Here is a 70,723-nt window from a genome sequence, read left to right on the forward strand (position 1 = left end):
CTGGACAAGGTGTGTGTGTGTGTGTGTGTGTGTGTGTGCGTGTGCTACCTTCTCCTCTATGATGGCAATGATGTCTCCTACTGTCTCCAGATCCAACTCGTCCCCCATGTATGAAACAGCCACCAGGTCCTCCTCCACCAGCACACCATCTCTGCTCTCTGCCGGAGGTGCAGCGGGGGTCTCCACCACGCCCACCTCAGCCCCACTGTCCACTGCCGCGTCCGCCGGCCCTACACACACCCGCGACGCCCCAAAGACCAGTCACGTTACTCAACGTGCACCTAGACCCTCGTACTGGACGCCAGCGGCGAGAACCCAGACAGTACTCCACCTGCGCCGGACGAGCTCAGCGGCGTCTGCTGGTCCACCGGCGGCTCTGCGTTGCCATGGTACGGTGGTTGGGTGTTAACCTCCAACAGACGAGAGAGCGTCGGTGCGTCCGAGACTGCGCAATAAATACAAATAAAAGGGGAGGCGTGGCCTAAAATACCCCATACCGCGGCGTGAATCTGAGCGCCCGTTACCTGCAGCTGTTACCGCTTGTCCGGCAGGAGCGGCGGCGTGAACCTCGACCCCGTTACTGAGGGCGGACGCTACCTCGCCCTCCACCACCTGAAAATGGCAGCATGTCGGCTACGATTACTCAACACAAATATGTGCGATGAAAGGAATAAAAATCTTGATGTTTAATTACAGTCAGAACTATCACAGCAGCTGCCACATTCTGAAAATACCAAAACAATAAAAATAATGGTAAACCAGTTCATTGGCAACGTGTGACTATTGCAAAAACAGTAAAGAAACTTGTCAATCATGTTTGTTAGATTAGATTTTGCACAGAAAACTGATCTATAAAAAGCTGCAGCGAGCAGTAATCCAAACAAGGCATCATGGGAAATGACTCCCTCACCACTCGAGCGTCAGCAGAAAGAAGGCTGCCCTTCTTCAGCAGCTCCGACAACAGAGGGGACGACGGCGGCGTGGCCTTCTGGGCGAGGAGCTTCTTCTGCGGAGACTCGTCCAGCGGCGCGTCTTTAGGGGGCGGGGCCTCGGGGGCGGCCATGAACACGGTCACACCCTGTGAATAAACAAGGGCGGGCCAAACGTTAAAAAAAGCCGCCTGTGCAGGAAGGCACGGGCTAGCGGGGCAGTTAACTCACGGCAGGGCTGGCGCAGGACTCCTCTGCCATGGGCTGGCTGGGATCGCCCGCGGGTGCCTCCTTGCCAGGGGAGCTGGAGCCCAGTGGAGAGCGGACACTGACGCTGGGCACCCTCTTTGGTGTGTTCTTGGCAGCCTGGCGAGCTGAGGGGGGAGAGAAGTGAGGATTTCTTCATGATTCAGCAGAAGAAATTCAAATGTGACCGAGAGATTCATGTAAATGAGATTCGTTTGCTTGAATCAAACTAAAGCTTTTTCCTCCTCCTGAGCGGTTCGTTTGGTTTGGTGTGAACACAGTAATCACACCAAGAGCCACAAAAAGAGGTGGTCTCCATTCAAATCAAATCCCAAACGGTTCTCGCGTGATCTGAAATTTTGGTTTGTTCAGAAGAAAATGATGCAACATTACAAACTCACCAAATCAGACTGATTCGGACCAAAGCAACCAGGTTCAGGTTGAAAAACTCACAATCAAACTATCCTGTCAACATAACTGGTTAAAATGGATCATGTTCTTCACCCTGATAGGCGACCTCTGTGGCCCTCTTCTTCTGCTCTGCTTCTTCCTCCTCCTGTTTCTTCTTTCTGCCAGAAAAAGCACCCCATTACACACACATTACTGAGGTCTACATGGAAAAGCCCTTTTAGGGTATTTCATGTGAGGGACATGAACATTGCTCATGAACGAGTCATGAAAAACATTCACACCGATACAAATATACTGGCAAGGAGGCGGAAAATAAAAACCGTACTGTTCGATTTCTCCCCACAGCTCCTCCAGTTTGAGGTCCATGTGACCGGCCTGAATTAGGTCTGCATCTTTTTTCAACTTCCTGCCAAACACACATCACTTAGAACAACGTCATGAACGAGAGATAATGTGATCACCAGATATATGGACGTTACCTGTATTTCTCCTGAGTGTCTTTAAGGATCCTCTTTAGTTCCTCAATCCTCTCAGCGGTCAGCCGACGAACAATCACGTCCTCGATGGTCTCCACCACCTCGCCCCTCTCCCCGCGCTTACGCCTGTAGGTACACAAAGCAAGAAACCTCAGTCCAGCCGGGACACGACATAATCAGCATGAAAGTTTCACTAGTTCACTGAAATGTGGAGAAATAAACTAGGCGATTCAATCAAATATGGAGATCATTGTCAAGGTGTTCAAAAAAACATAAAGGGAACAATTCGGTAGCAGTGCATCGTGCAGTCTCAAAAGAATTGTGCAGAAATTGATCAGGGTGCTCACTTGGGGGCTTCGGTGGTCTCCAGCAGTGCAGAATACTGGGAAGCACAGTGCTGCAGATGTGACAGAAAAGACAGAATTTAATTAACGCCATTAAACACATTGAGACTAACACTGCGGTTTGTGCATTAGAGCCGTGGCGTGATTTAAACGCATGCATGTACAAAACTGAAGTTCTTTAGATGAATGAAGTATACAAAAATGACAATGGCAAACACAACAAAGTGCAAGCAGTATTAACAAACACCATGCATGGGGCTCCAGAAAACTCCACTTGACATTTACAGCATTTAGCGGACCAGGCTATCAGGTTGCACTCAGCTGTCTTTCACGGTTAGACTTACTTTCTGGGAAAACCAATCAGGCGGCCGCCCCGGCTCTGAAAATGGCTTGATGGCTCTACTGACCGACACCCTGTAGAACCACAACAGCACAAGTCAATAGTGGCCATCCCAAGGAATGCTGGAGTGAATACGGAGCCATTTCGGAACTAGAGCGGTCGAGAATCCAGGACATGACCAGAATAATGTTCCTGCACTCCCATAACTGCAACAGCTTCATCCCACGGGCCACCAGACACACACGCACTCGCTCTCTTATATTCAGAACATCTCTCTATTACAGCAGTTTTTATATTGTTACCAATTACACCGGTTTTTACCGCTGTCTGTCGTCTACATGTTTTTTTGTTACATTTACAGCATTTATCAGACGCCCTTATCCAGAGCGAATAACAATCAGTAGTTACAGGGACAGTCCCCCCCTGGAGACACTCGGGGTTAAGTGTCTTGCTCAGGGACACGATGGTAGTAAGTGGGGTTTGAACCTGGGTCTTCTGGTTCATAGGCGAGTGTGTTACCCACTAGGCTACTAACACCCATGTCACCTAACGTTGTTTAAATGTTCCGGTTCTGGACATTTACCAGTTCTGGTCTCCACTCCTCATGACCGAAGAGGCAAGGCACAGTTTCTCCCGGACCGACCATGGCTCCGTGGGGCCGAGGGACAACAGCTTGTGTTCTGCACAGAGAAACAAGTACAAACAGCATTAACACCCAAATTCTCACACAGAAACTAGCAACGACCCACAACATCCGGTACAGATGATCGTAGCAGCGGCTGCAGCGAGGTGGAAATAAATAATATTTATAGCACAATAAATAATAATAGCACAAGCTAACGCTAACCGACGGTAGCTAATGCAGAAACATGAGGGGTTTGGCGTTTCGTTTTCCTCTCAGCGCTCGATATGGCCATAAAAACCATGAATTAAACCATACATTCTTCAGATTACGTTTTAATAATAGATTGCGGAGCTCTGGTTCATCCTAACTACACTATTGTTAGCAAGAAGCTAATGCTAGCTTTGCAAACGGAGCCACAGCAGATATTCGCCTCGTCTTATTCAACCACTCGCTTCTTATGCTTCCAATGTTGTATTTTCGGACATTACGTTCAACCAAACGCCGCGAAACGGATGAAATGTACCCACTTCCCACGCCGCCCGACATTTCCTCAAGAACACTTAAACAGGAGGCCACGGAAAACGAATCGGATCCACTCGGACGGTTTTGACAGTTACACAGTTTCCACTGGGTGTTACATCAAACGTCCTCCGCCGCCAGCGGACTTTACGTTCATGTTGCTACGCGAGCAAGTTTGAATATTAAGATATTAAAACGTTCAGTTTGATTTTTTTTTCGGTGGTTTGCAGTGTCTGTGTTATTTACATTTAAGGCATTTGGCAGACGCCCTTATCCAGAGCGATTTACAACTTGACTCGTTATGGACACGGTAACACGGCGAATCTGTAATTTTATTTAATCTATTACAGTGCTGTTCACCGGGCGGTTTGGAACCGCTGGAATCCCAGCGTCTAATCCTGCGATGGATAAATGCGGGACAGAAAAATGACCGATTTTACATTCCAAAAGGCCAAATCAATGACGCCATTATGTTAGATGAGCGGATTGAAGACGTTGCACATGTACACGTGGCTTATTGGCCACCTTCATGAATCGATTATAATAGTGATATGTTTAATCATCTTAATTTTGCTAGAGATTCGAATGTTTATATGGAAATGTGTGTTTGTCGGCCCACTGAATGAAATTAGGATTTCTGTAAAGACTCCTTTTCTCGGAAAACAAAGGAAGATTCCACGACGCATGCGCACTGGTTCGCGCACTGCGGCGTAGGGGAAGTAGAGCCGGCTCTAAATCCGGCTGCGACCGGTCTGGCCGGAGGCGTCAGGCACCGGAATTCCTCCGCGCCGCATTTGGCCACGTCCGTCACGTCCGCTGTTTTTATTTGAAAATTAAGTTTTTATTCACTTACGTTCGTTCCCCAGGCGCACTTTCTTCGACCCACACGTGGAAATGTTACTAGCACAAAATATAAAATGGTGTGTTATAGTTATTTGTTTCTTATAAATGAATAAACGAAATAAGTAAAATGATTCGACAGGTTTCATTTCTTCAAATTGAATCAATGAAAGAGCAAAATTAGCCAAAACTAATTCACGACCCCACTTAGGTCACAAGAAAACTTTAAACATAGCGTTAGTGTAAATATTGACTAAATGGACCATGTAAGTATACTTATATTAATGATATTTAAATTCATACTAGCGAATCGCTCGTGGTAAATCGTAAGGTTTAAGTCGCTTTTATGTGAGATTGTACTCCGAACAAACTGCGTTGTTCTCAAACAAAGGATCTACTTTTTTTCCTGCGCAAGGACGTGGCACTACCTCGCTTTGGGTTATAAAATCCCGAGGTCGGGCGCTGACGGTCACACCATTTCTGCGCTGCTGCAGGGCTCTTTCGATGCGTAACGTAAATTTCTTCTTCAAAGGCACTTTGAGTTTTTCCTTTGTTCTTTTAATTTATTCCGTGAAACTTTAAGAAATGGTGTTTAATCCTTTGTTTGATATGCCTTTTATTATTGTACTTCCAGTCAGACTAGTTCTTACTAGAAGACGTGTTTGTTGCGTTTTGTCTCGAGTTATGTCGTTTTTATAGGCATATGTTGAAGATTTCATACCGCTTTTTTGTTAGTAGTACTGAAGTCGTAGTTTTGTACATGTTTGTTTTTTTAGCTGATTATCCAGTTTTGTGATAAGACCAGTGGAGTTTTCAGTGAGATTTTATTTTTTATATATATATAGTTAAGACCATAGACCTGATTTGTGTTTTAAGTATAGTCTAGTATTCCGTTTAGTCGTTGTAAGTCGCCATATATGGAGGCAGAGGTTCAGGAATGTTCTGGAAGCCGCGGTCGCGACCTGTTAAAATGGCGCCGGGCTAAATGTGGCGCAGTTAGACGCCCAGCTACATGGGCGTTCGACGGCTCCTGAAGACGGCCATCTCGCCTCGTCTGGTACCTCCGGATCCATTTCAGGAAGAATCGGCGTCGTCTGTTTCAGCGTTTTGGTGACGTCACGTGTTACGTAACCGCGGAGTTGAATTGGACTGAGTCACTTCGATCCTGTCAGAAAGATGGACTTAGTCGTTAGTGGTGTCAGAGGACGGGAGGAAGTCGGGGAGAAGAGGAGGAGGATGATGATGATGAAGAGGAGGAGGAGGGAGCAGGGCTTCGCCAGGCAGAGTAGTCGATCCTTCAGCACCTGATTGGCCGGTCCAGAGTAGCCATGGCAACCATCAGTGATCCTGGGTGGAGGGGGCGTGGTTTGTATGTTTGGTAGAGACGTATCGGCCTTCCACCACGCCAGTCCGACCTTCTTCATTCCCTCTTGCTCGCGAAATTGTTTTTCTCTTTCAGGCGAGGCGGTTTTAAAGACGCGTGTGTTACCTGGCCTTGTCGGCCGCGCCCATTCTCCTCCGGGGTGGTGCAGGGGAGATGTCCACACCGCCGGGACAAGGCATTCAACAGCCCCCGTTCGCGTTCAGTAGATTCTCCAGAAGCCTACATCCACAGATGAGCTTTATTGGTCTCGTAAAGGCCCACAGCGCCACCTACAGTAAAGCTGAGGCGAGCCACGGTTCTGGTAAAAGTGATGTTTCTGCATGTTTACCTCCAAATGAAGAAGAACTTTTTAAGGCCTTGGCCTTCACTTATTTAATAGAAAAAGACTATCTTTGTATTATTTTGCAAAAACATCAAATTGTAATGCTTGGTTAAAAAAAAAACAAAAAAAAAACTTTGCCTTGTAGTGGGGCTGAGGGTGGGGTCAAAACGCATTTTTCCCCCCCGAGTTCTTTCCAACAGGCACAAGTCAGGAACCCCTCCGATAAGGATTGGTGTAGTGAGAAGCGTTGTTAAGTTCGATTCCTGCCACAGTGATTGGGAACTCCTGGCTCACGGATTCAGCTAGAATGTTACTGGGGTATTTGGTTTTTGAATATGAATCTGTACTTGAATTCTTGGCTACTGTTGTCATGTGGGGGTGCGGGGGGGGTCAACTTAACACACATCTGTTCCTAGACTTCACAGCTCCCGTTTAAAGGAAAAAGCACCAGAGGCTTAGTTCGACCGTGACCCATCCACAGATGGACAGATGATCCTTTTAACCATAGTGCATCATGGGAGCCCACTTCACTGGCGTAGTATGAGGCAAGGGATTCAAAGGGGATCTTCCACGTGTGCCTTTCGCTTTGGTATTTGCCCAAGAATACGTTAAAATGGAAACGTAGATGATATGGAGGCCCTGTGATGAGTATGAGATGGGGGATTTCGGGGCTGGGACTGTTTTAACTACGACTCTTCTAGATGATCAAAAAAACCCCTGAAGGAACACTTCCACTTGACCCCTTACCTACACCGACGCCAGGAGTCACGGGTATTGTAAGCGCTGTGCAAACAAAATAACTGTAACATCATACTTTGTGTGAAATCACTCAATTTTGTGCTGATGTCTGGGTGGGCTCAACTTTTCTCGGGGTGGTATCGTGCCTGTGTCTTCTGTCCTTTACATTTTTCCAGTATGCCGTCCCTCCGAGTGTTCTCAGACCAGTCCGCAGAACAGGAGATCTTGTGCTGTCTATACAGAATTGATTTAAAAATCCAGCTGCTATTGGTCACGTAAGGTTGTCCCATTATTCCTGCCTGTGTAAAACAGTGTCCTGTTTTATGTAAACAGAGTTTTCATGTGTGTTGTATCCCTTATGGTCTGTATTTTGGGCAGGGGGGGGGATGAGTTGTCGTCTTTATGCTTTTTCAGGAAGGTGTGAGCTTGCGGCTTTTGTTAAGAACATGAGATGAACCCAAAGATTGACTGCAGCTCTTAACCAAAAGTGGATTTGACACCAGATAAGTTAAAATATGAAGGCGCTATAATGGAAAAATAGGTTTGTTAAATATTCACACTGTGAAGTCTCCTGGTACAGTTAGTTTGTATGTTTAAACACGTACATTTTTAAAAGCCCCATATTGTGGTTTTTGTGATGTATTTTTGTTTTTTTTTGGAGGAGGGGCATTTTTTTTGTGCTTTTTCAGGATATAGGGTTTCACAAGGGGAAGCTGAGGTGGATTTGAACGTGGATGAAATCAGTCATGAAGGTTGATTTTTAAAGTAATATGGGAGTAACATAAACTGGTTTTGACTAGTCTGTTTTCTTAAACCCTATTTAATGGTAAATGTAAAATTTGTACCTGCAGTAAATAAATGTGTGGTTATGTTTTGAATCCCACTTCTGGTATGTATTTGTTTTTGGGCTCTCTTTGGGGGGGGGTACATTTTCTTGTGCTTTTTCAGGAAGGTGGGTGGTTCACAGCTCTCATTTAGGAGCGCGAGATGAACGCAGGAGGATTAAGGCGTCTGACAATTCAAGCGTTATTCCCGCAGTTGAGTGGTTTAGTCTTGATTTTTTGCTGTAAAATTTGGACCATAAATATATTTTGTCCTCCCAAGTTAAACGTAGAAGTGATTGCTTGCTGTGAGTGTTATGGGTGTGGGGGCTCTGGATTTTTGATCTTTCAGAATAAATGCGCTCCTGTGAAGATTCACCGTCTGTCCCAGGATGTGTCGTGACCGCAGGAGTTGGCCTGGCCTTTTGTGCTGATCTCGACAGGCAGGAGCAGTTGAACTCTTGATCACTTCATCGTCTTTACGCCGGCCTGTGCAACTGTGCAGGACCGCTTAAATGAATGGCATCATTTATTTTGCTTTGCAAATGCATAGCAGTTTGGTTGATCATGCAACTGTGTGATCAACGGAAGGTCACGCAAATGTGTGACTTCTTCTTTTAAACGTGTGTAGCCTTGTGAAATGTTTGGGTCGGAGGGTTTTCTGGGGTTCTTTACCCTTTCAGATAAATCCTCCAAGCTGCGACGCGCAAACGAAGTCCTGCTTACATGAAGTGCAGTGTAACAGGTCGTCTTTCCTTTTCCCCTCATCTTACATTAATCCTCATCTAGTTGAGCTAGTTCTGGTTCCATTGCTGCCTGAACCCCTTGGCTTTATGGTTCCACTACTGTTTTGCTTTGCACTTGAGGTTTGTACGTGCGATTTGGTGTGTGTGTGTTGTGTGTAGTTTCTTTTTCAGACCACTCATCTATCCCAACTTCCATTTGCAACTGCACCTGAAAGCAAGGCTGTGGGAAGCTGTCTGACTGCTGAGCAAATGATTGAGTCGTCCAAACTGAACACGCCAAACCCAGTTTCTGTCCTGCGCTTGAGCTTAGGCCACACCTCTTCCTGTCTTCGCTTCCTTTTATTTTTGTGGGTCAGATTGTCGCAGGGAACACAACCCAGTCTGTCTTGTGCATCTTCTTGGAGATCCCCTCTTCTAACTTGAGCATCAGTCTGCTATGTTCTTGGTGTAGTAAGTCTCTCAAATCAATTTAATTCTTGGGTTTATGTGTCTAAATGTAACCTCAATGACTGCATGTATCTGCTTGGCAAAGTACAGATTAATTTTTTTGCAATATAAAATATGACTAGCATCACAACCCACTGGGGATACTGTTTGGGGGGGAAGAGTTTCTTTCTCTTTCTTTTTCAGATACTCTTGGTCCTTTTAATCACACCTAGTTACAGAGCTTTTTGGATGTTGGCTATAACTGGACGAACGCCTTCCCCGTATTAACTTCTTGAGAGCGTCACTTCCGTGGTGCTGGTTCATGTTTGGCAAGTCCACAGTGGATTTTGGGGTCGGGTGGGTGGGTGGGATAAATCTGTGTCTTCTCGTTTCAGCTGCAGAACTTTTTAAAACTTCAATCATCGTTGTAAATGACTGCCCGAAGATCGTGGTGATAACCTTAACGATAGTGGAGCGTTCTTACTGTAATGGTGGAGGATGATGTGCCGGGGAGTGGGGGCAAGAAATTCCAGTAGTTCCCTTCTGTTCCACACAGACCCCCGTAGGTGAAGAGCCGATGACCCGTAGATGAACACGATTGCACACCTGAAGAGTTGGGCAGGAAGTACTTCTGAGTAGCACCATCTTGATTGTTATTCTGAGGGAGGGGAGTGGGTGGGGGGGCTGAATTACTGTCTCTTTCCCCTGTTTTTTGTTGCAGCGTAAAAGCCACGGTGCATCAGGTTTTCAACTTCCAAGTGTAGCTGGCGTTCCTACAGGAAGATCCCTGCTTGGGAAGTGGTGGGGGTGTAGCGAGTTGTGTGGCCGTGGTGCCGTAGTTTCGTGGAAAACCAGCAGCAGCAACAGGTTTTTCTTTTTTCCTGGGGGAGCAAACCTCCGTTTGTTTCTCCAGGTTTTGCTTTTTGTCCTGCAGCCCAAAAAAAAGCAAAAGGCTCCGGTTGCGGCACTCCTGACCTTCAGGACGGGGTTCGACTCCCTGCGGCGTCCTTGCTTTTTCCGGCTGCTGTTCGTGTGCTGGTCAGTAGGGCGAAGGCAGAATACGATTACAGGAAGTTGGGGATGAGATTCATGTTGGGGATGAGTAGGGGATTCTGCTGGTATGTTGGGAGGAGGATGTGGAGGAAGAGTGACCAGGCAGGAGGGGGGAAAAGGATCAAGTATGAGGTTGATTTATGTGAGCGAGGACCTGGGGAATCTGCTGTTGCCGCCGGTCACGGTGAGATTAGTACTCAACTTTTTTCCATATAACCTGCGGGGTACCAGTTATAAGACCATGTCAACAGTACACTGGTATTAATGACACTTGGCCATGGACCCGACCAAACATACAAAACACCGTACGTTGGGGGGTGGATGGGTCAGAAACAAAAGCAGGGGTACGTTGTGGGAACCCTCAGAAAAGCACACTGACTCTACACAACGTCAGTAGCTACAGAGGAGGGGAAAAGTGCGGTGGATTTATAATCCCACGTAAAAAAAAAAAAGCTGCTCGCTTGTCCAGTTTGCGATCAATAGTCCCAGTGATCCCTCTTTGCGATCGATGGACGCCGTCTGTGTGCCCACGGCTCTGCCCGTTCCATCAGTCCATCCAGCCTGGTGGGGTTGTCTCCATTTCACCAGGGCCACGCCTAATCCAATCGGCTAGAGTCCTGGCATCACTGTTCCGAATAGGCACACTGTCCTCCATTTCTCCCACCCGTCCATCATGGACCCAGCAGCAAACGTTCCGGCAGGACACTCGGGATCTCCTGCTCCTGGATTTACGCCTCGATGGATCGTGTTGGGAGACCAGGTGATCACATCCATGATTTTAGTTGTTCGCAGAGCAACTCTCTCAAAGACCGTAACACGGAGTTAAACGACAAGTTCTGTGGACGCAGAATGAAACGTTTCACCTGGATGACTGAGACTCTTTGCAGAAAGTGATTGTCATTGTGATGCACTGCGGCACAGCACACACTGCACGCAATGAAATGTGTCCCCTGCATTTAACACCTTGCCGCTGCGGGAATCCGAACCTTCGGCAACCTTCTGATTACGGGGCCGCTTCCTCAACCGCTGGGGCCCCCACTGCAGGAGGAGCGAGAGCGACACGTCCGAGCCAGAGACAACATGAAGGAAGGAAGCTCTTCAGTTTTTACTATTACTAACTTTACCAACTATTCCAAAAGTGCTTTACCGTTTCTAGTTTTTAATAAAGTTGTGTTCAACTTGTCAAGTTTTTTTTTTTTTTTTTTTTTGTCCCCACATGGTGTGAATTGTCCCATAAACATGTTTAAATTCGTGTATTAATCTGACTGTCTGGAGTTTTCCATAAGAAGATAAACCTTTATTAGGGCTGCAAACATTCGCTCGTACGTTCACTGCATTTGACCGCTTCTCTTCAGCAGAAGCCAGTGAGTCTCGCCTCCATCCAGAAAAACGAACGTTATTTGTGCATCAGGTCATTTGAAGTTCTCCATAGATTTATTATATTTACAGACATAAAAAAAAAAAAAGTAATTGATCGTGTAACAACTCCAACAAACGTGCCTAAATGCCACCGTAACACATTCTACCGTCATCCTTGCATAATACAAATAAAACGTGTACCGGGTCAAATAGTCTTTAAGGATTCTTAAAAGCCTGACGGGCTCTTTAAGGCGTGGTCCTCCAACACAACCAGGAAGTCTGTTCACGGCCCGGTCCAGCAGCAGCCTGGAAACGAACTCCTTCGTCTCCTCAGTCCAGTTTACGGGTCCCCAGCTTCAGCGGACCCCTCACCGCCTTGCGCTCCGCCCGTTTGGCCTCGAGCTCCTTCCTCCGCTCCTCTCGTTTCTTCTTGGCTTGTTCTGCCTTGCTGAGGCCTGTTGGAAAGAGGAATTAAATCTAAATTAAATCCTAAATTCAGGAATTTAAATAGTGGAGTCTGAAAGGAGGACAGAGGACAGTGTGACATTTTCACTTAATCGCGGCAACGTGGCATAACACACGTTATTTTTTACATCATTTACCAGACGTCCTTATCCAGAGCGACTTACAATCAGTAGTTACAGGGACAGTCCCCCCCCTGGAGACACTCAGGGTTAAGTGTCTTGCTCAGGGACATGATGGTAGTAAGTGGGGTTTGAACCTGGGTCTTCTGGTTCATAGGCGAGTGTGTTACGCGCCAGGCTACTAACACCCTGTAGTTACAGGCACAGTCCCCCCCTGGAGACACTCAGGGTTAAGTGTCCTGCTCAGGGACATGATGGTAGTAAGCGGGATTTGAACCTGGATCTTTGTCAACGTGGCCATTTTTCCCATGTAAAATGAGGACGTTCCCTGTATGGGGTAAACTGGTCAGCGTTACAGACCTGGTTCCCCGTCCAGAGACTCCCAGTTGTCCTCTGCGCCCCAGTCTCCGGCAGAATCGGCCCCCCAGCCGTCATCAGCCTTCTGTCCACAGGAGGAAAAAACAGTCAGCATTTCGAGGTTACAGGAACACCAGACATTCTTCTTATGTCCCTCGTCCTCACCGCGGCCGCTGTTCTCTGGGAAACACTGGAAAGGACGTCGCTCTGTGTCTTCGTCCCCATAGAGTCCCAGTTGTACTCGCTGGCCAACCGGACGCCCTTCCGGCCTGAGCTGGGTGAGCCCTTACTGGCTGAGGAGGCGGCCATGTTGTTTCTTGTTGTTGGGGTGAAACTGTCTCCCAAACCTCCTTCCTTGTCCCAGTCACTCCCCCAGCCTTCATCCGCTGGTGAACTTTGACCTTGGCCATCTGCATCTTTCTCATTGGACCAGTTGTCATCAGCGTCCCAACCCGAGCTCCAATCAGGGTCCTGCTTTTTCATGTGGCTCATCTGCGAAACGAAGTGATCAGTAACCGTCAGAACAACCAAAGCGCCCCAGACGCCCAGCTGCACCCCACTTACTCCTCTCTGGGTCTTCACAGCTGAGGACGCTGAGGACCAATCAGAGCTCCAGTCAGCTTCCTTCTGGGCCTTTTCATTTTCCTGTGAGAGGTTTAAACTGTGAACATTGTGGAATACATCACCAACACACAGGACACGGTGTCTTCTGAATGGATCACCTCAAGGCTGCCCCAGTCTTCATCCCAGCCATCTTCAGCTGCAGCTTCTTCTTCTTCTTCTTCTCTGCCATGTGAAGCTGCTAACTGGCCAGCTGGTGCACAAGTTGGATTTCTGGGAGCGTCCAGCTCGGGTCCTTCATGGATGAGATAACCAGACAACATTACTTGAGCCCCAGGTCACACCTTCACGTTTCTTCTACAGAACGTAGCCCTCAAATCCGCTTGTGGAGACAGATTTTGGGGCCACGTTCTGCATCAAACTGCATTGCAGCCCACAGTCATGTCCACAGAAGCACATTTTAAAGACTAGAACACCAGAACCACCTTCGTTTGAGCTGGACTCATCCATCGCGTGTGGAGCAGCTACAGGGGCGATGTTCTCCGGCGTGGCCCCCTCGGCCCCCGGCACTGCGCTCCGGGTCATGAGTTTGGAGGTCAGAGAGGAGACGCCGGTCACTGCCCATCCCGCCCAGGTGGCGGCGGACCCCGCCGCCGCGCCGCCGCCAGCGGACGAGGTCACGTCCTTCTCTGTGGAGCCCGCCGCAGTTCATCCAATTAGAACTTAGAACGGACATCTGGGCGGGGCTTCAAACAAATACGCACCGACTTCCGCCAGCGTGGACGGGTCCTCGGACACGGTCTCCAGTTTACTCAGGAAGCTCTTGATGGCTTTGAAGGCCTGCAAGACGAAGGGAACCTGTCATTTACATTTATATCTACAGCATTTACCAGACGCCCTCATCCTTTTATAAGTCAAGTGATCGTCACATGTGATACACAGCAGCATGGCACACGGTGCACACAGTGAAATGTGTCCTCTGTATTTAACCATCACCCTGAGTGAGCAGTGGGCACCATGACAGGCGCCCGGGGACCAGTTTATGGGGACGGTGCTTTGCTCAGTGGCACATCGGCGGACCGGGACTCGAACCAGCAACCTTCTGATTACGGGGCCACTTCCTTAACAGCTAGAACCACCACTGCCCCGGAGTGACTTACAGTCAGTAGTTACAGGGACAGTCCCCCCCTGGAGACACTCAGGGTTAAGTGTCCTGCTCAGGGACACGATGGTAGTAAGTGGGGTTTGAACCTGGGTCTCCTGGTTCATAGGCGAGTGTGTTACAACTAGGCTACTAACACCCCCTACGTCCCTACACGCCCGGAACGTTCTGCGGAAATGTCCGGGCCTTGCGCTTTCACTCCCTGGAATCCAACACACAGAGAAGGAGGAGGAGCTTCTTCCCGCAGGCTATCCGAGATGTCAACCACATCAACACTACATAGAACTCCAATACACTCCGGCACCTTCACTCTCAACCACTCTGGACAAAATCACTTATATATATGGGGCGATAAAAAAAAATTATCGCCGTTAATCTATTCACAAAGTTGTGTTGGGAGCTGGTCTATACTACGCAAGCTATTGTGCCGGAGTTACATGGTTACACTAGATTTATAAGTATATTTCTTCTTTCTTGTGTCTTTTATTTTCTTATTTTCTAAAGACTTTTATTTTGTTTTTGAGACCCGGTTTGCACTGTAGGAGGCGAGAACGAGTCTTCGATCTGTGAAATTACCACATCAAACGTGACCTGGTAACATGGATGCAGCTATTTAACTGAATAAACAGTTGGTAAACACAAGTACATCTTATTGAACATAATTTATCAGAGTAGAACAGCTTTCTGAAGCAGTTTGTGATGCATTTTGGAAACAGGAGATGAGCCCCTGGTCTAATGCGCCACCTGGCTTGAGAAACCCGTTCTCAAAGACTTACTTCTAGTCATTATTTGGGTAGCACACATATTCTCAATGCCTTCAGCAGAATTCAAATGAGCCATTTTAATCTAGATTAATCTAGATTAATCTCACAGCAATCTTGGAATTAATCTAGATTAAGAAAATTAATCTATATATATATATAATATATATATATTGTCTTTCACTCATTTGCACACCTTCACCCCACCTGTTACACCTATTTTATGTTAAAGACATAAAAGTGTAATATTTTGCTCACGTTTGCAGTATTTGCATGTTGGTTTTCATTTCGTGTACGACTGTGTACGTGACGAATAAAGTTTGAATTTGAACGTGACTGGCCTGGTCTCGCACGTTGCGGTCGGGGTCCACGGCGAGCGTGCAGAGCGTGGGCAGGACGCGCGCGGCGCACTCGGAGACGCTGTAGTAGTGGTGCGTGGCGGCGAAGCCGAGGACGCCCGCCGCGCGGGACGCGGGGAACGGGTCCTTGGTGGCGCGCGAGAAGGCGGAGCTCAGCACCCGCTGCCGCGTCTGTCGGGGGAGAGAAGCGTCAGACCGGGCGGCACGGCGACCCCCAGCGGCACGCGGCGGCGGAGGTGACGGTTACCGCCGGGTTGAGGTACGAGGCGATCTTGCCCAGGCACACGGTGGTGTTGCACCGGATGGGGCCCTGCTCGTCCCGGGCCTGCAGCCGGGCGAAGTGGCGCATCAGCTCCTGGTTCAGGTTCACCTCGTTCAGCTTGGGCGCCAGGAGGAGCATGGACTGCGGGGAGAGCGCGAGAGAACATCTCATACGTGCCGGGGCGGGGCGGGGCGGGGCGGCGGCGGGCGGCGCGGGTACCTTCACCGTCTGCTCCCGGATGGCGGGGTTGGTGTCGGTAAATCCATGGACGACATGAGGAAAGATCTGGGAATTGACCGCGGCTTCGTTCAGGTACTGAATGAACTGCTCCATCTGTGGCAGAGGAGAGAAACCTTCCAGCATCTCTAACTCAGGTGGAGCGGTGGAGATTCTCGCGGTGGAGATTCTCACGGTGGGTACCTGCTGCAGGAGCCGGATCCTCATAGCCCTGTCTGTAGAGGAGAACATCTTCACTATGACCGGAATGATCTTCTGCTGGTACTCCTCAGCAGAAAGGTACTTCCCCACCTGACACACACACACACTCACTCACACACTCGTCCTCCTGAACATGACACAGACCCGACATGGTAGAACCACCCACCTTGAAGAGCGGCGTGAGGACCACGGCCCCGGCGTTGCCGAACTCGAACGCGGTCAGCAGCTGAGGCAGGACCTTGTGTTTGCAGAAGTCCTCGGGGAAGGAGTCCAGGTTCTCGCTCAGGTCCTGGAAGAACCGCTGCTTCTCCGCCGCCTCCTTGATCTTCGGCAGGAGAAGGAGAAGGAGAATGGCGTGAGAGCGAGCCCCCGGATTCCGGCCTGAAAGGCGGTCCGGTTCTGTACCTGGATCTCCTCCAGGAACAGGTTGCTCTCCACGAAGCTGTTGCTGAGGAAGCCGCCGGGGGCGCGGCAGTTCTGAAGGAAGCGGGCCGGGTTGGGCCGGGCTTTGGGGTTCGCGCCAACCAGCTCGCAGTAATGAGGAACCAGCGGCTTCGGGATCTGGAAAGACACGGATCCACGTGGACATTCATGTGGAAGTTCAGGCAGGTACCTTCCGGAAGAACGTCTTGTACGCTGGGGCACCTTTCCAATCGTTCGCAGGGAAGAAGCCCGCGGCATCGGCCCGTTGAACACTTCCCATATCAGACATCCGAGACGCCACACGTCCCCGGACCTGACGGAGGGACAGGAGACAAACCAGTTTCGGAATCCGGCTGGAGACCGGATCCAGACCAGGTCCAACTCACCACTTCTCCCCGCCGCCGTCCGGGCCTTCGGGGGGCTCGTACTTCTCCAGCTCGGGGTCTACACTCCTCGCCGGAGCGGGAGGGGCGGAGTCGGCCTGCTGCGACGTCACGTGATCCAGGCCGCCAAGCTTCCATTCTCCTGCCCGGTCCACAAACACCGCCCACATTCCCAGGTTGTTATGGAGCAGCTGGCCGTCGTTCACCAGGAAACTCAGGGCTTTCTGGGAACGCCACAAAAACCGCTGACGAGAGGAACCGGACGTGCACGTCACGCGCGACTCCGCCCGGCGGCCCGCTTACCACGATCTGATGGAGACCCCAGGACACCTCCAGGTCCCCTGAGCCGCCCTTCTCCGCCCGGGTCTTCAGGTGGGCCGCGAGGGGCGTCACGGGCTCCGTCACCACGTAGATGCTCCTCTCCGTCTGGCGGGAGGAAGAAGAGCGTCAGTTCAGGGCCCGGCGGAGGACCGGCGCTGCTCTACGTTCCACCGACACTCACCTCACGCTGGGCAAGAACCCGCAGACGGGGGAAATACAGAAGAGGTTCAGAACAAATACCCGCCGGTTTTACCACGAACTAACACCATTAAATATACAGAAATACAACACGTCCTCCCCCCGGATCCACAAACACTTCCCCCGTTTTCTCACCTCTAGACCGTCCATGTAGGCCAGGATGTTGGGGTGTCTCAGCGTCTTCATGCGCTTGAAGGCGGCCTTGGCCAGGTGGGTCTGTTCTTCTGTTCCTGGTGGAACCTCGTACAGGAACACTGACACGGCTTCCCCTGTCGTCTGGTTTTCAGAAACACAGACCGCACACCATCATCATCACCACATCAAGACACCATCATGACCACCATCACCACATCAAGACACCACCATCACAATCATCACATCATGATACCACCATCACTTCATGATACCATAATCATCATCATCATCACATCAAGACACCATCACCACATCATGATACCATCAGACACCATCATCATCACAATCACATCATACCATCATCACATCAAGAAACCATCACCACATCATGATACAATCACCACATCAAGACACCATCATCACAATCACATAAAAAAACCATCATCACACCATCACCATCATCACATCAAGATACCACCATCACCACATCATGATACAATCATCACATCAAGACACCACCATCATCACATTATGATACTATTATCATCACCATCATCACATCATGATACCATCATCATCATCACCACATCAAGACACCATCACCACATCAAGACACCATCACAATCACATAAAGAAACCATCATCACACCATCACCATCATCACATCAAGATACCACCATCACCACATCATGATACAATCATCACATCAAGACACCACAATCATCACATTATGATACTATTATCATCACCATCATCACATCATGATACCATCATCACCATCATCACAACAAGACACCACCATCACAATAATCACATCAAGATACCACCATCATCACAATCACATCAAAAAACCATCATTATCACATCATGATACCATCACCACATCATACCACCATCACATCAAGACACCACCATCATCACTTCATGATACCATCATCATCACCATTATCACATCAAGACACCACCAGCATCACATCATGATACCATCATCACCACAATCATCACATCAAGATACCATCATCATCACATCAAGATACCACCATCACATCAAGATACCACCATCACATCAAGATACCACCATCAACACCATCAGACACCAATCACATCAAGACACCATCATGACACCATCATCATCACATCAAGACACCAAAACAATCATCACATCAAGACACCATCATCATCACGATACTATCATCACCACCATCATCATCAACACATCAAGACACCATCATCATCACGATACTATCATCACCACCATCATCATCAACACATCAAGACACCATCATCATAGGGTGCAAGTAGCCTAGTGGGTAACACACTCGCCTGTGAACCAGAAGTCCCAGGTTCAAACCCCACTTACTACCATCGTGTCCCTGAGCAAGACACTTGCCCCTGAGGGGGGACTGTCCCTGTAACTACTGGTTGTAAGTCGCTCTGGATAAGGGGGTCTGGTAAATGCTGGAAATGTAAAATCATCATCATCATCATCATCATCATTCCAGGTTTTATACCGGAACTTCCTGCTTGACGTGGCGACGCTCGGGCTACGTGGCCCGTTCAGAATCCTCCTTATTCCGCTCCTACAAACCCCTCCGTCTTTATTTCACTCCGGTTTCCTGACCCTCCCGCCGGCGGCCATGAACGCAGCTAAACGGCCTTATTTTCTGGGGTGTAAATAAAACGCGACGCCGCGGCCCGGAGCCCAGTGCTGGGCCGCTTTAAAGCCGCATTTACCTTCCTCCTCCCCCGGTGAAGGGTCCATATCCCGGAGCGCTCCTGGCTGTCGGGCAGAAGCTCGTAATTAAAGTCTTTAACGGGGTCCCGGGCGAAGAAAGACCACATCCTGGCCCGGCTGCTGGAGACGGCATGAAGCGATAATGGCGGCTGCAGGGACGCTCGCCGCCGCTGGGGGCGCAGAGAGCCGGAAGTACGGGGGTAGAGCCGGAAGTACGGGGGTAGAGCCGGAAGTACGGGAGAGAGGGAGGGAGGGACAGAGAGAGAGAGTGAGAGAGGAGAGGGAGAGAGAGAGGAGCTCTTGAAGCTCATCGAGAGAATGCCAAGAGTGTGCAAAGCAGTAATCAGAGCAAAGAAACTAGAATATAAAACATGTTTTCACTTATTTCACCTTTTTTTGTGTTCATTCATAGTTTTGATGCCTTCAGTGAGAATCTACCAACGTAAATGGTCATGAAGATAAAGAAAACACGTTGAATGAGAAGGTGTCCACACTTTTGGCCTGTACTGTATATTTTATACAATTCAGTGGTTTTATTCAGTGGTACGTATGTAAATATGTGAAAGAACCCAGAACTCAGAGTTGAAGATGAGCAGATAAAACACCTCAGCAGGACGTTTAAACTGGAACAATATGATTTATTATAATCGGGCTGTACAGGCTGAAAGCGGAGATTAGTAAAAATAAACTTCCAAATAGTGCAATTTGATTCAGCGCCACTCAAACCCATGTTGTCTCGTGACGGGCATCTTCATTGTGTTAATCTTCATCAGTTATTTTCAATTTTTCTTTTAAGCCAAAAAAGGCCCTTGACAGCGGCGGCTCCTCCTGCCACCAGAACAAGAAGCGGCGCCTCCGCCACCACCGCCGTGGACACGGCTAATACCGCAGCCGAGGTCAGAACCGGGTCTGCAAGCGCCATCGCCCCAACTGCCTGAAAACGAACACACGAGCACGGTGAGAGGGACATACAGTCAGGAATCATGGATTCTACTGGTGGTGGTTACGTGGAACTCTTGTTAATGCCAATTGCACATTTCCCAGTCATGGGACCAATAAAATATTAACTTATTTAATGTTAACTATTTTGAACCATTTTACGGTGCTAATCCAAAGAGCACTAAATACGTGGTGTAATGCACAAAGACACCAGACGCCCTTATCCAGAGCACCTTACAGTCAGTAGTGATGGGGACAGTCCCCCTGGGTGTCCTGCTCAGGGACACGGGGGTAGTAAGTGGGGTTCGATCTGGGTGTCTTGGTGTGTTACGGACTACCACCATGTCATATTATACACCACTCAAAAAATGAAGGGATCACAATGAATGAATGAAACATTCTTATTAAATACTTTGTTCTTTACACAAAAATTATAGATGAAAATCAAATATATCAATGCATGGAGGCAAGCCAGGCCATAGCAGATACTACATGTATGGCATTGTCTTGCATTAGGAGGAACCAGGGCCAACCAGCATATGGTCTCACAAGGGTTCTGAGGATCTCATCTTGGTAGCTTATGGAAGTCAGGCTACCTCTGGTGAGCATGTGGAGGGCTGTGTGGCCCCCCAAAGAAATGCCACCCCACACCATTACTGACCCACTGCCACACCGGTCATGCTAAAGGATGTAGCAGTAGAACGTTCTCCACAGCATCTCCAGACTCTGCCACATGTCCTCAGTCTTCATCTGTGAAGAGCACAGCGAGCCAGTGGAGAATTTGTTCTCTGGCAAATGCCAAACGTGCTGGACGGTGTTGGGATATAAACGTCGGACCCCCATTCCACCCTCATGGAGGCAGGTTCTGACCGTTTGAGGAGACATTTACATTTACAGCATTTACCCAACGCCCTTATCCAGATCGACATACAATCAGTAGTTACAGGGACAGTCCCCCCCCTGGAGACACTCAGGGTTAAGTGTCTTGTCCAGGGACACGATGGTAGTAAGTGGGGTTTGAACCTGGGTCTTCTGGTTCATAGGCTACTACCACCCTACTCGGAGACGCATTTGTGGCCTTACTGGTGGGTTGTTTCCCTCCTCCACATCTCCCGATGTACTGGAACCTACACTGACAGACACAGCAAACCTTCTCACCACAGTTCACGTTGATGTTCCATCCTGGATGAGCTGCACCACCTGAGCCACATGTGTGGGTTGTAGACTCAGTCTCATGGTACCACTAGAGTGAAGACACTGCCAGCATTCAAAAAGGAAATCACAGGAAGTGAGAAGGGGTCTGTGGTCACCACCTACAGAACACGCCTCTATTGGGGACAACTTGATAATTTCCTCCATTTCCCCCTGTTGTCCATCCCATTTGCACAACAGCATGAGAACTTGATGGACAGTGCTGCTTCCTAAGTGGACAGTTTGATTATTTCACAGAAGTGTGACTGACTTGGAGGTACATGGTGAACTTTAATTGTTCCCTTTATTTTTTTTAATAATTTATAATAAAAACTTTTTTTTTATCTACGAATCCAAAACAGTTCTTTCCTAATGTGTTCAATGTATTGATTGCAATGACATTGATTATTGATTATTACTGAACTGTACTTAAATGGTAAAATCTGGTAAAAAAGGCTCCCATACCTGTCGAGATCGAGGTTCTCCGTATCGTAGCTCAGTGACAAAGTGCTCACAGTTGGCCATGAAGACATCGTAGAACATTTCCCTGTTCACTCGCTTCTCTGCCTCCTGAAGAATCAGGCGGATGGGCCGCACCCTGAACTTGTGGTCCAGAATGTTGTTGACGTGGTACGTGTGGTTGCCGACCACGTCCCCGAGTTTCTCCTTCCTCACAAGCCCCTTGTTGCCGTTCCCAGACAGGCTGCTTCTCCCTAAAACTCCCGGAACAGAATAACCAGTTCACCCAAAACAGACGGAGCTACGGCCGTGAGATTTAACACGACAGAGAGCAGGAATGTGGAGGATTAAGCAGGTTCTCATCATGGCATCTCAATATGGAATCACCTAATATTTACCAATTCAAGGCTGGTATGAAGCTATATTTCAGATAAAGACAGAAACATTTTGTCTTCTGCGAGTTCCAGATGATAAAGACCCGCATGGCTGGGCAGCTCCTACCTCCAGTGGTCAGGTGAATAACGTAGCCGGCACCCACGTACATGGCCCAGTGCTGGTAGACTCCTTTTTCAATCTCAATCAGGTCAGCAGGTTGTGGCATCTGATCAAACAGAAACACATGATCCACCCTGAGAGGACCTTCCACAGCGACTTTAACCCTCAACTAACTTGCAGAAATTTCACGTATTCAAAGACGAAATATTTATTGGATGCTTTTAACAAAACGATTCAAACATGCTCTGGATTTTGTACGATGTCATGGAGTTTTGGCATCCAAAAAAAGACACATTTTCGTTGCGGCTCTAGAAAACACTTTTTTAAAGCATTGACAACATTTTAGAACTGTTTTGTACCACCATCTGATTCCTGTTCCTGACACGGCTTGTTTCATCTTCTCAGCCTCTTCCTGTGCTTGTAATGCCCTGGATTTCTACAGAGACGCATCCAACGTGCTACTTTCCTCCAGCTTTCTCACGCTGCCCATTGATTTACACATTACATCTCGAAATGGGAACTGGAACAAACGTTCCTGCTTAAATTGAGTAATATTTCAATTGTTGTTTGTTTTATGGTATAAATAGTAAAAAATGTATTACTGATGCGCTGACCTGTAAAATACACTTACACACTCGTCTGTAATCCTACATTAATCATATAAACCCCGTACCAAACACCACCTGATATTATAATTTATTCCCTCGTACACGAACCGAGAGCAGCACTTTCACCAGGTTCTTCTATAAAATGTTTCATGACATATTAAGATATTATGCGTTGGTTCACGCAAAAAAAAGGATCATTTTGAAATATAATATAATATTTTTACATTGCACTCACTGTAACTGTTCCAAAACCAGGACTTCTTGTCCCATGAAAATCCTGCAAGTCACAGCCGTGTTGGGCTTCCCGTCCCCTGCATTACATGTGTCACCCAGCAGGGGACAGAAGACGTGTGCAGGATTGAAAACAGCAGGTGTTTGTGGGAAGAGGTCATCCAGTTACTGAGAAACGGCACGTCATCCCCGATAACAACACGTTTCTGTGTTCATATTTTCTACATGTATGATCATCTTAAAAAGTCGGTGAAATATTACCCACGTCTTCTGTATCTCTCATGCTTCAGCACCTATAAGAGTTCTACTTTAACTTTCTCTATATTCCCAACCCTTAATTGCAAAGTAAACCTCAAAATACTCCCAAATCAGAACAATTTTAAATCTGAATTCATTCCTGCTTTGTAGAAGTTTTCTACTAAATGATCCTGAAATCTGAAAATCCACATTTTTAGCTAAAACTTTGTTGCACCCAATTAAAAATTTGCCTGAACTGACCTGTCTGCTGCATGGGACCAACCGGAGAACCCAGACACAAAGCCCCGCCCCCTTATACAACAGGCTTCTTTTTGTAATCACAGCGATTTGAAGCTTCTTGACTGTTTTAAAATATAACTTTCTTTTTTAGGTTTGTTAATATTGGCAATAGTGAGAAGTGTTACTGTTGGGTTCATATGATAGTCATCAAATTACAGTAAATGTTATGTTTTCAGTTGTATAATCTAATGAAGAATAATCACGTTGCCACCTGATCAATGGTCACTGGGGTCTGTGTGCAAAACCAGCAGGAGCTCAGCATTGAGGTGGGACACCAGATCTGGTCTTAGAGTAGTGGTCTGTCAAAGTCCAGTCCAATCACATGACAAAACCGGTTATCCAGAGCACCCCACCCCACCCAATTTTTTAAAAAATAAATAAAAGCTCCCACTTTCATTTTCAAGTTCAAATAAGAGAGGATGACCTGTGGAAATTTTACAACAGAAAGCAAACCGAACAAGATAAGAGCAGCAGACATAATTAGCAGAGAGAATATGTATATTTGTAAATATACAAATAAATAGTCTGGAAAAACAGTGGATGAGAGTATTAAAAATATCTGTATGTATATACACACATACATACACACATATACACATAAATATTTGTGTATGTCTGTATACATTGAATATATGTAAGAGTACATATGTTGAGAAGCATATCGTTTCATACTATTTGTAATAATTTGCTAAGTTTCAAAATCCACATTTTTAGCTAAAACTTTGTTGCACCCAATTAAAAATTTGCCTGAACTGACCTGAGATTTATTTTGGGATGGTAGTAGCCTAGTGGGTAACACACTTGCCTATGAACCTGAAGACTACGGAGTCACAGGTTCAAATCCCACTTCTTACCATTGTGTCCCTGAGCAAGACACTTAACCCTAAGTTGCTCCAGGGGGACTGTCCCTGTAACTACTGATTGTAAGTCGCTCTGGATAAGAGCGTCTGATAAATGCTGTAAATGTAAATGTTGAATTGTAGAAAAGATTAAAATAGCCCAATATTGCAGCAAGTCACATAATATTCGATCTCATTTAATATTTTAGAGACATCGAATGTGATTTATTGGCATTTTGTTCCTTATGTTTCACAGTGGAGGCATTTATTTCATGTGGCAACCTGTTTAAATTGGACCATACATCTGAACGCTTGTCCAAAAGCTGCATGAGCCATTACGCCAACATCTCCTAGCAAGGTCAAAGTTCAACACGTCATAAGAATGAAAGTAGACACCACTGCGAAAAAGATTAATCTGCATATGAGCTGGACGCCCAAGAGAACACAAGACCAGGACAGGACAGACTGTCAAAGTGATTTTACGTACAGCAGTGTTAGTCAAGATCCAGTTGGTCCAAGATCAGTTAGTTTTATTCAGTTTATTCTCAAAAATAACGGATTACATTTTATAAAGCCATTTTAATACACATACAATACAAAACTACTAACTGAGACATCAAAAAAATGAAATAACAAATTTTTATTAAACTTCATTTAAAAGCTGTGATAAAGTTCATTCTTAAAAGTGCACATTGTGATTAGGAATTTCACTCCTTTGGCAGTTAACAATATTCAATAGGAAACTACTCAAAAAAAAAAAAAAAAAAAGATATAGAATTCCTCACCAATATAATTAGGGTTAGAAATCACTCACAGAGTCGACCTGGACTCAAAAAACCGAGCAGTAACGATACCAAAAATATCAGATGGAATACGGGGGTACGTCTCCAGTTTTCTCCCTCAGGTACGTGGAGTTGTGCTTTTTTCCTTCCTTTGGTGAGACATCTTGTTCTTCTGTCTCACTGCTGGTTCTCCCTTTCTTTCTTTCCGCCTCCAAAAAGGCTGGCAGCCAAAGCAACGGCCCCAAAACCGATCAACGCCGCCACGCCCACCCCCACGCCCACCTCCACAGCATTGCGGACCTGAAAGGCAGGAGCGTTTACAGATTCAAATCCATCTAATAAAGGTCATGAAGAGCTCCACACTCGGACCAGCTCGGGCGTTACCTGTCGAGACTGGGCCTTCCCGTATCTCAGCTCGGTGGCAAAGTGCTCACAGTTCCCCCTGAAGACGCAGTACGGCAGCTCCTGGCCCAGAAGGCTCTGCGCTTCGCGGAGGATGGCGCGGAACGGGCGCGGCTCGTACTCCTGGTCCAGGAGGTTGTTGATGCGGTACGGGTCAGTCCCCACCACGTCCCACAGTTCCTCCTTCTTCACCACGGCCTTGTCGCACAGGACCGACATCATGCTGTAGGCTCCGCCCCGCGCATCTTCAGCTGCGGAGACACACGTACAAGGAATCTGGTCAAATACGGCATGGTGCGTCAGAGCAGATTTACTGCACTGTTCTTCATAATGAGCACGAACTAAAAGAAAAGCTCAGATCAGATTAGGACCAATAGTTTTTGGAAAATCAGGGTTTTTAAAATTGTTAAATGTTTGTAATCGTTTCAATAATGTAATTACGTCGCTCGTTGTATTAAACCTTATTTATTATGATCAGTGCTGTAAAGATGTCTTGAATTCTTTTGAAATGTAGTAGAAATCAGGATCAGCTCTACGCTGGGGCAAGAGGGGGCAGCACCCCTTTAAACAAACGTCCCGCCTCCTCAAACAAAACTTTAAAAAGTTAAGAAAATTATAAAAAATTAGCCACAAACGGAATATGGACCAGATTTACTACAGTAAATCTCTGTTCTGTGTGACTCCGTCCCCAGCCAAACACCCAATCTCTGTTAGTATGCAAATGAGCCGTAGTCACGTTTCTCAGTAGGCGGCTGCACAACAGCTGTGAGATTATCTATATATCAGAGATAATATATCTATATTTGTACAGTCAGGGGTGGACTCGTCCGATGTTCTTGGAATAGAAGAGTTTCTTTCTCAACCCCACCAGCACCACATGATCCTGTCTGCTGCATGGGACCAACCGGAGAACCCAGACACAAAGCCCCGCCCCCTTATACAACAGGCTTCTTTTGTAATCACAGCGATTTGAAGCTTCTTGACTGTTTTAAAATATAACTTTCTTTTTTAGGTTTGTTAATATTGGCAATAGTGAGAAGTGTTACTGTTGGGTTCATATGATAGTCATCAAATTACAGTAAATGTTATGTTTTCAGTTGTATAATCTAATGAAGAATAATCACGTTGCCACCTGATCAATGGTCACTGGGGTCTGTGTGCAAAACCAGCAGGAGCTCAGCATTGAGGTGGGACACCAGATCTGGTCTTAGTAGTGGTCTGTCAAAGTCCAGTCCAATCACATGACAAAACCGGTTATCCAGAGCACCCCACCCCACCCAATTTTTTAAAAAATAAATAAAAGCTCCCACTTTCATTTTCAAGTTCAAATAAGAGAGGATGACCTGTGGAAATTTTACAACAGAAAGCAAACCGAACAAGATAAGAGCAGCAGACATAATTAGCAGAGAGAATATGTATATTTGTAAATATACAAATAAATAGTCTGGAAAAACAGTGGATGAGAGTATTAAAAATATCTGTATGTATATACACACATACATACACACATATACACAGAAATATTTGTGTATGTCTGTATACATTGAATATATGTAAGAGTACATATGTTGAGAAGCATATCGTTTCATACTAATTGTAATAATTTGTTAAGTTTCATTTTCCCCGGATTGGCACTTACTGGGCGGGGCCAGGTGGATGACGTAACCGTCCCCGATGTAAATAACCCAGTGCTGGTAGGACCCTCTGAAGATCTCGATCAGGTCGCCCGGTTCGGGCTTCTCATCATACTGGGGGACAGACGAGTCCGGGGTTAGAGACCCGCCCGGATCAGGCTGCGAGATCCCTTCAAACAAACTTACCAGAGTCGGTGCCATTTTTGTGGCGTCAGTCGTTTCGTCCTTATGCAGAACAATAAAATCAAGTTGACCTGAGGAATAAACCACGGAAACATTTTAAAACCAACACCGATTAAAATTTGATGGAGAGCGCAGAGATCACGGCTAGTTTCTCTTCATCTTTCCCTCTAGATGACCGCTAGCTTAGCAGTTAGCACCTGCGTTTTAACGTCAACAACAAGAAAAACCTCCAAAATGTTAAAACACTCCAGCTGCTCCACAAGCCACCATCCCCACAGAATAAAACACGCCGCCCGTGTTGGTCGTCGTGTTTCGGTGGATAAATACCGAGAACCAGGAGCAGCAGCGGCGGAAAACAGTCAGCTGTGAGGAATCAGAGCAGAAGTCGCAGAGACTTTTAACCCGGAACCACAGGAACAGAACACTGGATCAGGCGCAGAACTTTAAACACAGCAGGGCCACAGAAACAGAACACTGGATCAGACGCAGCGTTTTAAACACAACAGCAGCACAGAAACAGAACACTGGATCAGGCGCAGAACTTTAAACACAGCAGGGCCACAGAAACAGAACACTGGATCAGACGCAGCGTTTTAAACACAACAGCAGCACAGAAACAGAACACTGGATCAGGCGCAGCGTTTTAAACACAACAGCAGCACAGAAACAGAACACTGGATCAGGCGCAGAACTTTAAACACAGCAGGGCCACAGAAACAGAACACTGGATCAGACGCAGAACTTTAAACACAGCAGGGCCACAGAAACAGAACACTGGATCAGACGCAGCGTTTTAAACACAACAGCAGCACAGAAACAGAACACTGGATCAGGCGCAGAACTTTAAACACAGCAGGGCCACAGAAACAGAACACTGGATCAGACGCAGCGTTTTAAACACAACAGCAGCACAGAAACAGAACACTGGATCAGACGCAGCGTTTTAAACACAACAGCAGCACAGAAACAGAACACTGGATCAGGCGCAGCGTTTTAAACACAACAGCAGCACAGAAACAGAACACTGGATCAGGCGCAGAACTTTAAACACAGCAGGGCCACAGAAACAGAACACTGGATCAGACGCAGCGTTTTAAACACAACAGCAGCACAGAAACAGAACACTGGATCAGGCGCAGCGTTTTAAACACAACAGCAGCACAGAAACAGAACACTGGATCAGACGCAGCGTTTTAAACACAACAGCAGCACAGAAACAGAACACTGGATCAGACGCAGCGTTTTAAACACAACAGCAGCACAGAAACAGAACACTGGATCAGGCGCAGCGCTGTAAACTACAGAAGCACAGAAAACAGAACACTGGATCAGGCGCAGCGCTGTAAACTACAGAAGCACAGAAACAGAACACTGGATCAGGCGCAGCGCTGTAAACTACAGAAGCACAGAAACAGAACACTGGATCAGGCGCAGAACTTTAAACACAACAGCAGCAGCACAGAAACAGAACACTGGATCAGGCGCAGCGCTGTAAACTACAGAAGCACAGAAACAGAACACTGGATCAGGCGCAGCGCTGTAAACTACAGAAGCACAGAAACAGAACACTGGATCAGGCGCAGGAACTTTAAACACACAGCAGCGCAAGAAACAGAACACTGATCAGGCGCAGCGCTGTAAACTACAGAAGCACAGAAACAGAACACTGGATCAGGCGCAGCGCTGTAAACTACAGAAGCACAGAAACAGAACACTGGATCAGGCGCAGCGCTTTAAACACAGCAGAAAAGAAACAGAACACTGGATCAGGCGCAGAGCTGTAAACAACAGCAGCAGCACAGAAACAGAACACGGTGCTGTAAAACACTGTGGAGTCATAAAAACAAAAGTGCTGCAGTCACGGTGCAGTCATGGAAACAGAACGCTGGATCGGGCACTTCAATGTCGTACAGGCTCAGCCCTCCAACGGGATATACCCGGGAAGATCGGTGGTGCTGAATGTTCTCTCAGCTGGGCCTGATAATATCACAATTCAATACCTTGAATTGTGTGTGGAAAAAGTTCACTTTTTCCTCAGAAAACGCGGAGCAGAGCGTCTCCTACAGGCGGGCGGGACGTACATGGGCAGGTGGGCGGGAATGTGCGTGGCTAGGAAAAGAGGACCTGCTTGAAAACACCTGCACTGGACCCAGTTATGCACGTCCGCCTCCTCACATCTTTACTGATGTAGTTTAAAATGCGTCTCGCCTGAATTACATGAGAAGTCAACACACATTTCCGGCTCGAACGCAGAACCCGATATAAAGTATTGGCCCACGTGTGTCCCATGTTGTCACTTTGTCACCAGATCTGACGAGCAACGCTCCTCTCCACTCAAGATGGCGCCAGACCTCCATCGGTGACGGTGAGTCTCTGTTGTTTCACACGTTTAAACACACATGACAACCAAACCCAGTCTAGACCAACACTTTCTCCCACAAATCTGTACTTTTTCTCCATCTTTTACTGACGTCTGTACCGTCCCGTACCGTCCCGTACCGTCCCGCTCTGGTAAATGGAAGTAAATGTCTTCAACGTTCCTTCTAGCGGGTGTTCTGATGCACGCTGTATTCGGGCCGTGATGAAGATGGAAAGGCTCTGAGAACTGTACTAACTGACCTGAGGACATTCTTTCCCCGTCATGCTCTCTGGACAGGTGGGACCAACTCCATGCGGGAATGCCGCAGTGACATGTCCACCAGTGTGAAGAATGCCCTCCGACCGGCTGCGGTCTATTTGCGAAATGAGCTGCTGCTTCGTAATTTATCACCGCTGCAGCCGAGGAAGATCCTCCAAAACCGCTTACCCACGTCGGCAGAAGAAGGGACAAAGTCCTCCATATGTTCACACTCACATGTCCAATTATCTCCATCTAATGAAAATGTGAAATCATGTTTTCATTTCTTTTCATATTTCATACGGCACAGCAGGAGTCTCAGCTGCTTACAGCTCAGACATTTGGACAAAACCAGTTGAGGGTCACATGGGACTTTCATTCAGTCATCATTTCATCATTTCTTGAAGCACTTCATCTCTGCAGAGCTAATTAAACTAAAGGTTTTATGAAATGTTTATGAAATGCATTTTTATGCCACAGGTACATGTTAAAACCAGTTGAGGGTCACATGGGACTTTCATTCAGTCACATTTAATTATTCATGAGAGAAGGTCACATGACCAAGGACTCACTGGACGTCACTGGACACTCACCCTGGACGTTGTTGTGCACTACTCCTGCACTTTATTCTGTTCTACCTTTTTTATGTCTATCTGTCTGAAATGGACCTTTATGAATGCGTTGATGGTGACGTACTCACCACTGCTGTCACCATCGCTGTCTATCTGTGGACACGACTGCTGCGTTTTACTGAAGAATGAAGGATCTAGTCAGCAGCCAGCAGCGCTCAACAATGGGCTCCATTAGTGGGAATTCAGGCCCTCATTAACCCATCGTTTATCACCGCGGCTGAAGAGGGCGGGGCCAGAACACCTGCTGCTCAGGCCGGCAGGCGCCATTCAGCCAATGTGTGAGATGGTCCAGTCCCTGCTGCACGCAGTCCAGTCGGTTTTCTTGTGCAAATAACAATAAAACTTGTCATTTGTAGGTCAGGTGAGAGTTCTGGGTCATTGTGACTGATGTGGACCATCCATGTGGACATCAGTCTTCAGCTCCACGCGTTATTAGCTGCATTATCGCAGGCGGACGTGTTACATCAGAGTTGCTGATGCGCCTCTGGGCATCACAGATCATCTATTACATCAAGATGATCTCTTTACATGGTGCAGATATATTAGACAGTCAGAAGTTGAAGAGCATTAAAATTGACACATCTGGGGGACGTCCAACACAGGAGGACCTGTGGGATGTTCCTAGAACACTCTGGTTGGTGGCTGTGAAATGTGATCCAACAGGTGACAGAGACATTGGACCATCTCACAGACCATCTTGATCTGATCTGTTGTCTATGGGATGTGCTGGTAAGACCCACCTCACAGAGGTCCCTTCAGACGTTGCTTCTGGTTCCTGCAGGAACACGCTTGTGAAGCTCCTGCTTCCAAGTAGAACAGGGGTTTATATTCCCACAGAAGATTCAGTCAGAATGAAGTGTGGATTATTGCCTACATTTGTTGGTGGATGTCATGGAATCCATAAACCAGGTGCGAGGAGCAGCCTGCAGTTTTCTTCTAAGCCAGCAGGTGGAAGTGAACAGTCAGTCCCAGCAGAACAAAGGAAGTTCCCTCCTCTTCCACCCTTCTGTCTGTAGCCTAGGGTCACTGTACTAAAACGTGAAAGCATGTTGAAGTCAGCAAAATGAAAACCCAGAGCAGTAGAACGTGGAATCTAACAGTCAGCTGCTTTCATTTACATGTCCAGTGTTTACAGGGACAGTCCCGCCCCTGTCTCGTCCACCAGGCTACTACCACACCCTACCCTATATATATATATATATATATATATATATATATATATATATATATAGGGTAGGGTGAAGTGATTGTCACATGTGATACACAGCAGCACAGCACACGGTGCACACAGTGAAATGTGTCCTCTGCCTTTAACCATCACCCTGAGTGAGCAGTGGGCACCATGACAGGCGCCCGGGGAGCAGCGTGTAGGGACGGTGCTTTGCTCGGTGGCACCTCAGTGGCATCTTGGCGGATCGGGATTTGAACCGGCAACCTACGGGGCCGCTTCCTTAACCGCTAGGCCACCACTGCCCTGGCCAGGAATGGATGAAATATATCACACCATATATCATAGCCATCTGAATCAACGAACACTTTTAAGATGTCACACCTCCAGAAGACCAGCGGCGTCTGTTTGAAACGCCAAAGCATCACTGCAAACTATGCAGAGACCTCAGATTGTCCACTCGGGCCCTAAATCAGTTCACAGCCAGTTCCTGCACTTGTAGAATGTCTGCTTGCATTCTTCCGCAGCCTTGGTTTGCTTGCAGATTAGTGTGGACGCCCAAGAGGACGGACACCCAGACGTAGCTGCACAGCCATGTTGGACAGTGCACGCTCGTAGTAGTTTTATTTTGCTGCTGCAAGCCGTTGTATCTCACTGTAATTGCTTCACCGATCACCTTTTCGATCACGTCTTTCATCTTGTTGGTCCCGTCCTCGCCCTCCTGCGGCTGCTTGTTTCATCATTTCTTGAAGCACTTCATCTCTGCAGAGCTAATTAAACTAAAGGTTTTATGAAATGTTTATGAAATGATGCGTTTTGCGTTTTATGCATTTTTATGCCACAGGTACATGTTAATGTAGAATTACTTTATTCCATTTCATTATGAAAAGGAGCGGCTTATCTGACAGGCTTATATTTACAGATTTGGGATGCTGGATTGTGGGAGCAGAAGGTCTGGAGGAACCATGGCCGCGCTCCTCTAAATCACTCTGAGGACCTCGGAGTGCCGCTTCCTGATGGTTAACCCCTGCGGGCTCCCTGGCAATGCAGATCCGTTACCCATCGGCCCCAGGGCCTGTGTCATGTTGTGGAGGGTTGTCACAATAAAAACTATACCATAAATCTCCTTAAAGACACATTTACATTGTCTGTCCAGGCGTCCCACATCCTGCACATGAAGGACGATTTCCCCCCCTCTCACCTCACATATTCACCCTGCTGTTTGTGAGGAAGGAGGACCTCCCATCCTCCCCGTTTACTCCTGTTCACACGTCTACTCGCCTTCATTCCTCACAAGAACCTAAGATAATGTCAGTTGAGTTAACAAGCTCTGGAGGACATTTTAGGAGCTTCGCTGCCACTGCTGTGACATCAGCATCATCACCAGACCAGTAAAACCTGCAGAAGAGCTACATCAGTGGCGCCCTGGTAATGTTGGAGTCCAATACCAGGCCTGGAATATAAAGACCATCTCACACACGACACCATTTACACACAAGCAACACACCAGGCCTTCACCAAACAGCCATGAAACGCACCGCACTTACCAGCTCCCTTCTGTAGGATTCATTTCTATAAAAGCTCCACGGTTCTCTTGGTTCAGAACATCTCGGCCTCTGGAACGTACTGTGGTAGCGGCCTGGTAAATGAAAAACTCGCCTACGAACCTGAAGACCACAGAGTTCCAGGTTCATGTCCCTGAGAGGGACACGTGTCTCCAGGGGGGGACTGTCCCTGTAACTACTGACTGTAAGTCGCTCTGGATAAGGGCGTAAATGTAAATGATATCTGTCTTAAATCATTTCCCCATTGCTGATAACTCTTTAACGTTAATGAAGTTTATTCTGTCTACGTTAATCCATCACCAGAGATGACGTCTGGGCTTTTTCATGGTGTCACGCTGGACTTCATCCCATTACATTCATCCTTTAGTCACGAAATGAAGAAAGGAAGAATTATAAATTCTGTCATTTAACGTCTGGTTGGATTGGTAGAGTCTGCGGTTTGACGGGTGGAGGAATGGAATGATATATCACGCTGTTCTTCATCCTCTCTCATTATATTAATGTGCAGCCTGACGCAGCAGTTCTGCTCCCACCATTATATTTCAGCAGAGCAGCGGCTGATTGACACGAGATAAACGGCTCCATCCTCTGCTGAAGAAGGTCTTGCTCAGCGCTTTGTAGGCGGGTCAGATGCACCACAGCTGATGTTCAGAACTGGACATCCAGTGTCTCCTGAAGACAATGAAGCAGGAATCTTGGATGACGGGTTCGTACAGACGAAGCTCGGAGGGAACGATCAGATGGAACCCAGCGCCTCGATATGCATCTGATCTCCTGTAAATAAATAAGTGTGAAGTATAGAAAGAATATGAACGTGTCATTAGATGCATGAAGGCTTCTGCTCCTGATGTTACAGGCTCTGACTGTGGATAATAATGCTGCAGCACACATTATATATATATCATGAAAGCTTAACCGAGCCATGTATGGATTTAAATACCATAACATGAAAGTGAAGTCATTGTCATTGTGATAGACAGCAGCACAGCACACGGTGCACACAGTGAAACGTGTCCTCTGCATTTAAACCGTCACCCTTGGTAAGCAGTGGGCACCATGACAGGCGCCCGGGGAGCAGTGTGTGGGGACGGTGGCACACCGTGGCTAGGCCACCGCTGCCCCGTTACGTAATAAGAATAATGTACATGAAGGGTCACATGTATTATTATTGTCTCCACGTCCAGTGTGCTGATGGGTGGAATTATTGATACCGTTACTCAGGTATGTCCAGGCGTGATGTAATTATGAGTGGTTGTTCTGTCGGGGATTTACGGTGAGAACGCTGTTCGTCTGCATTCTCCATATTCCAATCTCCTCCCGTCTGGGATGGTTCTGATGCCAAGAGTCAAACGTCCACTTGTGTATTCCAGAAAGGAGCCCGGCGACACTTCCACCGCGGCGGGAAACTGGAGAATAAAGATGTAATCTCGCTGCCATCTTGGTCTGCTGTCTGGCCCGGCGAGCAGAGCGTATTTACAAGAGGCCGGAGGACTGGAGCGCTGCCATGCGGTAATGGAAGAGGGAAAGTCAAAGTGCACGCTGGCTGCCTGCAAGCTCTTTGTTCCCGCCTTTGTCAGCAAATGAAAGGCAGTGACAGCGAGCACTCTGGGTAATAATTTCTGTGGCTCAAGGGCACCACACAGAGCAGCTCTCATAAATAGTGATGGGCCTGCTTCACAGCGTTGTCACACGTCGCTTCGGAACATGTTCTCCGCGGCGCGGGGTGAAATTGCCACGATGGCAGGAGTGATCGGATGGAGGAGAGGGAATCTGTGGGCCAGTTTACATCTTCTGAATAATCACGACGGGGGGTTGAAATTATTCCTGGTTCTGTCTGTAGAACATCGATCCCTTCAGCCGCCTCCTGAGGGAACACCGGGATAATCGTTTCACTGGGTGCGGCGTCACAACACCGGGCTCAATTATTCATTCATTCCCCTTTACACCCAATTCCGTCAAATTACCGGACAGATGTCTCCGCCCCGGGGACAGCGCGGGCCAATCAGCTGCGCCGGAGCCGTTCACCACATAACCACGGCGATAACCACTCGAGGAAGAGACCGGCCCCAAGACGGCGTCTTCGCCAATCAAATCATTTTCACCGCGGCGCAGCACATGGAGTATTTATCTGCATTTAACCCCGCGTCACCCTGGGTGAGCAGTGGGCACCATGACAGACGCCCGGGGAGCAGCGTGTGGGGACGGGACCTTCATCAAGGGGACCTCGGTGGCACCTCGGCGGTTCGACCTTCCCCGCTAGGCCACCACTGGCCCATCATCACTGTGGGGTTCTCGTGAATGTCTGCACTGACCCCGGAGTGTGAGGGCCACACCCGCCAATGTAAAAGTTGTTCTTCATTTACATTTGCAGCATTTACCAGACGCCCTTATCCAGAGCGACTTACAATCAGTAGTTACAGGGACAGTCCCCCTGGAGCAATTTAGGGTTAAGTGTCTTGCTCAGGGACACAATGGTAGTATTGGTAGGATTCGAACCCGGGTCTTCTGGTTCATAGGCTTCTGTGTCTTTTCCATGCATCCCTCCAGAGAGGAGAAATTCCATCATTTGGCTCCCAGGGATCTCTGCTTCCACAGATTTTTTGTCCATCTGTGAAGTGACTGTATACGTTCACCGCGTCACCAGTGGGCCACACGCCCTGCTCTCCTCAGCAGCTCCGAATAAAGGTTTCCTTGTGTCAGAAATTCCGACTCGTTCCGCCTCATCCCGGCCATTTTCCTCCCTCTGTCCTTTCATTCACGTTCATTCATATTCTGTTTCATCAAGCGTCCATGCAAAATTATTGAACGATTTCTACTCAGCATGAATCATCTTTCTGTAAAGTGCGTATTATTGAGGTCTCTGAATTCCAGTGGTGGAGACTGGACTGAGCGAGGGAAGATCTGCATGAACAGATTTGATATTAAAATACCCGTAAAGCAGCGTTAATAAGAGCCTCTCGCTAGTCTGCTGATGATGTATATCGCTTGTTGCCCCGGGGAAGGAGGGAATAAAGTTTCAAACATGAACGTAATACGTCTGGAACAGACCGGACACAGGACACGGTGACAGGCACAACCAGGGCGATTTATACAGGCCAACACACACACCGGGACACGGAACCAGAGTCCCCCGCAAAGCCATTTATCACTTGCAGCGTCTCCTGAATGTCACTGCAGCTGGTGTCCCACCGGGCTGAAGATATTAAAGTGTGATGCACAGACGCTTGTTTTGCTGGACCCCGGGCCACGCCCAGACCCCTGCTGATGAAGGAGTACCGCCAGATGATGGCCGCCGTCTGACTGGGAGTAAAGGAAAAGACACCTCCTCACGTCAGGCATTCCAGAACATTCAGCTTTCAAAAATATGCAACATATCTACGTTGCGTCTTGTGCTCTGATGCAATAAAATGGGTGAATTTGCTGCTTCTGGTTGGTTAAAGGATGAACGATCGGAATTTCTGAAGACTGTTCATTCCGCTGAAACGCAACGATGCAAATCTCTTGTCATAAAGAAAGAATTCTGGATTCTGGTCTGCAGCAGATCTACTTCAGGCTGTGAGAGATCATTGTTATCTGGACTTCCTACACAGCGGCGTCTCCATCACGTCCCGACAGCGTCCCTCTGGACAACGTGGATAATGTATGGAAGCATCTAGAGCTCGGAATGTGAGAACGGAATGTCGTCCCTGCTCCTCCCGCCTGTCCCCGTGTTGCCAGTTGCGTCCTCACTTTTCATGAAAGACGAGCTGGGAACCCCGACGCTGGCACCGTGGCGGAGAATAAAAGAGGGCGTGGCGCTGATTTATGGAAGACAGGCAGCTGGTGGCGTCCTGTCACCTTTCACTCTTATTCATATTGGGGCGGCTGGATATGATACCAGCCTGATTAAAGTCAGTAAATTTGTGTTTATCAGTAATAATCGATCGGATTCCGGCCGTTGGGTTAAACTGCATGAAGGAGAGAAGGTGGGTGTAGAATGTTCTGGTGCTTCTTCGTCGGCCCAGCTCTCTGCAGCCCTGCTCAGACGCTCTTTGGGGACCAACGTCACTTTTGTTCTGGTCTTGTGCCTCCATCAGAGTCAGAACCAGAAGTAAAAAGCACATCATGGCTGCTAGATATGTTTTCTGATCATTAAATCCAGAAAAATGCTGGGGAGCTGCTTTAAAGCTCATGAATATTATATCCTGAGCTTGAAGGAGCATTATGTATCTTAGCAGAGCAAGCTGCATTTTCATTTATGACACAGAAGGACATGGAGCTGGAGTCGGTCCAGAACATGCCTTAACAGAAAAATGACCTTTCAAGGTGTCCTGGTCTCCTGGAGACGTTGGACTTTTGTCGAAAGCATTTTTATAGATCCGATAAAACTCTAATATACAAACTCAACGCTACATCAGAATACATAACTGCACTGCAATAACCAGGATGATTCTGACTGACCATCCCGGGTAATCCAGTGGTGACCAGAGGAGGACAGATTCACCTTGCTGAGACCTGGTTCCTCTCCAGGTTCCTCTTCTTTTTCAGGGACTTCTTCCTTGGCGCTGTCTCCTCTGCTCACTAGGGACCTTGAGCTGCTGTCGTAATGTCAGGCGCTTTGTACATAATAAATAGTGACCAATATTGCTTGATTGACTAATTGATTGATAACGGGAGCAGGTAGCAGTGGGGCACGGAACAGAAAACTGATCACTTTTAGAAATACTATACCATGCAACATTCTCTCAACACAAATATTTTATTCTGGAACATGACCGCTGTGGTCCATTTGTGGCAATAACTAGAAATATTGGGACAGAATGTAAAAAATCTATATATTAGGCTTGTCAAAATTAACGTGTAAATCACACACACACACACACACACACACACACACACACACACACACACACACACATTAATGTTCAGAAACTGATTGCTTGTAGGCGGAAGGTACCGTTTGATGTGCAGGGTTATGAATCAAGCCGACACCTTCCCAGGCCACATGCCCCGCCCCCTCGCTAATTACATAGTCTGGACCTCAGATGTCCCCTGTCCACAGCGAGCCTGACATCTTCCAGAAGAGCTCAGCCATTGTGCAGGTCTTTGTGTGCTTGGCTAATGGGGAGCCCTCTGTGCATTTAGAACAGGTTCAATAGGCTTGACCTCCTCCACCATGGAAACCGAAGCAACCGCCCGACACCGACCGCAGGGCTCAGGTCACCGAGCACAAAGCAGAGAGACTCTTCAGCACAGTTGATGCTTGGGGGAAGATGGTGGGGCGCTTGTCCGAACGAAATATAAAAACGACACACACACTCACACACACACACACACACACACAGGCTGACTGAAAAACGTAAAAACACTGCTGTATTCTATTTGATGCTTAACCTGAACAAACAGACACAGAAGAAGGCCAAGACAGCGGTGACATGGCCTGAGGACAGAATCTGGCACCCTGCTGTGGTTCACTCCTCCCAGAGCGAACAAGTCAGGCCTTCCTTTCATCCAGAGAGGAGGGTTGGGGGCTGGGTGCCTGAGAGGCTGTCTGCACCCACAGACATCCATGAAATATGTATACCAGCAAACCTCCAACTGGCGCAAATGGATCAGAAGGACGTTTTTTTTGGTGTTAAAAGAGAAAAGCCCTTATTGGGTCGCACCTCTGAGATCCTTCCACCCCCAATCATCAGACAGCAGCCACACCCTGCAAGCACAGTGTGATCATTTATTCCAAATGTATTTTGAATGTATAGTTCTACAATAATAAATTGTGAATAATTATCCATTCATGGCACAGCACAACTGTGAATATATTTTCCCAGTACTACACTGTAATACTCACTAGCTCACCATCAGAGCTGGAATTAAAGCACCTGATAACCTGCATGTTGGTGTTGGTAGTGGCCGTGGTCACATTAACAAGGAATTAAAGTGCCTGATAACCTGCATGTTGGTGTTGGTAGTGGCCGTGGTCACATTAACAAGGAATTAAAGTGCCTGATAACCTGCATGTTGGTGTTGGTAGTGGCCGTGGTCACATTAACAAGGAATTAAAGTGCCTGATAACCTGCATGTTGGTGTTGGTAGTGGGTGTGGTCACGTTCACTAGGAATTAAAGTGCCTGATAACCTGCATGTTGGTGTTGGTAGTGGCCGTGGTCACATTAACAAGGAATTAAAGTGCCTGATAACCTGCATGTTGGTGTTGGTAGTGGGTGTGGTCACGTTCACTAGGAATTAAAGTGCCTGATAACCTGCATGTTGGTGTTGGTAGTGGCCGTGGTCACATTAACAAGGAATTAAAGTGCCTGATAACCTGCATGTTGGTGTTGGTAGTGGGTGTGGTCACGTTCACTAGGAATTAAAGTGCCTGATAACCTGCATGTTGGTGTTGGTAGTGGGCGTGGTCACGTTAACAAGGAATTAAAGCGCCTGATAACCTGCATGTTGGTGTTGGTAGTGGGCGTGGTCACGTTAACAAGGAATTAAAGCGCCTGATAACCTGCATGTTGGTGTTGGTAGTGGGCGTGGTCACGTTTGTGTATAAGGGGTGTTAGGAGTATGGAAAACAGAAGGAACGGTGTAGAAGGGGGGAGGAGGTTGATGGTGCTCTACACATGGACGTGTCACGTATTGTCAAATCCTCCAGAATGAGGCAGTAGGGGGTGTGAGAGCTGTCAATCATTCTTACAGACTCCACCCCTTTATTCTAATAAAAAAACAACATAAAAGTGCCTCATCTTCTGGGTGTCAGAAATAATTACACATTAACAAAATGGGTCGGGTGGGTAGTTAGCTCCTCCTCGCCTAGTGGATTTATTTCTCTAAAACCTGAAGATGTGAATGATCTGCAGATAAAGTAAGATGTTGGTGGCTTCTGCTGATAAGAAGTGAAGGACCACACACATTTCTTCTAATTGGGATCAGGAATTGAACTGGGGTGACAGTGTGATCGCTGTCCAGTGGTGGAGAAAATCCATCCAGACAACTGGTGAGAGCAGAATCCCCCAATCAATGACCTGCAGCAGGTGGTCTGAAGCCAAGGCGGGAATATAATATTGATCTCCTTCACATTTCATTATGTCCGGAACAACGAGACTAATACTCATTAATACCCAGTGAGCTGCTCAGCAGAGGAACATCTCGCCATGTGAAAGGTCGCGTGACCCACGCTGGTCTCCTCTGGGTAAAAAGCCGTTTTTACGCTGATTAAAACGCGCCTGGCCTCCGTGTTCCTGATCCACTTCTAATAAACACCTGACACACAAACCAAGAGAAGTTGATGTAATATTATCATGTCGAGATTATTGGATTATGATGGTGGCCACATGACAAGGCATCGACAGCGCGGTTATTTCTTTGGTGGCGCAGCAGCTGTCGTGTGAACTGTGAGGTCTGGAGGGCCGAAGGCCCCGATCACGCCAGCGTTGCGCGGGGCGACGGGAGCGCAGCCGGCGAGATTTCGTCCGGTTTCATCATTAATTCCTGCGGCCGCGGGGCTGGAGATGTTTTCTGCTCCTCACCGCTCTCCGTCACGCCGTGTTCCTGGAGGCGTGGGAGCCAAATGGCCCTTTAATAGGCGTGTGGGGGGGTGTTGAGGAGGCGGAGCTTCTTGCTGGTGCTGCAACTCGTGACTCACAGACTTCACCGCCGCTCATCACGCTTTTACGATCACATCCCCCATCGGAGCTGAGAAGCTTCAGACGTGGGACTCGCCTCCTCACCCCCTTCAGTGGTGTGATGGTGGTGGACTTGGTGTTCAGGCCATTCGTGAAAGTGACGTGGTTGTCATTGTGAGACACTGCAGCACAACACACGGTGAAACGTGTCCTCGGTATTTAACTGTCACCCTTTGTGACAGCGGGCACCATGACAGGCGCCCGGGGAGCAGTGTGTGGGGACGGGACCTTCATCAAGGGGACCTCAGTGGCACCTTGGCGGATTGGGATTCGAACCGGCAACCTTCTGATTACGGGTCCGTTTCCTTACCCGCCAGGCCCGTTGATGCTTGTGTCCCTGGTGATGGGGACACTGCCATACCGGGAGAGGCCCAGAACCACCAATCAGATTTCACTTCCTGTTTACATCAGTACAGTACAGGATGTTCATCAGGTTGTTCAGTGGTTCCGTTTCTCCTGGGACTGGAACTCTCACGTCTGATGCGTTTGTATAAATCGTCTGCGGTCGCTGAGCGTGATAACAGCCAGTCGTGTTTCTGGAGCTGAGGGACAAGTGGGGACCGGGACTCAGACTGGATCCAAGCTGAAGAAGACGCCAGCGTCTGAATTCTTGTGATGTAGTTCACGCTGCAACTAGAACTCATTAATGAACCTCTTGGAACTGTAAATGCTGGTCATGTGACGACGACAACCAAATATATCATGACATTAAAAACTGAAGATGTGAATGACGGGTTTTTACCGATCTTTACTTTACTTTACTTTACTTTACTTTATTTTGCAGACGCTTTTATCCAACAGCAATTCTCATTCGATTTCTATAGATTTTGAGTTAACAAAACTAAGAGCCCCGATAAGGCCCAACTTGAGATTGTTAAGTGGTAGACAAAGAAAAAAATAAAATGTATTTTGTGTGAGTGTGTGCATGTGCGTGTGTAAATTCGTCTGAATTACTTTTTGATGCACTTTCTTTACAATAAGGAGGAAACGGACAAATCTGTGTCTGGAATGGACTCTACAGTCTATAAGGTAATAATAAAATATAATAAGATAACCTTGTTTTAATTATGAAATGTGTTGGACTAAAATAAAATGTTTGTTCTACTCGGTACTTGGAGTTGGAGGTTTAATAGAATTGAGTGAAATTAGACTAAAATGTCCTCGGTTCTCGTTAAGTAAACCGAGACTAAAGTATTAATGAGTAAAAGAAGTCGGAAGGTTGAGTTGGGTTTACTGCTCGTACGGGGACGGGCTGAAGAGGACTTGATAACGGGACTTTTCTCGGGACGGAAGGTTGGGCGGAAGACGTATCTCGTACCTGCTGGAAATGGGATTCCAGGTCCGGGTTCGCACTTCCATTTATATGCTAATCGGCTGGATGTTTGCTGGCACGGCTGAATGGTCCCCTTTTAAGGCGCGACCATAAATTCAGGGGGACGTGTCCCCCTCCCGCAGAGGAGAGCCGGGAACCCGGCGTCCTCTAAATTCATTATAAAAGGGACATTCCTGACATAATTTTCTAGTTGGGAAGTTGATGAGTAGAAATGATGAAGAGCAGCAACATGGTGGCCATGGAGGGTCACGCTGTCACGCACTGATTACCCCGACGGGTCACCGCGGCGCAGGGGCAGTTAAACAAGAGGTGGACACGCAGGTCACAAGGTCACCGGGGGAGTCGTTCCGTTTATTTACTGGTTGTTTTCCGCCTTCCCGCTTCCGCTCCGGAATGTTCCGTCTGTCCCCCGTTACGCCCAGGACCGGGAAAAGGGCAGAGTTGTCCTGAACTGAACCCCGCCTCCATTTCCTGGACTCCCTCCTGCTCTGCAGCTCAGTGGAGTTGCAGAATGTACGGGGAAATGAATAAGTCCTCACATCATGACCGGTCCGTCCCGGTCCTTCTCGTACCCTGACTGGAGATGTCTTCAGAGTTTATGCAGATTTCATCTGACAGCCGGTCAGGAAAATCAATCGAATATACATTTACATTCACATACATACATTATATATAATCATCCTTGCTTTTGAACATCTGAGGAGTCTACAGAATGTCTTCGAGGTGTAACGAAGTCCGTTTCTCTGCTTCTACAGTCGGAGAGCTGAGGAATAAACCAGATGTGTGTGACATCAGCGTGGGACGCTCAGCTCATTAGGAGCGTCCACAGAGGAGTCCTCCTGAAGACTCTCCACCTCCCACGTACTCCGTCTCTCCGCTCAAGACCCTTTGGAGGGCAGCGGCATTGTGGGAGAAATGATCCTCGTTTCACATCCTTTTAACCAAACAGTGATCGGTGTTCGTGACGGTCATCTCAACTCAAACTAATATTGATCTAAGCATCAAATATTGATTAATCAGAAGAGTTTATTGCAGAATTTCCTTGTTTTTTCACTCTGTTCTTGTTCTCTGAGCAGCAGGCGTCCCTGACGGAACATTCTGGAACTAGGGTGGTGATACGGCCCCGCATTTCTGTGGCGAGGACTCCTGTCCCCTCTAAAGCTAAGTCACCATGGGGACAGTCACCGCAGGACACTCCAGGCTGTAGTACCACCTCCACCATGCACTTTATTACCTGGAGCTGCCTCACGTTCCTTCTCCGTTCCTCTTCACTCACATCCAAGCACAGTGCAGCTTGTGGTGACCCAGGGTGACCAACATCTCGCACCACATCAAACAAAGCCAGCAGATGGCCTTGGTGAAACGCCACCCATGCACGGACAAAATGAGGGTAACCACGGCAACGGCACCTTTCTGGTGATGTAACAAACACAAAGAATTACTGCGACACGAGAGTCCGAACGGCCGGACTGATCCAATCCACGGGGTCACGGAGGTCAAGGCAGGAACTATGTGGGCAGGCTGAGATGAAACGTGGAGAAGCTGGAGAACGTTTCCTACGTTATGTAGGCATGAAACGCGGAGAAGTTGGAGAACGTTCCTACATACAGTAACCATTATCATGAGGTACAAAAAAAACTACAAAAGGTTCCTGCAGTAAAGCAAATATGTTTATTAAGCATTTTTATATATGTTGGGAAATTCAGCTTAATATAATACAGGAAAAATGATTTCAATGGACATGAACGTTATTTACAATGCAAAACAAGACAGAGATGCCTGGTGGGCGAGGGAAGAAATAAAAGCGAGGCAACATTTTACTGAATACTGTCCAGGATGGATCTTCAAAAGGCTCGACTTTTCATTTCTAGCTTCAAAGAATTCCCAAACTTGTCCCAGCCCTCTTTACGGGGACTTTTCAGCGGTTGACCTTATTTTTTGGAGGAGCTCTTCACTTCGCTAAAAGTGCGAAAAGCCAGAACAAATCTGAGTTTACTGCCAGTAGCCGTCATGAGAAGCAGATGTCAGGAATCCCAACCCTCCTCGACATGCCGAGTCTGAAAGCAGGACCGTGGCGTCTCAGGACACATTTCAACCAGCCTGGATATGACGTGGAAACAGCCTGGCCGAGTTCTGGTGCTATACGGAACGTGAATTCTGACGAATGCACTTGAAATCATTGCATTTAGCACCAAAGTCGAAATGGCGAGGGTTAGTTGTTTAGTATTCGTTTAAATGCATGAAAGGAAAAGAAATGACAAAAAGTCCCACAGGGACAAAATGAAATGATGTGGGTTTATGTTCCTGATGAACTCTAGTCATCACATATCCATAATACTACGATAAAAGTGATAAAAACAATGATACCAGAACAGAGGTCAAAAATAACCGAGCACCGTGATAAAAAGTGGCTTCTTCCGAAATAAATACGGTTGCGTATGTTCGAGTAAACTGCCGCGGTTATTAACATAACAAATACACAACAATGTCTGATCAATACGTTAAAGCAGAGGAACGGTCGAACATTATCTGATAAGATATGATATTAATTCACTGCAGGGCGGGACAACGTATTTAGCCGCACATCGCAGTCGTTACGTAGTTTTTTTTTCGCAGGCAAAAAAATAAAAAATAAAAAAAAACGGCGAGGGAATTTACAACATTTACTCCGAACTGAAAAAGCATAAAATGCGACCAGGACAAATACAAGTTTCCTTTTTAAAAAGTGCATACATGGCATATTAAATATCAATACTTTAAATAAAAAAGATGGTCGTGTGCACGGTGACACGCTGAAGGCCGTAGTAGATGTAGGCACGTGGAAGTATCAGTTCAGGAGAAGCCTTGTGCAGCGATTCACGTTCCTCCTGTCCAACATCAGGAGGGAACGGAGAAACGGGACCAGCGGTTTTATGGATGAAAACAGTTGCTTTGGCACAACCCCTCGGATGAAGTCACCGTTAACGACCGGACGGGCAGAGCACCATCATCTGCATGGAGCTGCGGCCACGCCCGGTCCTCACATCCACAGTAGAACCTTGTGCTTAGTCAGTACCGCGCGACCTACTGCTTATAAAGGGGTTTCCTTTTTGTAGTTGAACCCAGGCTCTGATCCTTCAATCTGCAGTTTGAGGGCTTGTTTAAGGCTTATTTCCGTCTCCCCTATCGGATAATTGTCCAGGACGTCCTGATGGCCTCGGTTTTGCACAGTTCTTGGTACAGACACTCTGCCGAGGAAGACCTGATTGCCCTGTAGGTGATAGTTGGGATTTGTCATGATGCCGTTCCTCTTCTTCTCGGCGCTGCTTTGCTGCTGAATGTAGAACTGGTCTTGTGATTGGCTGGACTCGAGACTGTCCCCACCGACCACGATCTGACAGTGTGGATCTTTCGCTGCCATGTTGGACACGGGCTTGTTGAGTGCAGTCCTTTTGTCAAACTGGGTCATTTCATACTCCAACACTTGACCTTGAGCTGTGATGCTATTCTTGGACATCTTCCTGTCCCCTGACCCCGCCTTGTTAGAGGAGCTGGCCGTTTTGCTTCCCTTGTTGTGCTTCAAGCCTGGTTTCACTTGTCCCCAGTCGAGCTCTGGGGTCGGCGAGCTGGGCTGCTGACCCATGGACTTGGTTATGGACGAGGGGGACACAATGGACTGTCTGCTTCGACTGCGGGGTAGGGAATGCTGCTGGATCTGCTCTGTGAAGGTCAACCCGTGGAAACTGTCTATGGGGACAGTCTGGGCCGTAGCGGTGGATGACGTGGTCCTCAGGGAGGAGTTTTTGGAACTTTTGAGCGAGTTGTTGGATAGAGAGGACTTCTGTCTGTCCACAGTAGAGTCTGGCGATTCAGAAGGGGAACTGAACGCATGGACAGGTCCATTGGGAAGACCGCGTCCACTACACTGTATCTCCCCTGCTCCGGTGCTTCCAGAACTGCTGGATTTAATGGTGAGAGATTGCATCTTGGTAGTGACGGAAAGAGGCGTCTTCTGTTCCATGGTGTGTATCGGTGAAGGGTTACACCCGTTAAGGCTTGAAGCTCCATACTTCTCCAGAAGCTTTGTGATCATGGAGTGACCACCCTTTGCCGCTACCCTCATGGCTGTGCGGCCAAACTGGTCAGCATGGTTAGGATCTGCTCCATGCTCGAGGAGAATCTGGACAACATCAAGGTGTCCCTCCTGGGCTGCAATGCCAAGTGCCGTGGCTCCTTGGTTGCACGTGTGATCAACAAGCGTCCCACTGTCAATCAGGAACTGGACAACCCGGGTGTGTCCCTGCCAGGCTGCCGACTGAAGAGCGGATCGCTTCTCGTTGTCACAAGAGTTCACGTTAGCATTATAGTTGATCAGCAGTCTGACCATTTCTAAATGTCCTTGCCAGCAGGACACGTGGAGCGCCGTTCGGCCCTCGGTGTCACTGGCCTCCACGTTGGCCCCGTTCTCCAGGAAGTACTCGGCCATCGCCAGCTGATTCTCCAGTGCCAGTATGTATAACGTTGGACGCCCGTCAGCATCTTTGTAATCGATATCGGCCCCGTGGCTGAGAAGCAACTCTACAATGTCCCTGTGTCCCTCCAGGGCCGCCACTCGAAGAGAATTTCTCCCATCATACCCTCTCTGATCGATGCAGGACTTGTTTTCAAGAAGGATGTGCACGCAGTCATAGTGTCCCTCCTGAGCGGCAAGTATCAGGGCGATGCGTCCATCGTTGTCCACTTCGGTGCAACGAGCGCCTTGTTCAATCAGAGCGTCACACACCTGCCGGTGTCCCTCAAAGGAAGCCATATGCAAGGGCGTCCAGCCGGCGTCATCCCTGTGATTCTCGTCCAAGCCTCTGTCCAGCAGAGTTCGGACCACTTCCACGTTCCCCTGAGCCGACGCGATGCTCAGCACCGTCCGTCCTTCACTGTCAATGCTGTCCACTGCTGCGCCCCAGAAGAGCAGCGTGTTGACAACCGCCGCATGTCCCATGGACGCGGCTGCAAGCAAGGGGGTCCTTCCATTGTTGTCAGTGTGATCCACATCTGCGCCACCTTCTAACAGCAAGTCCACCACGTCCACGTGTCCTTCATAGGCGGCTACAAGAAGAGGGGTCATGCAGTCCTTGTCACAATGATCCACCTCCGCGCTGCGATCGATGAGGAGACTGACGACCGAGGCGTGGCCCTTACTCGCAGGGACACAGAGAGCTGCAACAGACAGGGCGGTCCTGCCGTCCACGTCCTCATGGTTGACCTCTGCCCCATGGTCCAGGAGATGCTCCACGATCTCCCTGTGGCCCATGTAAGCAGCAGCAATCAGGGCGGTCCTTCCTTCATTGTCTGCTTTGTTGACCTCTGCGCCATGCTGGAGGAGGTTGAGCACGATGTCCTCGTGTCCCCCCCATGCTGCAGCCCTCAGGGCCGTTCGACTGTCCGCGTCTGCGCAGTCCACTTTGGCGCCAGCGTAGAGGAGGGCGGAGACGACCTCTGAGTGACCTCCCCACGCAGCCGACCTCAGGGCGGTCCACCCGTCGTGATCGGTGTGGTTGATGTTTGCCTCGCAGCCTATCAGGCAGTTGACCACTTTGGTGTGTCCTTGTCTTGCAGCCAGGGTAAGAGGTGTCTGTCCATGGTTGTCCTCCAGCTCCATATCTGCTCTCCTGGAGATCAGCAGGTTGACCACCTCCAGGTTCCCGCTGTACGCGGCGTTGGATAACAGCGTCCGACCGCTGGCGTCGGTCTGGTTGACCGAAGCACCGTTGTCCAGCAAGGTGCGAATGGAGTCCTCTCTCTCCAGAGCCTGCTGCACGATAGAAGATGCATGGTCGTCCTCGTTGTTCACGTGGGCTCCGGCCTTGACCAGGAGCTGCAGAACCTCCTGCTCTTTGGGAATGGAGGTTGATAAGGAGTCTTTAGCAGGGGTTCCGTTCCAGACCATCCACAGGGCCAGGTTAAAGGGTTCTATCTGCAGGTTGGAGTTGATCAGGTGAAACGCGAACTCCTGCACCTCCAGCGGCTTCAGCTGTTTGGCCCTGCAGGTGTAGCTCATCGCCATCATTCTGTGGCCTTCAGCAGCATTGCAAAGGTACTTCTGTGTGCAGTGCTTAACATCCAAAAGCCATTCTGCGAAGCTGTAATGAAAGAGTATTTTGGTGTTGCCAAGTCCATCCACAAGAAGCTTTGACAGGATGTCCAACTTTTTCTGAAAGTCCTCCATGGTCAGGGTCATATTTTTAGTCCACACAGCATGGAAAAGCTCCTTGACAGTGAGGGGTCTGCAAGCCGCAAGGATGACGTTCAGGATAGGCTGGACCTTGGTGAACTGCTTCCTTACAAACAGCCTTTGGCAGAGCCACAGGTAGAGACCATTGAGGGTTCCAGGAATGTCCCGAATCTCCCGGAGCATGATGAAGTTCTCCACCACGCCGTCCAGGACCCGCTCCAGGTAGAGGAAACAGCCGCTGCTCTTGATGTGCAGCTGGTTGAGCATCTCGGCCGTCTCCTTGGTGAGATGCTGCCGAAGAGCCTCCTCCTGGTCCAGCCTGTGAAGGATGTACTGCTGGACGTCCTTCACGATGTACGCCTTGCGTAGGTCGTCTAGGCTGATTTTTCGGAATCCTGACAAAACATAAAGAAAAGACAATGAGCTTGGAGTGGAAGTGATGGGGTACTGACGGCGTCCCAGCCTGTTAAAAACCACAAAACGCCATCTTGGAATCCGGGAGGGACGGCACGATGCCGTCTACTGTCTGTGGTTCATTTATATCGCGACGTGGACTTTATGCCATATCGCACGGCCCTACGTTTAATCACCCAGACAAGTGATTAAACACGGAGCAGCGGCGGCCTCGTGGTTAAAGAAGGATGTGTTCATAGTTGGGGTTCCTGGTGAACCAGAACTGACCACTTCATCCATGGTAACATGGAAGTAGAAGCCTGGTGGTAGTAACCAGGTGGGTAACACACTCGCCTACGAAACCAGAAGACCCAGGTTCAAATCCCACTTACTACCCTTGTGTCCCTAACCCTGAGTGTCTCCAGGGGGAGACCGTCCCTGTAACTACTGACTGTAAGTCGCTCTGGATAAGGGTGTCTGCCAAATGCCTTAAATGGAAGCGTCCCGGTAATCAGAAGGTTGCCGGTTCGAATCCCAAACCGCCAAGGTGCCACTGAGGTCCCCTTGATGAAGGTCCCGTCCCCACACACTGCTCCCCGGGCGCCTGTCATGGTGCCCACTGCTCACCAAGGGTGACGGGTTAAAAGCACCATGTGCTGTGCTGCAGTGTCTCACAATGACAATCACGTCACTTTATCTTTCACTTAAAAAGAGTCTAAAAAGCGGGGCGGACGTGAGATCTGGTCACCCCACATTAAACTTACTTATCAACTGCAATTCAACATATGCATTAAACACTAAATATTACACAATCACTTAAATTCTGAATTATTGTGCTGCAGTGAAAGGATGCGGGTTGCCGACGCCCGACTAGCTGCGGCCTCGTCACGTTTCACCAACTTGGAGACGTCCCCTTAACAGCAGAACCAGAGCGTCTAATCTGAAGCGGTTCCTCTGCAGACCCGGGTCCTCAAGTCCCCAGGGTGGGGGACGCTCCTCAGCTGCACGATTTATTTATTGTTCCCAGGGTCTCAAGGCTGCCGGAACGCTGGCATGTTTCTCTGTCCTCGGTGGGAAACATGTGCTCCGCATTCCTGGTTTATCGAATCCGTCTCTCTGCCACCCGAGATAAACTTCGTCTAGCGAGAGGATGAAAACGGCCAAAATGCCAGAAGTAAAGGGAGATGTTATCTTAAACGACGGTGGTTGAGCGCCAGCCACGTCCCCCCGTCTCAGCGCCGACACTTCACTGGACTGGGACGCGTCCAACTGAGACAGGAAGCCAGCTGACGGAGGAAGAAGGGGGATTTTGGGACAGAGGACCTATAAATCTCTGCAGTTTGCCTCGTGCTCCTTGTTAAAATTCAGGAAATAAAACCACAAATTTACATCCTATCTAATTACGACATACACGCCAATAAAACGAGACTCTTCGTCCCAAGCCAACGATGAGCTTCATTCAATTCCAGAGGGATCGGACCTGCTCTTCACTTCACGAAACATCTCCCAGCCTTTACACAACCTCTGACCCCGTTCCACGCCACTATTAACCGACATTTCTACCGCTGTGGGCCGTAACCTGTGTCTAGAACATGAGAAGCTCTGCAGCAGCCCACCACCTTCAGGTCATTTATTCAGATATCACCAAAAGCAAGAGAGAAGAAAAGAAACCCAAGCTCCTCTTCTACCTTCCCTCCCACAAACCCCCAACCGTCCTCCCCCTCTCCAGCAGCTGCAGGAGGACGTGGGAGAGGAGCCTGCAGACCGCCAGGAGATCACATGATGTGATGAGTGACGGGGTTCCTCAGGGCGGGGCTGCTGGTTAACCATTACAAAAAAATAAATAACCACAGTCTTTTTAATACAAAGACGCATCGTGTTCAGACCCGTCCAGCGTTCAATGCGCTCCCCAGGTAGAAGAACTTTACTGAATGGACTCCATTCTCCTCGCTTCCCTTCCCGAAGCACGCCAAGTTCAACCGAACAGGAAATATGTCAGAATTCCACAGGAAAATCCACAAAGTTCCCTCCACAGACCCACCAGATCACCATCATCCGTTCTGAAGGGCTGCTGGTGGATCAACACGCTCGACCTCTGGACCAGAAGATAAGACCACCTGTAAATTCTGTAAATGTGAATGTACCTTCTCCTGACTCCATTTCTATTCTATTTTACTAGAACTACACCGATCTGGGTTCTACAGCCATGGAACGTTCCAGCAGCGTTCCGATGCGAACCGTGGACAGTTCCTGCGCCACCACCAGAAGCTCAGGCCTGAGCAGCACTTCAAGCTAAAAATAACAGCGTTCCTGGCTAGAAATGGCCGCTGGTGGCGGGGTGTTGTATATCAAATGGGACGGGAGTCATTTAACCTGCACCTGGGGTGGGATGAGTGCAGACATATTAGACCCGTAATTTACCCGTCGTCAGGTTGCGGCAGGTAAATCATGCGGCGAAACTCGACACGGGGAACCCGCACCTCACCTTCACACCAGAGCAGCCTGTCGCCTGCAGATGGAGAGGCCAGGGAGACCTGATAGTATTTGGTTAAATCAATAGAGAAGCCCGTTATTCTCTTTTAGGGCCTGGACTCAGACGCACGGTCCTTCTCGACCGGTTCCTGCCAGATAAGCAGAGCGTAAAATCAATAACAAGACGCCGCGTGTTCATAAAACCACCATCTAATATAATGCAGATCTTTACCATGGAGACCAGCAGTCCATCATCTCCTCCATCAAACACTGAGATGACGACTCAAAGCAGCAACAAAAAGCTCCCACCCATTTAAAAGGGGCGGGACCCGGAGATGCTCCACCTCCCTCTAGGGAGAAGGGGAAGGGACCCGGAGATGCTCCACCTCCCTCTGGGGGGAAGGGGGCGGGACCCAGAGATGCCCACCCTCACTCCCTGGAGAAGGGGGCGGAACCCGGAGATAATATAATCTACCACCCTCTGGGGGGAAGGGGGCGGGACCCAGAGATGCCCACCCTCACTCCCTGGAGAAGGGGGCGGAACCCGGAGATAATATAATCTACCACCCTCTGGGGAGAAGGGGGCGGGACCCGGAGATGCTCCACCTCCCTCTGGGGAGAAGGGGGCGGGACCCGGAGATGCTCCACCTCCCTCTGGGGAGAATGGGGCGGGACCCGGAGATGCTCCACCTCCCTCTGGGGGGAAGGGGGCGGGACCCGGAGATGCTCCACCTCCCTCACGTGAGAAGGAGGCGGGACCCGGAGATGACCTGCAGGTTGACTGGTATTAGGACGATTGGAATTCAGATTTTATATTTGTGACAGGAACACCATGCGGGAGAAAATGAAATCTGTTGGTTTTAAGTGTGGCGTGTCGATGGTCGGGAGGTGAATTCCCATCCTGCAAGACTGCTGGGCACAACTCCAGTTAACCCAGTTCTACATGCAGATGGTTCCCATTATTGTTCTCAGGCGCAGAACACTCGCTGATGTCCAAAAGACTTGCAGAAGGTTTAACTGTTTGTTGGCGAAAGAATAAAAAATCTTGTTTCCTAATGAACGTATTTGTTAAGACTTCATAATGCATTATCAGGAAATGATAAATATAAATGTATTATAATGGAACCTAAAGCTGTTTACATATTTACATTAAATATTAGAAGCACTTTATGACCAGATTAAAATATAAAGAGAACTTTGAGTAAGATGTGAAGTGACATTATGAAACGCATTATGATGGGGTGTGCGCTGCATATGATGCATTACAAATGTGTATTCATTACATATGAATAATAGATTATAGTATTGCACCACGGAGAAGAAATTCATATGAAGTGTTCCCTTTAGGTTTACGGTCAGTCTATACGTGTACGGAAACAAGTAAAAGCTCTTTGAAGTATAATGTTAGCACTTTTAACGTATCTTGTGTGTATTAATATACTGTATACACAGCTGTTTCGAAACAAAACCAACAAAATGAAGCTCCCCAGGCCACATTCCTGCTCCGGTTCCTCGTCCCGTTTAGCCAGAGGAACATTAACCCAGATTCCCCCCGGCTGACACGCAGAAAAACGCTGCCTAAGCGTTTCCACGTTGCCAAGCCGCCGGAGATCCTGCAGAAACCGTGCAGGAAGCCTGACGTAGGGATTCCACGCGTCCACCGGGAACGTGGCTGAAGATCTGCTGGTGCTCCTCCGGCTTTCTACCCAGCTTACCGTCTTATTTACCAAGGCTCGTTCCTGCAAGGTCTCTGAGGGTCTCCGACTTCCCAGAGCACATTCTGCAGACAGAAATAGACCAGAGGAAAAACAGTCCGAAGACCAGCCTGGCATTCCAAATTTATCCCGCTGATGAAATTCAAACGATGGAGACGACCAGCTGATATGCCATCAAGGACCTTCTCCAAGCCGGTGGAGGTCTGGTGGTACATACCAAGAATCCATAACAGATCTAGAAGGCACAGACGACAGGATAACTCCATCATAGCCAGAAGAAGCAAAACGATGGAGGCCTGGACTTCCTGACTCCAGTAGAAGAGCTTTCTGCAGCTCGGGAGGGCAATAAACAACATGGAGGTTTACTGTTGGTCAAGTCCTGGCCTACTGTCCCGGTTTCTGACCTACTTTTGAATCATACACACTCTCCCCGTGTGTGTGTGTGTGTGTGTGTTTGTTTGTTCGAAAAGCTTGAGTCAGAAAACCGAGCTGGAATGTAGAAGGCAAATTGCGGCTGAGTGTCTGAAGTCACTTCTACTCCTGGTGTGATTCAGCGCGAGTGACATTTCACACCCGGCACGTCCAGGGGCGGTTCTGACACGACCGGGAATAAGATGGAGACCGTAACACTGGAGGTTCTGATCTTACAGCAGGTCTGAAGAAGGCAGGACGAGGAACGTCACACGATAAATGCTGGTTTCCACACGGCTCGTCCAAAAGACCTTCACTGGCAGAAGAAAACTGCATCAAGCGTTTTATAGTACGATTCAGAATATGTGAAGGTGTCCAGTGAGCTTTAAAAAAAACACACACACACACACACACACACACACACACACACACACACAGACGTACAGCCAGTAGAGCAGACGTTAGGCGTGAATCACCCTGACGTGTCTGCATCCAATCAAATCAGCGCGTGGGTGGGAACTCGGTGGAGCTCCGCCCCCACACGCACGGACGCTTCGTGCTCGGAGGATTAAAGGGGAGATTCATGGTTTTATGGAGGTTAAAGGTCAATGCTGGCCCCAGACACACATGCCCAGATCAGTGTCAGAACGTGGCAGCTCCTGTTTAGAAGAACCTCGCTCTCCTGAGTACCTCCGTTTATAATCGGAAGCCTGGATGAAATGTTCTGGCCACAGTCAGCAACAACGATCCAAAAATACGGCGGCTGGGCCTTCACCGACCATCAAACCTGGTCTATGAAATGATCACCACACAGACATTTTGGCTGAGCTGGACGAACCTGTGAACAGTTTGGTGATGGCCTTGTTCTGTCGCCGAGCGGAGCAGATGAGGAGCAGCCAGGGGGGCAGGAAGTCATGCTGGCTGGCCAGGAGCTCGGCGATGGTCCTGGGACTCCCGGCGGAGGACCTCTGCTCCCCCTCGCCGGGCTGGCAGCCCTCGTCCACGGAGTCCACCAGGAGGAAGAGGGCCTGCGGGGGAGGCTTCGCGCTCAGCAGCGGCAGCAGAACACACCTGCAAGGAGAAGATCATTTCACGTCACGTTCCTTCACCACCACAACAACTGATGACAGACAGGACCCTCCACATGACTTCACGCAGGGAACATCTGAACCCACAAGCCCCAGGCCAGCCATCCTCCCCCAATTTCTGGTGCAGCGCTGTGAGAAGCTGAAGGACACCGTCCAGCATCAGGCCTGGGACGTGAGCAGGATGTCATGGTGGATCCAAAGTCGTAAATTCCCACAGACACCAGGACAGCCTTCAGTCGCGTGTTCCCTCACTGATCCCCGAATTAGACGTGGTTTCCAGGAGACCGTTTTAGACCCTTCAGCACCATCACTCAAACACGAACCTCGCCTCAGACCTGCCAGCTCACGACGCTTCACTTTGTCATTTGGTGGAACCGCAGGCGGCCACATCTCTACTCGAGTAACCAGCGAGCTAAAAATCCCAACTTCAGAAGGCGGACGGATCTCCAGGCTGGATTCTGCTTCGGTGGAGCAGCCGCGGTTATAGAACAAGCAGAGTGGTGAAAACGCAGGACTCCGCCCTCTACACGCCCCCTTCTACCGTACATGGTAAATGCAAATCATTTTTCTCAAAAGGAAATAAATGGCCGGTAGTGGCCTACTCACCTACGAACCAGAAGACCCAGGTTCGAACCCCACTTACTGCCATCCCTGAGCATGACACTTAACCCTTAGTGTCTCCAGGGGGGGGACTGTCCCTGTAACTACTGGTTGTAAGGCGCTCTGGATAAGGGCGTCTGGTAAATGCTGTAAATGTAAATGTTACACGAGTGCGATTGCGGTATTTATTGTTTCACACCGTGTCCGAACGTTCATGATAATCACGGCCACAACTTACATTTCAGCAGCTGCGGTGCACAGATTAAAAGTGCAAGTTAAGATTAAATTTTTATGATATAATAGTGAATATATAAGTAAAACATAAGTACAGTTCATGCCAGAAGTCTGGACACCTTCTCATTCAACGTGTTTTCTTTATCTTCATGACCATTTACGTTGGTAGATTCTCACTGAAGGCATCAAAACTATGAATGAACACATGTGGAGTTCTGTACTTAACAAAAAAAGGTGAAATAGCTGAAAACATGTTTTATATTCTAGTTTCTTTGCTCTGATTCCTGCTTTGCACACTCTTGGCATTCTCTCGATGAGCTTCAAGAGGTCGTCACCTGAAATGCTTCTCCAACAGTCTTGAAGGAGTTCCCAGAGGTGTTTAGCACTTGTTGGTCCAGCTCACCCCAAACCATCTGGATTGGGTTCAGGTCCGGTGACTGTGGAGGTCAGGTCTCCACTTTATGTTAAGTACGTAACTCCACATGTGTTCATAGTTTTGATGCCTTCAGTGAGAATCTACCAACGTAAATGGTCATGAAGATAAAGAACTCACGTTGAATGAGAAGGTGTCCACACTTTTTGCCTGTACTGTATGTGACTGAAAAAGTGCAATTTACTGTACGGTGTTTTACTCCCCTCTTCACCGCAGGCGCATCTCCCCTGAAAAATGTGGGCACACATGGGTCAGAGTTCGTGTAAATATGTTTGTTTCTATCAATCTATCGATTTTCTCTTGATGTGTAGAACCTTCATCAGACCAACCTGCAGCCGTCCAATGCGTGGACATTCACCGGTCTCACGATTCCGTCCGATTACGAATACAAATCCACCAGTTACTGATGCATCTAATCAATCTTCCTGCATTACTTCACATCACATTTTCAGTGAGAATCCTGACTAGCAGTGAAACGGCAATCGAACACCGTAAAACCACGTACGCCGTCCAGAGAGACCGAACTCCTCACCGCCGGCACGACTTGCAACTAGAAAAGCACCGAGAGGCGTCCTCGTGATGTACTCCGTTTCAGCAGCGCTTGGACATGATTTCCTGCAGGATGACCGGACTCCAGCAGCGCATGTTGCTCGCAGCACATGGTCCAAACGGTCAAACCGGACAGATGGCGCCGCAGCCCACACACGTCCCTCCTGGACATCCCTTCCAGTCAAACCCAACAGACGTCTCCAGGCGACCGGGACAGTGTTGGCACTGGACTGTTATTTGATCTTGATCGTCTCAGTGATCAGCTTTGGGCGATAAAACAGTGAAACGAGCGTCCTCTGTGTGTATTTACGTTACGTTTAAATGGAGACGCTGCTGAGCAGCTGACGTACGATGACCACCACCTGACAGATGTTTCATCAGATCAAAAACCCAGAACATTCCTCAAATCCGGCTGGACAACTCCCAGGTCTTAAAAAGGGGACGTCCGGCCGCGTACGATACGGTCACGCGAGGACGTCCGGCCGCGTACGATACGGTCACAGGAGGACGTCCGGCCGCGTACGATACGGTCACAGGAGGACGTCCGGCCACGTACGATACGTTCAGACGAGGACGTCCGGACGCGTACGATAAGGTCACGCGAGGACGTCCGGCCGCGTACGATACGGTCACGCGAGGACGTCCGGCCGCGTACGATACGGTCACATGAGGGCGTCCGGACGCGTACGATACGGTCACACGAGGGCGTCCGGCCACGTACGATACGTTCAGACGAGGACGTCCGGCCACGTACGATACGTTCAGACGAGGACGTCCCGCCGCGTACGATACGGTCACACGAGGACGTCCGGGTCGCGTACGATATGTCACACGAGGACGTCCCGCCGCGTACGATACGGTCACACGAGGACGTCCGGACGTGTACGATACGGTCACACGAGGACGTCCGGACGTGTACGATACGGTCACACGAGGGCGTCCGGACGCGTACGATATGGTCACACGAGGGCGTCCGGACGCGTACGATACGTCACGCGAGGACGTCCGGCCACGTACGATACGTTCAGACGAGGACGTCCCGCCGCGTACGATGCGGTCACACGAGGACGTCCGGTCGCGTACGATACGGTCACACGAGGACGTCCGGATACGTTCCAGTCTGGCAATATCTGAAAAAATAGCGATATGCGGAAGTATGCCCCGTCCTAACTTCCATCCACACGACGAGGAATAAATGTGAGAAGGCGGGGCAGAGGGAGCCACGCCCGGGGCCGCACCCTCTGTCGTGCCACCGAGAAGTTAGTGAAGATGTCAGGCTGGACGGGCGGGGCCGGGCGCGGTGCCCACGTCTGGCTGATTCATGGGGCAATTTCCCATCATGCATCGGCAGAGCGAGGCTGTGGCAGCCGGTCAGCGTGGTGGAGATGCAGGTGGGGCCGAGCGATCAATCTTCTCCAATACCGAGAAAACGTCTCCGTCCCGGCTGTAATACCTGACCGTAGTGGAGCAGCTGACTAGTCAACACCATAAACTGAGGACGGGTAGAACCAGTGCCTGGGGACATCAGGGGACAAACACTGAAATTACTGATGGCGATGAAAGGCAGAAGACTTTAGCAGAAGAAATATTCTCTTTTACTCTTTAGAAATTTGGAACGAAGAGGTTTCTGTAACATGGCCACAAGCGAGCGCTGGTAGGAGGAGGAGACGACCTTCTACACCCTGAATGTAAATATGTTTCAGAAGGACCAGGACTCGAGTCTGGAGTTAATCAGGACGTCCTCCCTGGACCTCCGGGCACCGCCATGGTTCTGTTCTGCTGAGTCACCTCTGCAGCCGCTGCCGGTCTTGCTCAGTCTCTCTCTCCTCCAGTCTTTCTCAGTGTCTCTCTCTCCTCCAGTCTTTCCCAGTGTCTCTCTCTCCTCCAGTCTTTCTCAGTGTCTCTCTCTCCTCCAGTCTTTCCCAGTGTCTCTCTCTCCTCCAGTCTTTCTCAGTGTCTCTCTCTCCTCCAGTCTTTCCCAGTGTCTCTCTCTCCTCCAGTCTTTCTCAGTGTCTCTCTCTCTCTCTCCTCCAGTCTTTCTCAGTGTCTCTCTCTCTCTCCTCCAGTCTTTCTCAGTGTCTCTCACTCTCTTTCTCCTCCAGTCTTTCTCAGTGTCTCTCTCCTCCAGTCTTTCTCAGGGTCTCTCTCCCAATGTCCCCTCTCTCTCTCTCCTCCAGTCTTTCTCAGTGTCTCTCTCTCCTCCAGTCTTTCCCAGTGTCTCTCTCTCCTCCAGTCTTTCCCAGTGTCTCTCTCTCCTCCAGTCTTTCCCAGTGTCTCTCTCTCCTCCAGTCTTTCCCAGTGTCTCTCTCTCCTCCAGTCTTTCCCAGTGTCTCTCTCTCCTCCAGTCTTTCCCAGTGTCTCTCTCTCCTCCAGTCTTTCTCAGTGTCTCTCTCTCTTGACGTTGTTATGGTATTTGCAGCCTGATCTGCAGAGTCTTCCTCAGGCTGCCGCCTTCATCCTGGCTCTGTGCTCCCCTCACTCCACCCCGTTCAGGTGAGACAGGGACGCAGGTTTTGTCCCAGGTTTTTACGTCCTTGCTGTACTGAGCAGATGAAAGAGACACGGAGGGAAATTTCATGCCAGTTGACAGAAAATTGCTAAATTCTTTCATTCGTCTGAGCTGTTTTTAAACGGAGAGGTGGCTGCTGGGACATTCTCCAGATGCCAGACACATTCCTCCTGCAGGCCTCCGATGGGGGTGACGTCAACCAGGCTCCTCCCACCGCCGTCTTATATCCAACACTTACAAAGCAGGGAAAAACGCAGATACCACAAATACCGTAGCCCTGCCCCCTCAGCGAAGTCACATGACCTGGATAATCGAGGTGAAGGGACTCGCCAGGGGACATCGTATTACGGTCTTTTACACCCGCAGAGATCACAGGACGAGGGGACCCCATCAGCAGATGACAGCATGACGTAAAGGGCAGAGGTGGTGACCCCGCCCCGGTGGCGGCGGGCCGAAGTGACATGACCGCGAGCGCAGAGCGAGGGCAGACCGATTAACACCCGAACGGTGACGGCCTAAAACAAACATGCCCCGGGGTCACGGGACCGTCCTAAACGGGGGACAGCGGCCCGACCCACCAACGTACAAAAATCTATTAGCGTCGTACCAACAGCGTCCAATCCAGACAACTCGAACAAACGTTCGTTTAAATAACGTTTTAACAACCGTTTCATACTTCATACAGACGCGGCTGAAACATCGAACACGATCTCAAACCGATTTCTGCCGAGTCGCTGGCGCAACGTGCGGAATACGACGGGCGAATACGATGGAAATGGAGTCGTGAAGACGACCCGCTGAACCGGTTTGGGAAAACCATCTCTCTCTCTCTCTCTTGCGCTCGCTCGCTCTCTGAACCTTCGTTTAACTCGTTATTCCTGTACGGGCACGAGAACCGTCTTCCGAAGCCTCTTCACCTTCCTTTTTACAGTCACGTGAGTGTCAATGGGAGACCCTGCAGCACAGCACACGGTGACACGGTGAAACGTGTCCTCTGTATTTAACCGTCACCCTTGACAGGCGCCCGGGGACCAGTGTGGGGACGGGACCTTCACCGAGGGGACCTCAGTGGGAATCGGAACCTTCTGAAATCTTACAAACGTTCCCTGACCGGGAATGGAACCCCGAATCCTAACCACCAGACCACCAGGACCCGGTTGGGACCACCTACCTCTTGAAAGCCTCGGCGGGGTTCCGCTCGCACTCGCCCGGCTGCAGGGCGCCCTGCGCCGCCGGCTCCAGCACCTTCTCCTCGTACCCGGGCACCAGGCCGCCGCGCCGGATCTGCGCCACCAGGCCCCGCACGAAGGCCCCGGCGCAGAGCGTGTCGGCGTCGTCGGCGCGGCAGAAGTGGAAGGCCAGGCCCTGAGGGTGGAGGCCGCGGTGGACGCCCTGTGGGGAGCTGGGCCACAGCAGCTCGGCGCAGAGCGCCGTCTTGCCGCTGCCCGGCCCGCCCACCAGCAGCACGCCCCACGACCCCGCCTTGCCGGCCCCGCCCGCGGGCGCGCCGCTCGGCCCGCCAGTCTTTTCCTGGAGACAGTGGTGGATCTTGTGGAAGACCCAGTCCCGGCAGTAGAAGCGCTTGCCTTGCAGCAGGCTGGTGTGGGCCATGGTGACGTCGCTGGAGCTCGGGATGGTCCTCATAGGGGTCTGGTGGACCTCCGCATGTTCACGCCCCGACGTGGCCAACCGGGGCCCCACATGGGGCGTCTTCAGTCACTGGAGCTCCAACCTCGGACCACCGGCAACATTCCACCCAGCAGACAGCGGCTCAGAGCCCCAGTAGATCCCCCAAAAGCCCCGGCGCGTCCATCACGCAGCGCCCAGAACCTGCACTTCCTGTAGAGAGAGAGACACGCTCAACTACCAGGAACAAGCGCAGAATAAAAATACATACAAACACACACACATACACTCACACTCACACACAAACATAGACACACACACACACTCACACCAGACAGACGCACACACACACTCACATAAGACAGACACACACACTCACACACACTCACATAAGACAGACACACACACACACACTCACATAAGACAGACACACACACACACACATAAACAGACACTGACACACACACATATGAAAAGACACTGACAAACACATACTCACACACAAACATAAGACACACACACACATATATAAACCGACACTGACACACACATACACTCACATAAGACAGACACACACACAAACATAAGACAGACACACACACAAACATAAGACAGACACACACACACATATAAAAAGACACTGACACACACACAAACATAAACAGACACACATACATACACTCACATAAGACAGACACACACAAACAGACACTGACACACACACACAAACAGACACAGACAAACACATACACTCACATAAGACAGACAGACACACACACACACATACACTCACATAAGACAGACACACACACATACAAAAAGACACTGACAAACACCTACACTCACATAAGACAGACAGACACACACACACATACACTCACATAAGACAGACACACACACACACACATACACTCACATAAGACAGACACACACACATATAAAAAGACACTGACACACACACACTCACACACAAGACAGACACACACACACACATATATAAAAAGACACTGACACACACATAAGACAGACACAAAAAGACAGACACACACATAAACTGACACACACACAAACATAAACACACACATAAAACAGACACACACACACACACACACACAGCTCCAAACGACCGCGGAGTTGGACACCGACCCCGCTTCACCTGTAAAACACGCCGCCGCTCGGACATTCAGAGGAAAACAGAATAAAAACGGACCGGCGGAGGACGGGGAGGACGGGGGACACGGCGCATGACGCGGCGACGACGGCGACAGCAGGACAGTGTTTATAAGTTGGAGTGAAAACGCGGCGCGTCGGGACCTTTTTTCTCCCCCCCACCAAAACCAATCTGTTCCAGGATCAAATGTCTCCACGGAACAGGCGGCTCGTCGCGGCTCGTCGCGGCTCCTCACCTCGCTCGGATCCCGGAGCGGCCGCCGGTTCGCGGCAAAAACCGCGCAGTTAAAATAATAAAAACAACAATAATAATAATAATAATAATAATAATCCAACACGAGTCTTCCTGCGTCTCCGCTCCGACCATCCCTGCCTTCGCCTTCCTTTCTTTCAGCTGCGGCTCCTCCTGCCGCCCGACGCCGAGCCGCTGACTCCGCCCACAAACTCTTCTAGCCCCTCCTCCCCTCCGCCGCGGGGCATTGTGGGAGTTGTTGTCTTCTGACTATGGACTCATTTAACATGACAACGCTCAATTTTAACACATTCACACCGGAACACAAAGATATCTCTTAATAATATTTATTTTGTAATATTAGAATACTTGATTATAGGACTCCTGAACCCATTATTATTTCATTTGTAAATTTGGCCTAAAGGCTGCTTTCTAACGCTTATTGTTGATATTACACATATTATTGATATCTCATATTTCAGGTTCTGCAATTGTAGACTATATGTAGCTGCGTGGACAGTGGTGGCCTAGCGGGTATGGAAGCAGCCACGTAATCAGAAGGTTGCTGGTTCGAATCCCAAACTGCCTAGGTGCCACTGAGGTCCCTTTGATGATGGTACCGTCCCCACACACTGCCATGTCACCGCCTGCTGTGCATCACTTTCCTTTTTTAAGTCGCTCTGGAAAAGAGTGTCTGCCAAACGCTGTAACTGTAAACGTATTGCACTGTGATGATGTCTTCTTGTAAAACCGCAGCCTGGCGTGTCTATAATAATTCCTGTTCGTGAACATGGACAGGATAATGACAACCTGCAGGCCACTTTCAGTTGTATCCCTGATATTTCACCTAAATTCCTGATATTAGTCATGGAAATAGGCAGGCTAACATGAGATTGTTCAGTCTACTGTTTTGCATAATGTTCTATTGGAAAAAGGTGAACTTTTAATAGTACATACATAGATTTACAAAATCTGCAAATAAGGGAGAACAACCATTAGGCTTAATGTAATAAATTTCAATAGACGTTGGGAACTGCAGTGTGTTCATTTGTTTCCCAGTACCTGGACTTGTAGGTTTTCTCTAAAGGCATCCTTATAACCTAATAGGCTGTGCTGAGCAGCTCAGTCGCACCACAATGAATAAAACACAATTAGCCAAATAAGAAAAAAATGCACGAATGATTATTTGCAGCCACCGGCGAGAAACAATTAGTGGGAAAAAATAGCAGAAGAATTTGAATTAACAGATGATTAAAGGCAAGAGGGGAGTCAGATACACGATTTATGTGTTTGTCTGAGTAACGTTTCCTCACTTCTGACCTCTAATGGAAAAGGTCCCGAAAACCATGATCAAGTTTTTAAGGATCGCGCTTGCATGGTCAAGTAAACACGGAAATTTGAACACGAGTGGAAAACAAGTTGTGTTGTTTTCAGGGTCGGGGGCCACAGACGTGGAAAATCATCATTTCACTTTATGGAATCGGAATGTCTGGAGCAACAGGAAAAATAATAACACTCAATCAAGCAGCAGTCAGGGAGTGTGTATGGAGTGTGTTGTCGGGATTCGGATCTTGTACGGTCCTGTGATCTGTTTAAAGTGTGAGGACCACCGTGGTCTCCAGTAGACTGTTACTAACAAGCTCATTCTGATTAAAATTTAAAGTGTGTGTGTGTGTGTGTGTGTCACTGCCACTGGTGGAAAGCTGGCACAGACATCAATACAACATGTGTGATGCATTATGGGGCAGAGAAAGATCCTCCCGTTGAGCCGTTTTGCCTGAAGGACATTTCTGTCCGTGCTTTGTGAGCTGCGCTGTGGAGGGACGGAGGGACGGTCTTCACAGCTTCGCGTTACTGTTTACTTTATAACCGAACATCTTCGGCTGTAGACACAGCAAACAAGCGATAAGTGTTAATCGCCGCTCGGAACAGGATGTGTAGGCTGTGTTACAACCGATGTTAAAAGCCAGATACGTCTGATACGCCCCATTTTACTCTTTTAATCCACCAAGACGTTCATCTCTATTTCTACGTCTGTGGCCTGAGACTTTCTGCTTCTGTCCTTACGTCCCTTTCTGCTGAACACGATATCTGAAAAGCACGAGTCGAGGGACTTTCTATCATTACAGATGTTGAATTGAGAGGTGAATTTGTTGTAGTAAAAAAATTATTCGAATTTGGTTGCCATTTACATTACATTTACATTAAGAGCATTTACCAGACGCCCTTATCCAGAGTGACTAACAACCAGTAGTTACAGGGACGGTCCCCTCCTGGAGACACTCAGGGTTAAGTGTCTTGCTCAGGGACACACTGGTAGTAAGTGGGATTTGAACCTGGGTCTCCTGGTTCATAGGCGAGTGTCTTACCCACTTACCCACTAGGCTACTACCACTACCACCCTGTTGCCAGAGGCCAAATACCAAAAATACCTCAAGTAAACGTACAATTTGCACATTTGGCATCATGGACAACCTGATTCTGCTTTTTGTCTAAAATGTAGGGGATGTAGGGGACCAGAAACGGAAAAGGCGATAAATCATCTAATCCTGCTTCATTGATTTGGGATTTGTTTCAATTAAAACCGTTTCTGCCATAAATTTCAGAATTGCTTTAAAGTTGCCATTTAAATAATTTTCCTTTTTTTTGCTGCAGGAAATTAAATAAAAAAAACGAAGACACCAAAGACACCCGAGCCCGTGCCCTGTATTTTATGGCCTGCGTATGAATGAGTTCGCCAAAATGAAATAATTCTTTCTAAAATAACGGCGTCATCTCTGTAAATCGGGGCCGTGGTTGCTGGTAAAACAATACGCATGGATATGATTTATTAAAAGAGGTCGGAATGAAGGACCTGCCGACGGTCCCACGACTCCTGCACGCTCGGAGTTTTTTTTTTTTTTGGAGCAGTTTATATGCCATTCGTTTCAGCTTTTATTGAGAGTTCCGTTACACAGAGAGAGATTGTTGGAAAGTTCTCATCCAACACTTTGCAGAAGCCCTCAGAATCTTTCCTGAGAAACCTCCATCAAGACCTGACGATGACAGAAGGTCTCCAGGTGCATGGAAAGCTGTAACATCTGAGAAGCAGTGCAATACATTTTGAAAAGCTTAAAAATGATTCTAATTCAGCAGAAACTCATCATCACTCCAGTTCCTCTGTTTTTTGAGGAGCTCACACCTGGCCAATGTGCTTCATTGTCCCAGTCAGCCCCCGATGTCAGGTCCTCTCATTATGGGTGACCTCCTCCTGGTATCCTCTTTACTGTGAGGTCACACGCTCCACCAATTACCCACAGGACCTTGTGACTCCAGTCGTAAAGTCATTTGGACCCAGGTCATGGGCTGCCTGCTGAATGATGTTGCTTAGTAACAGCTGGATCTGAGATGGAATATTTCCTCGGTAGGGGAACCAGGCGGTTGAATCCCAGCAACGTTCTCGAGGTGCTCCTGCACTGTGGGACATGAATACTGCAGAGCAGATCAAATGTAAATAAGAAGAAACACGCAGAACAGGGACCATAAACGGAGAGTCCTGGACCTGGACTACACGAGGACGGAGGTAGCAGAGCTGGCCGGTAGCTGAGGTTGGCTCGGTTTTTCAAGGTCTGTGCTGAGAACCTGGAGAGATAAAAGTGTGACTTACAACAAATGGTGACCCAGAGGTCACCGAGGGGTCATGCACACACCAGTAAGAGAATAACACACAGATCAGGAAAAGAGAAAAATGTGAACTGGCTTGCAAAGACACAATTATTTTCCAAGGCCAAACCTGCTGGAAAGAGCAGCTTCACATGCTGATAACATTTCCAATTATCAGTGGTGAAAATATGTGAAACATGCTGAAAAGTGACCACCTTCCGAATAAGAAGGAGCGCTGCAGTAAATAGTTTTAATAAAGGAATGCAAGTAATCCCAGCATTTTACGCCCCATCTCCTTCATATGTCCCCAAAATATATAAAGTTTGGACGCACCTCCTCATTCAATGTGTTTTCTTTATTTTCATGACCATTTACGTTGGTAGATTCTCACTGAAGGCATCAAAACTATGAATGAACACATGTGGAGTTCTGTACTTAACAAAAAAAGGTGAAATAAGTGAAAACATGTTTTATATTCTAGTTTCTTTGCTCTGATTACTGCTTTGCACACTCTTGGCATTCTCTCGATGAGCTTCAAGAGGTCGTCACCTGAAATGCTTCTCCAACAGTCTTGAAGGAGTTCTTAGAGGTGTTTAGCACTTGTTGGTCCAGCTCACCTCAAACCATCTGGATTGGGTTCAGGTCCGGTGACTGTGGAGGTCAGGTCTCCACTTTTTGTTAAGTACATAACTCCACATGTGTTCATTCATAGTTTTGATGCCTTCAGTGAGAATCTACCAATGTAAATAATGAGAATACAGGGAGTGCAGAATTATTAGGCAAGTTGTATTTTTGAGGACTAATTTTATTATTGAACAACAACCATGTTCTCAATGAACCCAAAAAACTCATTAATATCAAAGCTGAACGTTTTTGGAAGTAGTTTTTAGTTTGTTTTTATTTTTAGCTATTTTAGGGGGATATCTGTGTGTGCAGGTGACTATTACTGTGCATATTTATTAGGCAACTTAACAAAAAACAAATATATACCCATTTCAATTATTAATTTTTACCAGTGAAACCAATATAACATCTCCACATTCACAAATATACATTTCTGACATTCAAAAACAAATCAGCGACCAATATAGCCACCTTTCTTGGCAAGGACACTCAAAAGCCTTCCATCCATGGATTCTGTTCACCATCAACATTGCGTGCAGCAGCAACCACAGCCTCCCAGACACTGTTCAGAGAGGTGTACTGTTTTCCCTCCTTGTAAATCTCACATTTGATGATGGACCACAGGTTCTCAATGGGGTTCAGATCAGGTGAACAAGGAGGCCATGTCATTAGTTTTTCTTCTTTTATACCCTTTCTTGCCAGCCACGCTGTGGAGTACTTGGACACATGTGATGGAGCATTGTCCTGCATGAAAATCATGTTTTTCTTGAAGGATGCAGACTTCTTCCTGTACCACTGCTTGAAGAAGGTGTCTTCCAGAAACTGGCAGTAGGACTGGGAGTTGAGCTTGACTCCATCCTCAACCCGAAAATGCCCCACAAGCTCATCTTTGATGATACCAGCCCAAACCAGTACTCCACCTCCACCTTGCTGGTGTCTGAGTCGGACTGGAGCTCCTGCCCTTTACCAATCCAGCCACGGGCCCATCCATCTGGCCCATCAAGACTCACTCTCATTTCATCAGTCCATAAAACCTTAGAAAAATCAGTCTTGAGATATTTCTTGGCCCAGTCTTGACGTTTCAGCTTGTGTGTCTTGTTCAGTGGTGGTCGTCTTTCAGCCTTTCTTACCTTGGCCATGTCTCTGAGTATTGCACACCTTGTGCTCTGAAATATGGCCAAACTGGTGGCAAGTGGCATCTTGGCAGCTGCACGCTTGACTTTTCTCAGTTCATGGGCAGTTATTTTGCGCCTTGGTTTTTCCACACGCTTCTTGCGACCCTGTTGACTATTTTGAATGAAACGCTTGATTGTTCGATGATCACGCTTCAGAAGCTTTGTAATTTTAAGAGTGCTGCATCCCTCTGCAAGATATCTCACTATTGTTGACTTTTCTGAGCCTGTCAAGTCCTTCTTTTGACCCATTTTGCCAAAGGAAAGGAAGTTGCCTAATAATTATGGACACCTGATATAGGGTGTTGATGTCATTAGACCACACCCCTTCTCATTACAGAGATGCACATCACCTAATATGCTTAATTGGTAGTAGGCTTTCGAGCCTATACAGCTTGGAGTAAGACAACATGCATGAAGAGGATGATGTGGACAAAATACTCATTTGCCTAATAATTCTGCACTCCCTGTAAAGAAAACACGTTGAATGAGAAGGTGTCCAAACTTTTGGCCTGTACTGTAATAATATGTTAAAATCTCTGGTAGTCGGTTGACCCACGAGTCAGTTTCATTAGTGAATTCACGCACAGAGAGAACTGCAACCCCCCTCCCTCCAGCAGACCACCTTCCATCGTGGAACGTGGAATTTACAAAGAAATGCATATTAAACTGTTTATGTCTGATGCTGCCGATAACAGCTGGATCTGTGCGTGTGTCCATTTCTAGTTTGCATTTCAGCATGTATATTCTCTGTATACAAATGTGTAAATATGATATTGATCTTTAAATAAGTCCAGAAGGGAATCACTAAAAATCCCTCTCATTACTATTCTTCTTATCTGCACGTCCCATCACCAGCTGGATGAAGAGTGAGGCTCATTTTATACGTTTCACTTTGTTCTGGTTCACGTCACACTGGAGCAAAGAGGGAAAAACGGAACGGAAAAATGGAATTATTCCACCGCCTCTGCCGCTGCCTTGCGGTCGCGTTCTGTCTGCATTAGCAGAAAAAGTAAGTGGCGGCGTAAGTGGTGATTTGTAGGGGGAAATATTACAATATTACAGGAAATTTCAGTCGATACTTTTCTGCTGTTTATGCACTAAGATGCCGACGTAGCAGATCGACTCCAGAAGCTGTTTTGGACCCACATCCCTCCTCAAGTCCACGACGACGTGCCGGTAATGTCACGACAGTGATGCATCTACTAAAAACCCCGACTGCACCAACGTGACAGTGATGCTGAACATGGAAGCGATCTACATTTCACTCATTCATCAATTCTTTGTTGCGTGATGAGTCTAATAAGCACAGAACGAAGCCCACTGCCACCCCGGGGACCATCTGTCACTACAGAGACGGGGACAGCGTGGCCCTGCCGGGGCGTGACGGAGAACAGAGAACGCCACTTTACTAACAAAGGTCCTAAAGGTGGAGCAAACTACACCCGATCCGGTCAACACACTCAACACAGCGGCGAGGTGCCACCGAGGTCCCCTAGATGAAGGTCCCGTCCCCACACTCTGCTCCCCGGGCGCCTGTCATGGTGCCCACTGTCACCAAGGGTGACGGTTAAATACAGAGGACACGTTTCACCGTGTCACTTCACTTTCACACATTCTCTCTCTCTCTCATTAAATTCCTCTGTAACCACCTTCTCCTACAGTTATTAATAATGAATTATTATTATTACATCATTATTTGTGGGGAGAGAGCCCAACTGAGCTGGGCGAGCGTGTCTTCATATCACCTTCATATCACAGTGCATGCAGTGCATTCTGGGAGTATGGAAACACACCAGTGGTGCCTGACAGCTGCAGGTCTCAGCGTTGTCGTGATATTTTATGACCGTGTGTGTGTGTGTGTGTGTGTGTGTGTGTGTGTCACACCTCAGGCGTTCGCTGCACGGTGACCTTCTGCACTCCAGACTGAACATTAAAGTATAAAATGACAGTAATCCATCCCACCGGCAGCGCCGAGCTGAAATTCCCCCCGACAGCCGTCTCTCGCCACAGTCCTGTCCCCATCGATTCGCATTTCACACGAGGACAATAAACCAATTAATAATCTCAACAATCATATGTTCTAACGTTCATTTCACCTTAAAATGACCACCCGGTGGCACGACACTACTGTTAAAATGAACTAATAAGTAAAACTAAAGCAATGTGTTCTTCTTTACTGTGTTTTATTATGGGTGCTAGTAGCCTAGAAGGTAACACACTGAACCAGAAGACCCAGGTTCAAACCCCATTTACTACCATCGTGTCCCTATTAGGACACTTAACCCTGAGTGTCTCCAGGGGAGACTGTCCCTGTAACTACTGATTGTTAGTCGCTCTGGATAAGGGTGTCTGGTAAATGCTGTAAATGTTCAAAAATGTTTATTATGTTATTGATCTGACTGGTAAAATTCTGTACAATTAAACAGTTCAGTCACATTTTATTCATACGTTGCTTTTGTACACCTGACAATAGAACCGTTGTCCAAACCTCCCTGAAATGGTGTCCAGACAGAAGGTCAGTTCAATAAAAAAATGGAGATAAACAAAGTAAATTTGACCTCAGTAGAGAAAAGTGTAAAAAGAATGAAATACATTTACATTTATCAGACGCCCTTATCCAGAGCGACTTACAGTCAGTATTTACAGGGACAGTCCCCCCCTGGAGCAACTCAGGGTTAAGTGTCTTGCTCAGGGGCACAATGGTAGTAAGTGGGATTTGAACCCGGGTCTTCTGGTTCATAGGCGAGTGTGTTACCCGCTAGGCTACTACTCACCCAATAATGAGTGAGTGGGCATGAAATGAATGACTTTATATGATTTATGTATATTATGTGGCATCATGAAGTCTCAGATCGGTATTTCTATAGCCAGAGTTGTATAATTGCAGGCTGCTTCTATTTTAGCTGCTGCTCTGGCCTGTGAGAATAAGTTTGCAACCACCCAACCAAGCTGGCTGGAAAAGAAAACGTCCCCGTTATGGTTTGTCCGCGTCACTGCTTCTGCTCAGCAAATACTTGCTCTTCTGTCTGAAGAGCCGTGTTTGCTCTCGTTGTCAACTGGAAATGACTTTTTTCAGGGCCTTGATATGGCTGGGCTGGGTGTGGCA

The 70,723-nt window shown here is 48.3% G+C and overlaps 5 protein-coding genes across 7 annotated transcripts; all 5 read right to left on the bottom strand.

Moving 5' to 3' along the window:
• Positions 1 to 48: 48 nt before the first annotated feature.
• Positions 49 to 3,991, bottom strand: LOC114768531 (bromodomain-containing protein 8-like; the record flags this gene model as incomplete). Its single annotated transcript, XM_028960883.1, has 12 exons — positions 3,899 to 3,991; positions 3,330 to 3,426; positions 2,751 to 2,820; positions 2,410 to 2,459; positions 2,066 to 2,188; positions 1,912 to 1,992; positions 1,680 to 1,744; positions 1,161 to 1,303; positions 911 to 1,078; positions 525 to 612; positions 332 to 445; positions 49 to 230 (listed from the first exon to the last, which is right to left on the bottom strand). Coding segments are annotated over exons 1-12 (1,200 nt in total), but the record flags the coding sequence as incomplete, so codon positions are not given.
• A 7,610-nt stretch (positions 3,992 to 11,601) lies between these two features.
• LOC114768399 (N-terminal kinase-like protein) lies at positions 11,602 to 19,442 on the bottom strand. Of its 3 annotated transcripts, none has more exons than XM_028960660.1 (19): positions 19,258 to 19,442; positions 17,524 to 17,664; positions 17,372 to 17,377; positions 17,173 to 17,295; positions 16,873 to 17,093; positions 16,709 to 16,799; positions 16,469 to 16,624; positions 16,230 to 16,388; positions 16,046 to 16,153; positions 15,845 to 15,958; positions 15,611 to 15,766; positions 15,346 to 15,534; positions 13,846 to 13,921; positions 13,567 to 13,770; positions 13,243 to 13,376; positions 13,085 to 13,165; positions 12,686 to 13,012; positions 12,524 to 12,602; positions 11,602 to 12,034 (listed from the first exon to the last, which is right to left on the bottom strand). In XM_028960660.1, the coding sequence occupies exons 1-19, from the start codon at positions 19,363 to 19,365 to the stop codon at positions 11,910 to 11,912; spliced, it is 2,598 nt and encodes an 865-aa protein (XP_028816493.1). In that variant the 5' UTR covers positions 19,366 to 19,442; the 3' UTR covers positions 11,602 to 11,909. The 3 variants fall into 3 exon arrangements, with proteins under 3 accessions (XP_028816493.1, XP_028816492.1, XP_028816494.1); XM_028960659.1 differs by having other exon boundaries at positions 11,609 to 12,034; positions 12,524 to 12,605; XM_028960661.1 differs by lacking the exon at positions 17,372 to 17,377 and having other exon boundaries at positions 11,618 to 12,034; positions 12,524 to 12,605.
• A 433-nt stretch (positions 19,443 to 19,875) lies between these two features.
• Positions 19,876 to 23,646, bottom strand: LOC114768400 (HRAS-like suppressor 3). The gene is made up of 4 exons (XM_028960663.1): positions 23,186 to 23,646; positions 22,349 to 22,448; positions 21,854 to 22,101; positions 19,876 to 20,192 (listed from the first exon to the last, which is right to left on the bottom strand). Exons 2-4 carry the CDS (start codon positions 22,446 to 22,448, stop codon positions 20,028 to 20,030), a joined length of 513 nt encoding a protein of 170 aa, XP_028816496.1. The 5' UTR covers positions 23,186 to 23,646; the 3' UTR covers positions 19,876 to 20,027.
• A 1,424-nt stretch (positions 23,647 to 25,070) lies between these two features.
• LOC114768060 (HRAS-like suppressor 3) lies at positions 25,071 to 28,086 on the bottom strand. The gene is made up of 5 exons (XM_028960136.1): positions 27,886 to 28,086; positions 27,562 to 27,629; positions 27,381 to 27,489; positions 25,724 to 25,992; positions 25,071 to 25,639 (listed from the first exon to the last, which is right to left on the bottom strand). The coding sequence occupies exons 2-5, from the start codon at positions 27,574 to 27,576 to the stop codon at positions 25,517 to 25,519; spliced, it is 516 nt and encodes a 171-aa protein (XP_028815969.1). The 5' UTR covers positions 27,577 to 27,629; positions 27,886 to 28,086; the 3' UTR covers positions 25,071 to 25,516.
• A 16,102-nt stretch (positions 28,087 to 44,188) lies between these two features.
• Positions 44,189 to 62,318, bottom strand: LOC114768232 (ankyrin repeat domain-containing protein 50-like). Its single transcript, XM_028960402.1, has 4 exons — positions 62,181 to 62,318; positions 60,320 to 60,987; positions 54,574 to 54,806; positions 44,189 to 49,139 (listed from the first exon to the last, which is right to left on the bottom strand). Exons 2-4 carry the CDS (start codon positions 60,790 to 60,792, stop codon positions 45,607 to 45,609), a joined length of 4,239 nt encoding a protein of 1,412 aa, XP_028816235.1. The 5' UTR covers positions 60,793 to 60,987; positions 62,181 to 62,318; the 3' UTR covers positions 44,189 to 45,606.
• Positions 62,319 to 70,723: the final 8,405 nt, after the last annotated feature.

The sequence above is a fragment of the Denticeps clupeoides genome, chromosome 18 (assembly GCF_900700375.1).
Source record: "Denticeps clupeoides chromosome 18, fDenClu1.1, whole genome shotgun sequence".
NCBI lineage: Eukaryota > Metazoa > Chordata > Actinopteri > Clupeiformes > Denticipitidae > Denticeps > Denticeps clupeoides.

Bases quoted from the DNA above. Each gene is read 5' to 3' on its own strand.
- LOC114768400 (XM_028960663.1), bottom strand. From the start codon at position 22,448: ATGCCACAACCTGCTGACCTGATTGAGATTGAAAAAGGAGTCTACCAG. The intron at 22,102-22,348 runs GTAGGAGCTGCC...CGGGAGTTTTAG, and splicing joins TATTCACCTGACCACTGGAG to GGAGAAGCAGCCTGTCTGGG. The intron at 20,193-21,853 runs GTATGGGAGCCT...GTTCGTTTTCAG, and splicing joins GAGAACCTCGATCTCGACAG to GCAGTTGGGGCGATGGCGCT.
- LOC114768232 (XM_028960402.1), bottom strand. From the start codon at position 60,792: ATGAGGACCATCCCGAGCTCCAGCGACGTCACCATGGCCCACACCAGC. The intron at 54,807-60,319 runs GTAGGTGGTCCC...TTCTCCTTGCAG, and splicing joins CCCGCCGAGGCTTTCAAGAG to GTGTGTTCTGCTGCCGCTGC. The intron at 49,140-54,573 runs GTTCGTCCAGCT...ATGTTTTGTCAG, and splicing joins CATCACCAAACTGTTCACAG to GATTCCGAAAAATCAGCCTA.
- LOC114768060 (XM_028960136.1), bottom strand. The intron at 25,993-27,380 runs GTAAGTGCCAAT...GTGTCTCCGCAG, and splicing joins CATCCACCTGGCCCCGCCCA to CTGAAGATGCGCGGGGCGGA. The intron at 25,640-25,723 runs GTAACGCCCGAG...CCTGCCTTTCAG, and splicing joins GGAAGGCCCAGTCTCGACAG to GTCCGCAATGCTGTGGAGGT.
- LOC114768399 (XM_028960659.1), bottom strand. From the start codon at position 19,365: ATGTGGTCTTTCTTCGCCCGGGACCCCGTTAAAGACTTTAATTACGAG. The intron at 17,094-17,172 runs GTAAGCGGGCCG...TGGCGTTCCCAG, and splicing joins GGGGTCTCCATCAGATCGTG to AAAGCCCTGAGTTTCCTGGT. The intron at 16,389-16,468 runs GTACAGAACCGG...CTCCTGCCGAAG, and splicing joins TGTTCCTGGAGGAGATCCAG to ATCAAGGAGGCGGCGGAGAA.